The 70,530-nt window shown below is 48.9% G+C and overlaps 3 protein-coding genes across 5 annotated transcripts in view; 1 reads left to right on the forward strand and 2 right to left on the reverse strand.

The window, feature by feature from the left end:
• Nucleotides 1–2,508: 2,508 nt before the first annotated feature.
• On the reverse strand, nucleotides 2,509–37,835 carry afg3l2 (AFG3-like AAA ATPase 2). Of its 2 annotated transcripts, none has more exons than XM_042332061.1 (17): nucleotides 37,691–37,835; nucleotides 33,168–33,267; nucleotides 29,710–29,790; nucleotides 27,347–27,456; nucleotides 24,381–24,533; nucleotides 19,273–19,347; nucleotides 18,050–18,171; nucleotides 15,695–15,968; nucleotides 14,152–14,289; nucleotides 12,868–13,021; nucleotides 11,438–11,545; nucleotides 10,618–10,743; nucleotides 7,637–7,747; nucleotides 6,653–6,768; nucleotides 5,591–5,791; nucleotides 4,324–4,518; nucleotides 2,509–3,299 (listed from the first exon to the last, which is right to left on the reverse strand). In XM_042332061.1, exons 1-17 carry the CDS (start codon nucleotides 37,802–37,804, stop codon nucleotides 3,060–3,062), a joined length of 2,418 nt encoding a protein of 805 aa, XP_042187995.1. In that variant the 5' UTR covers nucleotides 37,805–37,835; the 3' UTR covers nucleotides 2,509–3,059. The 2 variants fall into 2 exon arrangements, with proteins under 2 accessions (XP_042187995.1, XP_042187994.1); XM_042332060.1 differs by having other exon boundaries at nucleotides 18,050–18,174.
• A 2,650-nt stretch (nucleotides 37,836–40,485) lies between these two features.
• LOC103190765 (PRELI domain containing protein 3A) lies at nucleotides 40,486–56,243 on the forward strand. 2 transcript variants are annotated; one of them, XR_006084872.1, is made up of 8 exons: nucleotides 40,486–40,561; nucleotides 41,250–41,418; nucleotides 42,461–42,550; nucleotides 44,023–44,093; nucleotides 45,660–45,762; nucleotides 51,814–51,900; nucleotides 54,972–54,997; nucleotides 55,454–55,480. XR_006084872.1 is itself a non-coding variant. In XM_042332348.1 (7 exons), exons 1-7 carry the CDS (start codon nucleotides 40,530–40,532, stop codon nucleotides 55,521–55,523), a joined length of 561 nt encoding a protein of 186 aa, XP_042188282.1. In that variant the 5' UTR covers nucleotides 40,486–40,529; the 3' UTR covers nucleotides 55,524–56,243. The 2 variants fall into 2 exon arrangements, 1 of the variants encoding a protein (XP_042188282.1); XM_042332348.1 differs by lacking the exon at nucleotides 51,814–51,900 and having other exon boundaries at nucleotides 55,454–56,243.
• A 12,142-nt stretch (nucleotides 56,244–68,385) lies between these two features.
• Nucleotides 68,386–70,530, reverse strand: part of LOC103173493 (protein spire homolog 1-like) — a gene marked incomplete in the record, with an annotated part of 80,412 nt that continues 78,267 nt past the window's right edge. The window contains 1 exon segment of the mRNA XM_042332424.1: nucleotides 68,386–68,697. Within this exon segment, the coding sequence (XP_042188358.1) occupies nucleotides 68,427–68,697 (271 nt within the window).

Below are 70,530 nucleotides of genomic sequence, written 5' to 3' on the forward strand. Positions count from 1 at the left end.
TTATAACTGGGATTGTTACAGGAAAGCAAATGGTTATGGGTTTCTGTATTACAAACGCTCATTAAAATGCTCGGAACTTTTTTGCTGCAACAGAAGAATTTATGTTTCTTTGTCTTTCCCCCTCTTCCCCGCAACAAATGATCATTTCTCTCTGTTGTTCCCGTTGTCTCTGTGGCTCTCGAGACACTCACAATAACTGCCAAACGTGCGGTCGAAGAGGAGGGTCTTGAGATGTGCTTCGAAGGAGGCAAAGGAGGGAGTGAGGGAATATGTAATGGAATTCCAGAGGGTGGGGGCAGAGAGCTTGAAGGCCCGACCGACAATGAGAATCTGTCTGGGCGGAGGACATGGGGCAGACCGGAGGCAGCTGTAGGTTCATAGTGGGTCAGTGGTCAGAGATATAGGAGGGGGCAACGCCGTGGAGGGCCTTGAAAGTGAGGACAAGGATTTTGAGCTCTATCCTCAAACTCTATGGGGAGTCGGTGGAGCCGGGCGGGTGGGGATGATGGGGTCGCGGAGCCGGTGCGGGAGAGGACACGGGCTGCAGAGTTCTGGGTGATCTGCAGCCTGTGGAGGGAGGAGATGAGAAGGCTGCCGCGGAGGGAGTTGATGTAGTCGAGCCTTGATGTGATTTTAAAAAGAAAGTCTGGAAACAGTTTTAGTTTGTATTCGGCGCTGCACTTGATTAGGCTGACGTGAGCAGTTTGGTATTTAGATCTATTGGGAAGGAGCCGAGAGAATGGTTTTGTGAAATGCTGTGGGTGGTGAGGAAATATGATCAACAAAACTTGGTGATCAAATTGATCAAATTGCAGGTTAATTACTCACAGCACAGCTGCCGTCAGCCACTCGTGAGAGAAGCAAAAGGATCCATGTGTATGTCAGGCAGTGACAGACTTTACTGTTACTCACAGCCGCACACAAAGATTTCTGTTGGCTCAGGCGAGTGTCTGACGCCGACAGAAACCCATCACAATGCTTAGGAATCTCCAAACCCAAGTGAGATTTCCATCCATCCGACCGTTTCAGCCACAAAACAGTCAACTCACTTTACAGTGTATCCTGTGAAGCGCTTTGAGGCGTCTCAAAGCTGTGATCAGGCGCTGTATTAAATGTGAGGATTATTATTGTTACACTCAGAAATCGTAGAGAGATTGAACCGAATGTGATCTCTCTCTCTCTCTCTCCCCCCTGGAGGGAGGTATCCTTCTTACCTAATTCCAGAGAGTATTAGGCGCAGGTTGGCGAGAGCCGAGGTTTGGGGGGGCCCCAGAGTGTGTGTTGGGGTAACTGCTGGAGTGTAACCCGCTAAACCCACACCGCTCGGCCATTGATATCACTGTCCGGCAGCTTTCCCGCTGCTTGTCCAGCGAGGACCCCCCTCCCCGTTAGTTAGGGCTTTGGCTGTGGGGTTACCAGGGGCTGAGGGGGAGGATTCCCGGCCCCCAGTGACTGGTCGGCCCTTCCAGGTCCTGCTGATGAGTGGGAGAGGGACACTGCGGCCCCTCCTGGTCAGGACTGGAGACCGGCACAGAGTGGGGGGGGGGCGATTCCCACATTCTGTTGCCAAACAAAATTCAGGTCAAATGGTTTAATGGCTCCGTCGTGAAACTAATGACTGTCACTATTTAAGAGCTTTCATTAGTTTGTTGATCAGTTCTTCAGAGATCAGGTTCTAAAATTAAATTCCACAATGGTAACAACAACAACAACAACAGCTTGGATGTATATAGTGCCCTTCGCACCGGACGGCGTCTCAGAGCTTCACAGTAATGGATCCCGGGGCCGAGCCAGGGGGAGGGGCCAGGGGAGGGGGGGCAGGCGAGGGGGCGGGGGGGCAGGGGAGGGGCTGGGGAGGAGCCAGGGGAGTGGGTGGGGCCAGGGGAGGGGGAGGAGCCAGGGGCCATGGAGTGGGTGGGGCCAAGGGAGGAGCTGGGGGCAGGGGGAGGAGCCAGTGGAGGGGGAGGGGCCGGGGAGTGGAGGGGGAGGGGCCAGGGGAGGAGCTGGGGGGAGGGGGAGGAGCTAGTGGAGGGACCGGGGAGTGGAGGGGGAGGGGCCAGGGGAGGAGCTGGGGGAGGAGCCAGGGGAGGGGGAGGTGCCGGGGAGTGGAGTGGGAGGGGCCAGAGGAGGAGCTGGGGGAGGAGCCAGGGGAGGGGGAGGGGCCAGGGAGTGGAGTGGGAGGGGCCGGGGAGGGGGAGGTATGTTAATTCTTAGGTCTACCACATATTTTACATAATTATGCAAAATAATAAAATAATAAAGCAAATGCAAAGATTATTATAATAATAATGTGGTCACTCAATAAGTGTGTGTGCAATCGACTGCCGCGTTTTGGCCACAAAACATAGAGTCAATTCACTCTACACCGTCGCCTGTGAAGCGCTTTGAGACGTCTCGAAGATGCCAGGATTATTATTATTATTATTATTATTATTATTATACGATAATGCCATACTTAAAATACTATGAAATTCTCTTTTTAGTTAAATTAAGCACATGAAATGAAAAAAAAGTACAATATTTCACCTTTTATTTTTGTACACTTCATGAAGTTCCAAAATTGAACATTATTTACACAATAAACAAAACTTAATTACATTCAAGTCTTAATCGGATTCTGAAGGGCTGACGGCAGACCTTATAGATCGCAGTTTACTGAAATTTGTGTACATGCATTTATGTCAATCTCAGACATCATCTCCTGCTTTCTTAGTGTATTGTATCCCCACATTCAGGTGTAAGGCAAAGCTGCTGTTTCTATAAACACTTGACGTGTACAGGATGTAAAGTCATCTCCGCTGTAATGTGGAAGTGATCAAAGTTACTCACTCTCAACAACACAAAACAAAGCTCATCAGCTTAATGAACGTTAAAACAAACTCGCTTGCGATGGGAGCAAAAATGGCCCCAACAGGACTGAGTGCTGGGCAGAGCCGGGGTGATAGGGGGCAGCTCCAGCTGACCATTCCTCGAGGCTGTTCAAACTCTTCAGCCGGACAGATGGAAGTGGACTTTCCAAAGCTCAGAACAAGTCAGATTGCTGAACAAGTGCAGAGCCATCAGAAGGGCATCCCTCCTGTGACGTGTCTGGCGATCTGCTCGTCCGTCGACTCTTTATCCTTCCCGCGATCCTTGTTCCAGTCCTTGAGACCCTCGGGAAGTGACGTGTCCTCCTCCAGGCTTCCCGTCCCCTCCACAAACTCCTCGTAAGTAGATTTTTCAGCAAATGGCCTCGGTCCCAACAGCTCCAGCAAGTCAGCCTTGTCCAGCACCTCTTTCTCTAACAATCGCACAGCAACCTGCAATCCACAACAGAACACAAACGGAACCCAACTCATGGTTAGGATCAGGGGAAACTCAGTGCATATTATTGTTTGTTTTGTTTTACTGTATATAATAACTGTATTTGATACACAGCAGCCTTATCACGTCGATCGGACACCTCCACACACCTGTTTATTATTATAAATGATTGTGTTTGTGTGTGTGGGGTGGTGTGTGTGAGAGTGGTGTTTGTGTGTGCATGGTGTGTGTGTGTGGGTGTGTGTGTGGTGTGTATATAGGGGGTTAGAATAACATTACGTTGTGACCTTCTGAACATCTGATCTCTTCTCTGTGAGGAGTGGTAGGGTTTGTGTGTGTAGTGTATGGTGTGTATGGTGTCTGTGTGTATGGTGTGTGTGTGTATGATGTGTGTGGTGGGTGTGTATGGTGTGTGTGTGTGTACGGTGTGTGTGTGTACGGTGTGTGTGTGTGGTGTGTGTGGTATCTGTGTGTATGTTGTGTGTGTGTGGTTTGTGTGTGTATAATGTGTGTGTGTGTGTGGTGTCTGTGTGTATGATGTGTGTGGTGTGTGTGTATGGTGTGTGTGTGGTGTGTGTTGTCTGTGTGTATGATGTGTGTGGTGTGTGTGTATGGTGTGTGTGTGGTGTGTGTGTATGGTGTGTGTGGTGTCTGTGCGTATGATGTGTGTATGGTGTGGTGTGTGTTGTATGATGTGTGTGTAGTGTCTGTGCGTATGATGTGCGTATGGTGTGTGTGTGGTGTGTGTGTGTGTGTATGATGTGTGTGGTGTGTGTGTGTGTGGTGTGTGTGGTGTGTGTATGGTGTGTGTGGTGTCTGTGTGTATGATGTGTGTGTGTATGGTGTGTGTGTGGTGTGTGTGTGTGTGTGGTGTGTGTGTGTATGATGTGTGTGGTGTGTGTGTGTGTGGTGTGTGTGGTGTGTGTATGGTGTGTGTGGTGTCTGTGTGTATGATGTGTGTGTGTATGGTGTGTGTGTGGTGTGTGTATAAAGGGGGTTAGAATAACATTATGCTGTGACCTTCTGTACATCTGATCTCTTCTCTGTGAGCAGTGTCAGGGTTTTCTCGTAGGCCATGTTGATGAGTGTTCTAACTTCCTCGTCTATCAGCCGTGCTGTGGCCTCGCTGTACGGCTTCTCTAACGCCATCTCTCCCTGACGAGGGAGATCAAAGGACACCTGGCCCACCTTCTCATTCATGCCAAACTGGACAATCTGCCGAGAGCGGGCAACAGGACAACAGCATTTCATTACCCAACAACAACTGACATTTACGTAGCGCCTTTCACACCGGGGGACATCCCAAAGCGCTGGATTTGGGCTGGGGGGATGGGCGCCTCCACATACATCTGGCTGTTAACCCCATTTCTGTGGTTGACGTCGCCGACTGGGAGCAGAGACATTGATGGGCATCAGCGGAGCAACAACAAACAACAAGAGATGAGATTTATTCAGCACTTTTCACAGACTGAATCACCTGAGCACAAAACCACAACAACAAGATTCCATGTGTACAGGCCCCTCACGTCAGGAGGACGTCCCCAGGCACTGACGGCATTTCATACCCGAGATGAAATGAAGGCACCAAATACCATTTGGCCTTTCACTCTCAGTGAAGGCCGATTCCCAGGTTATGGGCTATGTTGAATGTCCACAAGACCGAAGCCCTCTTGCTTGGCTCCCGTCAGCGCCTCACCTCAGGAGCTGACAGCATCATTATCCACCTCGCTGAGCCAGTCCGCAAACCTGGTCGTCTTGTTTGACTCTCAACTATCTTTTAAACCTCACACCTGTGCCATAATCCATTCTGCCTTCCCCATCTCTGCAATGTCGCCACTATCTCTCCACTCAGGCTGAGGAAACCCTTATCCACATGTTCATTACATCCTGGCTCGACTCTGCTAACTCCCGGCTCACCAGAGTTCCCAATGCTTCGCCCAGGCTCGCCCGGCTTCACTGGCTCCCGTCCCCCAGAGGATTGAGTTCAAGATCCTCGTCCTCACTCCATGGCCTTGCTCTTCCCTACCTCTGTGACCTGCTAAACCCGTCTGCGGCCTGCACTCGGCAGGCATTGCCCAGCTCCACATCCCCAGCCCTGCCCGCTCCACCACCATCGGTCAGGCCTTCAGCTTCTCTGCTCCATCCTGGAGCCCCTCCGCCTCACCCCCTCCCTTACATAATGTAAGTTAAGTGTACAATGGAATAAGGCAAATCACAACAACAACAACTTACACTTGGATAGCGCCTTTCACATTAAAACAGATATAATCAAAATGAAGGGACGGACCTGTGCGTATGCGCTCTGCGTAACCTTCTTCAAGTCGTCGTGAGCTCCGGTGGTTATTTTGCCAAAAAAGATTTGTTCTGAGACGCGTCCGCCCAGTGTCATACACATGCGATCAAGAAGCTGCTCTTTGGTGTAGAGATACTGCTCTTTAGGCAGGTACTGAGCATATCCCAGGCCTTTCCCACGAGGGATGATGGAGACCTGACGCAAAGCAACAAGCTCTCAGATTGCTGAACAGCTCGGGTCCAAGCCCAGTGAGTAATAATAATCCTTCATTTGATCAAGCGCCTGATCACATCATCGAGACGTCTCTAAGCGCTTCACAGTAAAGTGAGTAAAGTGTAAAGTGAGTTGAATATTGTGGGTGAAACGCGGCAGTCGATGATGCACAGCAATGAGGGTCCCGCAAACAGGCGTGGACTGAGTGACCAAATTATTATTTATTGATTTATTTATGTTTGATGATATTATCCGCCGGAAAGCGATCCGCCCATCGACTAACAACCAGGTTCCTACTGACTGCTGGTAAACAGAGGCGTGTGTGAGGAGTAAGGAAACTTGCCTAAAGTTATGCCCTGCCCAGGATTTGAACCCAGCTTGCGAGGCGAGTGCACTAACCACTACACTACGAGACTCCAATAGTATTGTGGGATCTTTAAACGTCCACCTGAACAGGCAGACGGGACATCAGGTTAACGTTTCATCTGAAAGACAGCGTTGTCTCTCTCGGTGCTTTCAAACCTAGGCCATGATTAATGGTTGGGAGAAGGTGTTGCCAACTGAGCCGAGCTGAGCCCCAAGGACTGGATCAGGTTCCTGTGTTCAACAGCAACAATAAATTACAGCTGTAACACCGACTTCCACGTCAGGACGGCCAATGCGCTGGAATCCTAGCATTTAATATCGCGCCTGATGTCGTTCAGACGTCCCAAAGCGCTTCACAGAAGCCATTTTATGGGTGAAACACAGCAGCCAATGGTGCACAGTGTCCCTCCCCACAGTGGTGCACAGTGTTCCCCCCCCCCCCCCACAATGGTGGACTGAAGTGATTGACAGGCTGACCTTTAGCAGGGGGTCTGCATGCTCGAGGTACCAGCCGGACACTGCGTGTCCAGCCTCGTGATAAGCCACTGTCTTCTTCTCTCCCGGCTGCAGGATCTGAGTTTTCTTCTCCAGCCCTGGATTAAGGAGGAAGTGAGGATGGAGGGTAAGTAATGAAGTACGGGAGTTAACAACACAACTTGCATTTCTCTGGCGCCCCTCACGCAGGGCAGTGTCACAGAGCACTGGTGGAGCTTGAGGTCAACAGCCACAACAACATGATTACATTTATAGAGCACCTTTCACGTCAGGAGGAAGTCCCAAGGCGTTGGACAGTTGGGTTGGGACCCCAGCAGGGGGGATAATGGTCAGGGTGAGGGGAGGGAGCGAGGAGGGGGTAGAGAGTCGAGAGGGGAGCTGAAGGCACGGTCGAAGAGGAAGGTCTGAAGACGGAAGGAGGGGGCCAGGAGGAGAGATTGAGGGAGAGAGTTCCAGAGTTTCGGGGTGTAGTGGCTGAAAGCAAAATAAATAAGCTCAAACCCACTTTAGAAAAATAACTTTCCACGCTACAAACTCCCCCCAAAATGAAATAATAATAATCCTGGGATTTGATCACCTTATCACATTGTCAAGATGTCTCAAAGCTCTTCACAGGATATATGGTAAAGTGTAGTGACATGTATTTTGAGGGCCAAAATACAGCCAATTGCGCACAGCGATGTCCCCACAAACAGTCGTGGATTGAGTGACCAAATGTTTTCATTTTGTTTAAACTATGGAGGGATTATTACCCCCGGAGAGCGATCCACCGATCAACTAACAACCGGGTTTCTACTCACTACAGGATAAACAGAGGCACGTGTTGCCTACAGTTTCGCCCTGCCCGGGAATTAAACCCAGGTTCTCTGGCTTGTGAGGCAAGCGCTCTAACCACTGAGCTACACGACTCCACAATAAAACATCGGTATTCATAGCTTATTCACAATAAAACATTGGTATTCTTACCTCCAATTACCCGCTCAATAGCCTGTTCAAAATGTTTCTGTATAATGGAATCACAAAGGTGCCTGGCAGCAATTAAAGCAGCTTCGTTGCATACATTTGCAATGTCAGCTCCTGCAGAGGGGAAACACACATGAGAAGGTTGAGGAGAGGATTAAAATATGCTTCACTTCCAACAACTGTGTTCCCAGGCTAACAGCGCAAAGTCCATGTCCATTGGCAGAGACTCCTCTGTGTTTAATCAAGAGACAAACCGCAGCAACCATGACAGCCAGATATTACACTTTAAACCTTTTGAAGACAAGGATCCATTTGCTTGTCTGGAGGAATCTCACGTGACTTTGTCTGACAAATTTGTCAAGACATCTCTACTGAGACACGTCGCTCAATTCAGTGCTTCACTACCACAAGCAATCAAAAACTGTCTCCTCATGTCCTTCCCAATCTGAACTCCTTAGTTCCTACACTGCCTCAGTTGGGCTCCAGTTTTTTTTTAGTGGGGTGGGGGGGTCAGCCAGGTGTCTGACACGTGTGGAAACCCATCATCTGCTTAAGAGTCTCCAAACCCAACTGAGATTCCCCACATTGCCCCCACACCTGGAAATCCCAGAGAGAGATCGTTGGAATGGAATGCGCTCTCTCTCTCTCCCCCCCTGGAGGGACACATCCTGTTTACCTAATTCCGGAGAGTATTAGGCGCAGGTTGGCAAGAGCCAAGGTTTGGGGGGCCAGAGTGTGTGTTGGGGTAACTGCTGGAGTGTAACCCGCTAAACCCACACAGCTCGGCCATTGATATCACTGTCTGGTAGCTTTCCCACTGCTTGTCCAGCGAGGACCCCCCTCCCCATTAGGGCTTTGGCTGCAGAGTTAACAGGAGCTGAGGGGGAGGATTCCCTGCCCCCAGTGACTGGTCGGCCCTTCCAGCACCCTCTGGCATTCTATCTCACAGTTCATCCCGCTCACTCCCTCCCTTGCCTCCTTCAAGGCCCGTCTCAAGACCCTCCTCTTTGACCAGGCCTTTGGTCATCTTCCCATCTCCACCCCTGCTGCCTTCCACCTATCTTGACTCCAGCTCACAGCTTGGGTGAAAATCCTTGTCTGTTCAGTGCCTTGGGATGTCCTCCCGACGTGAAAGGCGCTGTGTAAATGTAATGGCTATGGAGGGCTTTGAAATCAAGGACAAGGATTTGGGATTCTATCCTCTGGGTGATGGGGAGTCAGTGGAGCTGATCATCCATGAAAAAACAATTCCCTAATTGACTAATAACTAGGTTCCTACTTATTGCTGAGTAAACAGAGGCGTGTGAAGTAAGGAAACTTGCCCAACATTTTGCCCTGCCCGGGAATCAAACCTGGGTCCTCTCGCTTGTGCAGCGAGTGCTCTAACCACTGAGCTACAGCTTGTTAACTTCAACACAGGCACAAAACTTGGCATTTGTTTATATAAAAATAAAAGATAATTATAGTGGTTGTTATACGTGGGGCACAGGACCACACAATTATAACCTTGTGACCTGGCTGTTTATACCATGTACAGTATAGACATTCTGCAATCCATCCAACAAAACACGTCTTGCTGGCAAGTTTACCTTCAGTTTTATTTCCATATTAAACAATTGTATGGTGACGTACAAATCTTATTCATAAAACGCCTCAGAGCTCTGACAGCAAAAGAAAATGTACACAGTGACTCTGTCCTACACTTATAACAATCCTTACGTGTGATATAGCACCTCATCATGTCGTCGAGACATTTCAAAGCGCTTTACAGGATACAATGTGATTGACTGTGTATTTTGTCACTGAATCATCTGAAGCTTGTAGAGGAAGGGTTGGGGAGGCCGACAAGCAGGGACGCAGTGTAGTTGAGCCTGAATGTGATTCTATAGTTGATAATCGTTGATTGATACAGTGCAATATCATGTCTTCGAGACGTCTCAAAGCGCTTCACAAGATTTACTGTAAAGTGTAGTGATTGTATATTTTTTGGCCAAAACACGGCTGCCAATTGCACACAGCAGTGCCCCACACACAGCCGTGGGGCGAGTGGGCAATATTATTTGGGGGATTGTTGTCCAGGACACCGGGAGAGAGAGAGAAACTCCCTTCTCTTTTCCAATAGCCCCGCGGGATCTTTACCATCCACCTGAGCTATTATAACAACTGGGATCTTGATGGTGATGACAAGAATAACTTACTTACATATATACAGAGTCTTTCACGTCGGGGTGGGGAGATGATCAAAAGAGCGGTCAAAGAGAAGGACCTTGAACCAGGTGAAGGAGGGAGGGAGCCAGTCGGAGGGTTTCAGGGATGGAGTTTCAGAGAGTGGGGGCAGATAAACAGAAAGCCAGGCCACCAACATGACAAAGATAGGCAGGAGGAGAATGTACAACACTTCAGCCTGACGAGTTTATCCAGTGTTTGGGCTGCCTTGGAGAGTTCTCCGGGCTGGTGTATTTAATATAATAATAATAATCCCTGCATCTGATACAGTGCCTTATCACAATGTCAAGACATCTCACAGGATATACTGTAAAGTGAATTAATTTTGTATTTTGTGGGTGAAACCCGGCAGCCAATGGTGCACAATCAGTCGTGGATTGAGTGGTCAGGTTATTATTATTTTTTTAAGACTATATTATTGCTGGAAAGCAACTAACAACCGGGTTCCTACTCACTACTGGTAAACTGAGGTGCGTAGAGTAAGGTTTCACCCCCTGCCCGGGAATCAAACGCGGGTCCTCTCTAACCACTGAGCTACAGGACTCCACTACTAGAATGAAAGAGTGAAATCAAACAACCATAATTTCTTCAATTTTTAGTGAATATGTTTAGCAAATGATCCACAAACTGAAATAAGCGCCATTGTACATGGAGGATGAACAGAACTTAAAGTTATATCAACACCAGGGGGAATATCTTTATGTTTTGACTATTTTCACTGCATCTTGCTTTTGACAGAACCACAGACACTTACATACCTGTAAAGCCAGGAGTCAAAGCTGCCATTTTTCTTGCCAAATTATCCTTTTTAATAGAGGTTTCCAATCTCAAGGGTCTGAGGTGAACTTTAAAAATAGACGCTCTTCCTTTAATGTCAGGTGGCCCTGTATAAAAAGGGGTGAAATTAAAATGTTATGCAGTAAAACTCACAAGTCATATCAGTCGGGACCATAACATTTCATATGATTTATGCAAAGTCCAAGTTGCAGGCAAACTGCACAAGTCGTAGAAAATCTGATTCAAGCATTAATCTACACTGCGCTTGTGCAATTCACTGCAGCTGGTAAGTGCTCATGAGGTCACGGTTTAAGTCTACATTTCTACATTCTCAAATTTAAAAATTTCTAAGTGCTTCACACAATAGACTGTAAAGTGAATTGACTGTATACTTTGTGGGCAAAACGCGCAGCCAATTGCACACAGCAGAGTGCGTACGTCTATCTGTCTATCTATCCATCTATCTATGTGATTATTACCCAACGGAAAGTGATCCGCCAATCGACTAACTGGATTCTTACTTTCTGCTGGTGAACAGAGGAGTGTGGAGTAATAAACTTGCCTAAGGAGTTACCCTGCCAGGAATCGAACTGGATCCTTTCGTTTGCGAGGCGAGCGCTCTGAGCAATACCATTAATCATTACTCTGTGACTCCAAACGTTTTAAACAATATAAAAACACATGACCGAGAAGGAAGCCTTGTGGTGCAGTTATTTGGGTGAATGGTTAGGCCAGCAGGGGCTCTGTTGTAGTTATTTCCTATTCCCTCCCCTAGAAGACACCGACCCCGGATTAATTTACCAATGAAAATCTGTCTGTCAAAGCGCCCAGGCCTCAGCAGCGCAGGATCCAGGATATCTGGTCTGTTGGTGCCAGCCAAGACCACCACGTTTGTTGCAGTGTTGAATCCTGCAACAACAATAGAAAATTTAAACAAAAGGCAAAACACTTCAGATGCTGGAAATCTGAAATAAACACAGAAGTCACTGGGAACACGCAGCAGGTCAGGCAACATCTGTGGAGAGAGGAAAGTGAGTTAACGTAACCAGTTCTGATGAAAGGTCATCGACCTGAAATGTTAATTTGTTATAGAGAATGTAATACTAGGACTTGACTAAATCTTACAGTAACTCCCAGAGTCACAGGGCTGTGTGCCTCATTGCTTTCCAGCGCTATCATTAGGATTGCACTATGAACATAAGAGACTGGGAAGCGTTGGAATCTCCACTGAATCCTGCAGATCTGCTGCTCAAATACTTTATTTCCATATTTGTCTACTGTTACTTCAATGATCAGATGGATGAGGAATTGTTACTGTTTCACACAATCTAACCAGTTCGTGTTTAAAGCCATCTGTTTGGATAATAATAATCTCGGCATTTGATACAGCGCCTTATCAAGTCTTCGAGACATCTCAAAGCGCTTCACAGGATATACTGTGAAGTGAATTGACTGTATATTTTGTGGGCAATTACCACAAACAAGTCGTGCTTTGAGTGATTAAATTATTATTATTATCTATTTATTTTGAAGGGATCATTAACCCTGGAAAAGTGATCCGCTAATTGACTAACAACTAGGTCCCTACTCACTGCTGGTAAACAGAGGGGTGTGGGATAAGGAAACGTGCTTAAGGTTACGCGCTGCCTGGGAATTGAACCCAGGTTCTCTCATTTGTGAGGGGAATGCTGTAACCCCTGAGCTACAGGACTGCACTCCAAAATCTAAAGATGTCAAACAGATTTTAATGAAATGCAAAGCTCAGGCACATCAAATCAAATAATATTGCCAGGTTTTCTACTTCTAGCAATAAACTAATGTGGGTGATGGATTCGTGGGAGCCCGGTGCGAGAGAGGAGGTAATAATAATAATAATAATAATCCTGGTCAACAGAACGTGTGCTAAATTCTTGACTGGGTTCCATTTGTGAGGGTATTGCTTTTGATCTGCCAAACATACCACAATAAATATTCTGGCTGGCTGCCTCATTGAGTTACCATGACAGAGGCAGAGGCAGCCTTGATTGCAGATAGAAAGTCACTGGAGACTTTCGACGAGGGTAAAAGCTGGATTGAAAGCTAGCTGTGTGCAGTGTGAAATTCTCTCCAGAAATAACATTCTTGTTGCTGTGGCTCCTGAGGCATGTATCGCCACACCCTGATAGCTGGATTACTATACACAATAATAGCTCATTTGCCAAAGTCATGACTAGTTACTGCAGGATTCTTACCGTCCATCTCCACCAGCAGCTGATTGAGTGTGTTCTCCTGCTCGCTCTGCCCTCCAAAATTACCCCGGCCCCTTTTCCTTCCAACCGCATCAATCTCGTCGATGAAAAGGATGCAAGGAGCGTTTTTACGAGCCATTACAAACAAGTCACGGACCTAGAGAGAGAGAAAGAGAGAGAGAGAGAGACAGAGACAGACAGACAGACAGACAGACAGACAGACAGACACAGACAGACAGAGAGAGAGAGAGAGCAAGCGTTACATTAGAGGTGCACAAAGTTTACATTTATTGAAGTTATTACATTTAGAGTTCAAAACTCTCACCGTCGCCTATAAAGCCCTCCACGGCCTCGCTCCTCCCGACCTCTGTGACCTGCTGACCCCATATGTCCGCTCCTTCCGCTCAGCGGGCTCCGGCCTGCTCCACTTCCCCCGTTCGACCTGACCCTCCATCAGACTCTCCACAGTTTGGAACTCCGTTCCACAGTCCCTTCGCCTCACCCCCTCCCTTGCCTCCTCCAGCAGTTACCCCAACACACACCCTGGACTCCGCCCAAGCCTTGGCTCTCGCCAACCTGCGCCTAATACTCTCCGGAATTAGGTAAACAGGATGTGTCTCTCCAGTGAGAGAGAGAGAGAGAGAGTGCATTCCATTCCAACAATCTCTCTCTGGGATTTCCATGTGTGGGGGCAATGTGGGGAATTCTCAGTTGGGTTTGGAGACTGTTGAGCAGGTGACGGGTTTCCGTGGGTGTCAGACACCCGGCTGGTCACGGTGACGGGTTTCCTGTGTGTCAGACACCCGGCTGATCACGGTGACGGGTTTCCGTGGGTGTCAGACACCCGACTGGTCACGGTGACGGGTTTCCGTGTGTGTCAGACACCCGGCTGGTCACGGTGACGGGTTTCCGTGTGTGTCAGACACCCGGCTGGTCACGGTGACGGGTTTCCGTGGGTGTCAGACCCCCGACTGGTCACGGTGACGGGTTTCCGTGGGTGTCAGACACCCGGCTGGTCACAGTGACGGGTTTCCGTGGGTGTCAGACACCCGGCTGGTCACGGTGACGGGTTTCCGTGGGTGTCAGACACCCGGCTGGTCACGGTGACGGGTTTCTGTGGGTGTCAGACACCCGGCTGGTCACGGTGACGGGTTTCCGTGTGTGTCAGACACCCGGCCGGTCACGGTGACGGGTTTCCGTGTGTGTCAAGACACTCAGTTGGGCAAACCAAAATGGAGCCCAGCTTATGCGATGTAGGAACTAACATAGTGTGGAACAGAAGCTTACCCTTGCGGGACCCACTCCAACAAACATCTCCAAAAATTCAGAGCCATTGACGGTGATGAAAGGAACGTTAGCCTCTCCTGCCGTCGCTTTTGCTAGCAAGGTCTTCCCAGTGCCTGGAGGACCCGTGAGAATAGCTCCCTGTAAAAATAATACCCAGACTTTTTCAGAATGTAGAGATACATTAGTGAGTAAATAAAAACAAACTGCATTTATATTATATTCATTATATTTATATAATTGGCTACTGCGTTTCACCCATAAAATAAGTCAATCCAGTTTACAATGTATCCTGTGAAGCGCTTTGAGACGTCTCAAAGACATGATAAGAAGCTATATCAAATGCAAGGATTATTATTATTATTAATTATTAGTAGTGTACAGCTCCTTCCATATCGGGAGGACTTTCACAGCTTGCCCCTGCAGCCAGGCGGGGTGAGGTGGGATAATCACCAAAGGCTTGGTCAAAGGAAAAGGTCTTGAGACGACCTTGACGGAGGGGGCGAGACTCCAGGATGGAGTTTCAGAGAGTTGGTGTAGAAAAGCTGAAGGCCTGACCGCCGATAGTGGGGCAGGGGATGTGGAGCAGGCCGGAGCATGCTGAGCGGAGGGAGTGGACAGGTTGATATGGGGCTAGTAGGTCATAGAGGTAGGGAGAATTGAGGCCAGGGATGGCCTTGAAAGTGAGGACAAGGAGTTTGAATTCTATCCTCTGAGGGATGGAGAGCCTGTGGAGCCGGGAGAGGGTGGGGGTGATGGGGTCACGGAGCCTGGTGCGGGAGAGGACACGAGCTGCAGAATTCTGGATGATCTGCAGCTTGTGGAGGGAAGAGTTGGGGAGCTGACAAGTGGGGAGTTGGAATGATAATGTGCCCGGATGTGATAATGGGATAAGATTGTAAAAATAAGAAAGTAAACGCAACAAAGTGAAACCCTGAATAGTAATAATTTGCTTCACCTGGACGTTAGAACAAGCAAAACACTATATAAGGCAGCTTGATCCATATCGATCTGATGTTACAGTAGTTATCTGTGAACACAACAGAAGCACTGACAAACCACGCCAATCTGCACTGTTTATCGCGCTTCCAAAACATTTCACCTTCTCATTGGTGAGCTGCGGCTGAAGTGAAACATTCAAACAAAAAAACTCCGGGCTATTCCAGTTGGCCCTTATGTACAGAGATAATTAGTTGGACACATCCTTTACACAGAAGAGATAATTTCTTTCATAGTTAAAACAGTAATAATAATAATAAACCTTGCATTCGGAAAAGCGCCTTTCATGTCACCGAGACATTATTATTTTTTATGTGGGGGAGGGATTATTACCTCTGGAAAGTGATCCGTCAATCGACTAATAACAGGGTTCCTATTTACTGCTGGTAAACAGTCATGTGGAGAAAGGAAACTTGCCTAGGGTTTCGCCCTGACCGAGAATTGAACCCAGATCCTCTCACTTGCGAGGCGAGGGCTCTAACCACTACACTATGGGGACTCCACATTACCACAAAGTTAGAATTGAACCCAGGAAATCACAGCTGACCTTTGGGATTTTTGCTCCCAGTTCTTGATACTGCTTTGGATTTTTGAGAAAGTTGACGAATTCCATGATTTCCAGCTTGGCTTCCTCACATCCAGCCACATCCTTGAACTTCACATCAATCTCGTCCTTCAGGACCTTGGCTGTGGTCTCTCCTACGCTGAACAGCCCCCCCATGCCCCGACCTGATCGCCCGACTCCCGCTGATCCCCTCCGCAGCGTCAGCAGCAGGAACCCAATGATCAGGATAGTTGGCAGCATGCTCAGCAGGAACGAGCTGGGGCAGAAACACTTCAAATCAACAACAACAACAGATTACATCTATACAGCCTTTCACGTCAGGAGGATGTCACAAGGGCTGGACAATGAAAAGTTTGCACCCAAGCTGTGGGTTGAGATCAGAGAGGGCTGGAGGGCCGGCTGGGGGATGGAGGTGGAGGGCGGGGAGGGAGGTGGAGGGTGGAGGGCCGGCCGGGGGGTGGAGGGCGGGGCGAGGGTGGAGGGGGGAAGATGACCGATGGCACGGTCAAAAAGGAGGGTCTTCAAATGGTCCTTGAAGGAGGCAAGAGAGGGAGAGGGGCTTCGGGATGGAGTTTCGGAGGGTGAGAACAGAGAGGCTAAAGGCCCACCCCCCGATGGTGGAACAGGCAGGGGAGTGGACGTGGTGTGGGTCAGAGTCTGTAGAGCTGAGGGAGTACGTAGGTTAGTGAGGTTTAATAGATCGCAGAGATAAGGAAGAGCAAGGCCATGGAGGGCTTTGAAGGAGAGGACAAGGATTTTGAACTGTATCCTCTGAGGGATGGGGAGCTGGGGGGGGGATGGAGGGCCGGGCAGTGGGAGAGGGGTGTGAAGGAGGGTGGAGGGATGGGGAGCTGGGCAAGGATAGGGGTGATCGGTTCACAAAGCTTTGTGCAGAATGTAAAAGATTTTTCAAATTTACTGTATTAATAGCAAACAATTTATTAATCTAGATTTATTATAAAAAGGCTAACTTAAAAAAACTTAAACAGGGAAAAAGTCAAAAGGTTTGGTGGACCCCGGATTTAATAATAATCCTTGCATTTGAAATAGCGCCTTATCACATTGTTGAGACATCACAAAGCGCTTCACAGGATACACTGTAAAGTATATTTGGTGTGTGTAGACTGACTGTATTTTGTGGGCAAAATGTGTCAGCCAATTGCACACAGCAGCATCCCCACAAACAGCCATGGAGCGAGTGGGCAATATTATTTGGGGGATTGTTGTCCAGGACACCGGGAGAGAGAAACTCCCTTCTCTTTTCTAATAGCCCCGCGGGATCTTTACCATCCGCCTGAACAGGCAGACGGGACCTCGGTTTAACGTCTCATCCAAAGGACATTTGGTTAGGATTCGGTTTACAAGATTGCCATCTGGTGTTCATATTCGCAGAATTAAAAATCATGACAGATTACATTACAAAAAGAGGCCATTTAGACTGTCAGGTCCAGGCTGGAGCTAGCTCTCCCACTGGAACCATTCTCTTGAATCCCATTCCCCATATCCTTTCCATTGGGATTCCCGAAGAGAATTAGCATCTTGCAAGTGAGAGGACCTGGGTTTGATTCCTGGCAGGGCAAAATCTTAGGCAAGTTTCCTTACGCCATGCGCCTCTGTTTACCAGCAGTCAGTAGTAACCCAGTTGTTAGTCGATTGGTGGATCAATTTCCGGGGGTAATAATCCTTTCCCCAAAAAATTTGGTCACCCAATCCACAACTGTTTGTGGGACTCTACTTTGCACAATTGGCTGCTGTGTTTTGCCAACAAAATACACAGTCAATTCCCTTTACAGTATATTCTGTGAAGCGCTTTGAGACGTCTCAACAATGTGATAAGGCGCTGTATCAAATACAAGGATTGTTATTATATTTTTATTCAATTCCCATTTAATTGCTGCTCGCTAGACTCAGGATTTTGCATCCATTTATGGTGAAGCACAGCATTTTCTAACAATGTTTTGAAAAAACATTTCCAATCAGAAGTGGTTTCTTTTTATCTATCATATCAAATCACCCCCCACAGGAGAGTTCAAAATCCTCGTCCTCGCCTGCAAGACTCTCCACAGCTTTACTCCTTCCTACCTCTGTGACCTGCTGATCCCATACCAACCTGTGTAAATGTCATGTGTTATTGTCTAATTTGCACTGCACCCACTGGATAGGATGGATTTCTTTTGTATGATTGAATGCTCAAAACTGGACACAAAACTTCTGACATTGATGTAACCAACATCTCGTACAAATTCAACGTTACCCCCTGGTTGTACTTAATTTCCCCCACTACTGGTTTATTCTCCAGCAGCTCAGCCCACACACACACACAAAGACATCCCTTACCCATCGCTCTCCGTAGAATACACCACAGGAATCCGACTTTCCCCCTCGATGCCCAGCTCCAGCTGCGCAGTCTCCAGATTCCGCTCAAATGTATCCACGCTGCCAATATTAAACCACACATACTGCTGTGAAGAGAAGCGATAATAATAATCATCCTTGCATTTGATATGCTGTTTTATTATGTCATCAAAACATCTCAAAGTGCTTCACAGGATATATGGTAAAGTAGACTGACTGTGTGTTTTGTGGGCAAAATGTGTCAGCCAATTGCACACAGCAGTGCCCACACACAGCCGTGGGGCGAGTGGGCAATATTATTTGGGGGATTGTTGTCCAGGACACCGGGAGAGAGAGAGAAACTCCCTTCTCTTTTCCAATAGCCCCGCGGGATCTTTACCATCCACCTGAACAGGCAGACGGGACCTCGGGTTACCGTCTCCTCCCAAGGACGGCACCTCCCACAGTGCCCCCCACACCCCCCCCACAGTGCCCCCCCTCCCCCCAGCGCTGTATTGGAGCATCAGCTTAGACTGTGTGATTCCAAGTCCTGACGTGGGACTTGAACCCACAACCTCCTGAGTGGAGTCCTATAGCTGTAGCTCAGAGTCCTGTAGTGGTTAGAGCACTCGCTTTGCAAGCGAGACACCTGGGTTCAATTCCAGGCAGGTCAGGGTGAAACCTTGGGAAAATTTCCTTACTCCACACAGAGCCTAATAATAATCCCTCCAAAACCAAAAACAATAATAAATTGGTCATTTTCAACCCATGACTGTTTGTGGGACACTCCTGTGCGCAATTGGCTGCCGCGTTCGCCCACAAATATACAGTCAATTCACTTTACAGCATATTCTGTGAAGCGCTTTGAGATGTCTCGAAGACTTGAAAAGCGCTATATCAAATGCAAGGATTATTATTATTGTTATTATTATTCTTTAGTGAGAGAGAGGGAGAGAGAGGGGGGGGTGGGGGAGAGAGCGAGAGCGAGAGCGCTACCATTGAGCCAGGTTGAAACACAAACCATTACCTCGGAAAGCGATCTGCCAATCGACTAATAATCGGGTTCCTATTTACTGCTAGAGTAAACAGGCAAGTTTCCTTACTCTAAATGCCTCTAAGGTTCGCCCCACCCAGGAGTCAAACTTGCGTCCTCGCTCGCGAGATGAGCACTCCAACCACTACACTACAGGACTCCTATAATTTTTGAACATTTTGTAAACACTTACCCCATCCAAGGGTGACTTTCCAGGGGCAAACACCACTCTCACATATCGCTTGTTCACGACTTCCAGCCTGTCCACCTATCAAAACATATATGGCATGGAAATGAGAAGCCCAAGTGGAAGATGTTAGCCCAATGCTCATCTCTGAACAATTTGAACTGAACCCATTAATAATATTCTGTTAGCTGCTAAACATATTAATAATCCAAATTCACATCTGCATTTGGATCCCAGGAGTTTAACCTTTCAGAAATCTCCTGCGAGATTAGGACATAGTTAAATTCTCTCAGTAAATTTAAAATGTATCTTTTACTACATTCTCACAAATTCTCAAACACTTGACTCCCTTTGGGAAGCGATGTGAGGGGGGGCTTCCTGCACGCTCTCAGTGTGCAAGCACAGGGAGGAAGGCAGTGCTGACCTGACAACTCAGAAGTCGCCATTTTAGGTGTATGAAGCAGACAGCACCTCCTGTAACCTCGGGGACACAGGATGTCTGTATTATAAACTCATTATTACTCATGAACAAAGACAAAGTACAGTCAAGGGTGAAAATGCTTGACTGGAAAAGGGCTAATTTTGATGGGCTAAAGAGGGACCGAGAGTTGGTGGACTGGCAAGTAAGAATGGCAGGTAACACGACTCATGAGCAATGGGAAATCTTCAAAGATACAATAGCTCAGGGTCTAAATAGACATATTCCCACAAAAGGGAAATGTGCGAGAACCAAGCCCGGCTGGATGGCCAGGGATATTCTGTCTAGGATGAAAAAGAAGAAAATGGCGTACAACAATTGGCGGATGCAAGACACTGAGGATAGCAAAGCGCATTATAGAGAATGCAGGAGTGACCTTAAAAGAGCGATAAGACAGACATGAGAAGAGGTTAGCGGGTAACATAACGGGGAATCCTAAAATATTTTATAAGCACATAAAGGAAAAAAGGTTAGTTAAAGGTAGGGTGGGGCCAATCAAAGGCAATGACGGCCATCTTGTTGTGGAGGCAGAGGGATGGCTGATGTACTGAACGAGTACTTTGCATCTGTCTTCACAACGGAAACGGATGCCCCAAATGCCGCAGTATTGGATGAGAGGGCAGAGGACATAGATCAGATTACTATAGACAGAGAGGAAGTTCTGAAAAGATTGACTGGGCTCAAAATTGATAAGTCACCAGGACCAGATGGGTTTCACCCAAGGTTGCTGTGGGAGATACGGGTTCAAATAGCGGAGGCTTTGGCCATTATATTTCAATCGTCATTGGACACAGGAGTGGTGCCAAGAGACTGGAGAGTGGCTAATGTTACCCCACTCTACAAAAAGGGGCAGAAAGACAAGCCCGGAAATTACAGGCCAGTCAGCCTAACTTCGGTAATAGGAAAACTACTGGAGACCATAATCCGGGACAGAATAAATCTCTACTTAGAGGAACACGAGGTAATTAGAGACCCAACATGGATTTGTTAAAGGCAAATCTTGCCTAACAAATCTAATAGAATTTTTTGAAGAGGTGACTGCGAGGGTTGATGAGGGAAATGCGGTGGACATTATTTACATGGATTTTAAAAAGGCTTTTGACACAGTACCGCATAAGAGGTTAATAAAAAAACTGGAGGCCCACAGTATTAAGGGGACAGTAGCCGTTTGGATTAGGAACTGACTGAGTGACAGAAAGCAGAGGGTGGTGGTTAATGGGTGTTTCTCGCAATGGAAGGAGGTGTGCAGCGGTGTCCCCCAGGGATCGGTATTGGGACCACTGCTCTTTCTAATATATATTAATGATCTGGACTTGGGCATAGGGAGCACTATTTCCAAGTTTGCAGATGATACCAAGTTAGGTCGGGTAGTAAATAGTGAAGAAGATTGTGATGGACTGCAGACAGACATACACAGAATGGTGGAATGGGCTGACATGTGGCAGATGGGTTTCAATGTGGATAAGTGTGAGGTGATACACTTAGGTAGGAAGAATGATAGGAGGCAATATAGACTTGGAGCTCAATCTTAAGGGGGTGAACGTACAGAGAGATCTGGGTGTTCAAGTAAGCGAATCATTAAAGGTATCGGGACAGGTAGATAGGGCAGTAAAAAGGCATTTGGTGTACTGAGCTTTATTAGTAGGGCATAGAGTATAAGAGTAGGGGTTATGGTTAATCTGTACAAAACACTGGTTAGGCCTCAGCTGGAGTACTGCGTCCAGTTCTGGGCACATTACCTCAGGAAGGACATTAAGGCACTGGAAAGGGTGCAGAGGAGATTCACGAGAATGATACCAGGAATGGGGAACCTTAGCTATGAGGACAGTGGAGAAGTTAGGACTTTTCCCATTAGAGCAGAGAAGGTTACGCGGGGACCTGATAGAGGTCTTCAAGATCATGAAAGGTTTCGACAGGCGAGATAGGGAAAGCTGTTTCCGCTGGTAGGTGTGTCTGTGACCCGCGGTCACAGTCTGAAGATATCACCAAAAGAAGCAGAGGGGAGGTTAGAAGAAATGTTTTCACTCAGCGAGTTGTTGGGATTTGGAATGATCCGCCCGAAAGGGCAGTGACGTCCGATTCCATAACAGCTTTTAAGAGAGAACTGGACAGGTATCGGGGAAGACGGGTTTGTGGGGTTATGGGGAGAAAGCTGGTGATTGGGGTTAATAAAAGTCAGTTGCTCTGCCAAAGAGCCGCACAGACTCGATGGGCCGAATGGCCTCCTGTACCGTAACATTCTATGATTCTATGATGAACAAACCCGGCTCTAGCTCCACGTTTAAACCCCAAATCTATCCGCTCTGTCCATACTGACCTCGCAGCTCAGTGGGCTTCGGCCTGCTCCACAGTGGCTTCAGCCTCTCTGCCCCCTCTGCCTCGCCTCTTGCAAGACCTGTCTCAAGACCCTTCTCTTCAACTGAGCCTTCGGTCACCCTCATACCCCCATCCTCCCTGCCCTCCACCCTCCTGATCCCAACCCCCAGCTCGGGTCCAAATCCCAGACTGCCCATCGCCTTGGGACGTGCCCCTGATATGAGCAGCAGGCGCTGTGGAAATGTCATCTGTTGTTATTCCTCTTATTCACAACTAGCTACTGTACTTTGATTTCTCTCTGGGACAAAAGCTGCTCTACTAAGTGTTAAAGAGAAAGGTTAATCCACTCAGTGGCTTTGTTCAGAGACAAAAAGAGGGCAGATTTATTACACAACGCTGCCTCCAGCTGCCAATAAACTGCAAGGTACAAATTAGCACAAACAACAGCCACTTCCGAGGAAGCTCACCAACCGCTGCCATTACAGGCAAACTGAAAACCTGCACAATAAACCAACAGAGCAACTGGAGACCCCAATCTCTGCCACTGACTTGCTCTCACTATTCCCTCAGCACCAGCTGATGGAGGTAAACGTTTTATAATGCAAAAAAAAAACTCAGTGCAATATGCGTTCACCCAACAACAACAACATTACATTTGTATAGCGCCTTTCACGTCGGGAGGATGTCTCAAGGTGCTGGACAGAGTACAGTATTTCAGACTCGAGCTGGGGTCAGAGGGAGAAGGGAGGGGAGGGGAAGGGGGGTGGCCGATGGCAATATATTTTTTAAAAGAAAATCATAGAATCCTACATCACAGAAGGAGGCCATTCAGCCCATCGTGCCTGTGTCATAGGGAACATTTTTAGGATTAAATAAACCTAATAAGAAACGTACCAAACTGGAGGTAATGTTTTGATTAGATACTTTAGTATTACTAGATATTGTTGACTGATATATGGCAATATAAGCTGATGGTGGAAACCCGTCACTGTTGCTTAACAGTCTCCAAACCAAACCGAGATTTCCATGCATCCCAACTACACATGGAAATCCCACACATAGGTTGTTGGAATAGAATGCGCTCTCTCTCTCTCTCTCTGGAGGGACACCCCCTGTTTACCTAATTCCGGAGAGTATTAGGCGCAGGTTGGTGAGAGCCAAGGTTTGGGGGGGCCCCAGAATGTGTGTTGGGGTAACTGCTGGAGTGTAACCCGCTAAACCCACACCGCTCGGCCATTGATATCACTGTCCGGCAGCTTTCCCGCTGCTTGTCCAGCGAGGACCCCCCTCCCCGTTAGTTAGGGCTTTGGCTGTGGGGTTACCAGGAGCTGAGGGGGAGGATTCCCGGCCCCCAGTGACTGGTCGGCCCTTCCAGGTCCTGCTGATGAGCCGGGCCGGGCTGTGCTGCCATCAGCAGTGAATGCTCTGGAATACTGTGGAGTCCTGTAGCTCAGTGGTTAGAGCACTCGCTTTGCAAGCGAGAGACCTGAGTTCAATTCCAGGCAGAGGGCGAAACCTTGGGCAAGTTTCCTTACTCCACACAGAGCCTAATAATAATCCTCCAAAACCAAAAACAATAATAAATTGGTCATTTTCAATCTACGACTGTTTGTGGGACATTGCTGTGCGCAATTGGCTGCCGCGTTCCCCAACAAATATACAGTCAATTCACTTTACAGTGTGTTCTGTGAAGCGCTTTGGGACGTCCTCCCAACGTGAAAAGCGCTATATCGGATGCAAGGATTATTATTATTATTATTACTGCGGCCCCTCCTGGTTCAGGAACCGGAGTAGAGACTGGGACAGAGGGGGGGCCCGATTCTGACATTTCAATGTGAAAAATGTCACTTTTTTACTTTTACAAATAATCATGCTCTGTAGTTTATAGTGTTTCAGAGGACGATAAATTAACAGAATTCCATTAGGTGATTGTAATTGAAACAAGGAACAACAACACCAACTTGCACTTATATAGCGTCCTCCACAGGCAGCATCTCAGAGCGCTTATCGTGGGGGAGCCTGACTCTGAGCCGGTGGTGGGGGGTGTGGGGGGAGGTGACCATAAGCACGGTTGAAAAGGAAGGTTATCAGGCGGGACATGAAAAGGGGAGAGAGGGGTCAAGGCAAGAAGATTGAGGGAGAGTTTTGGGGCGTAAAGGCTGAATGCTCACCTTTGATGGTGGGGTGGAGGGTGTGAGGGAGGAACAGGAGCCGGATTTCACATCTCACAAGTAACGAATGAAGCTCTGTCAAGTGCAAGACAGGATCACCAATTGCTCACCAGAGCTATGAACAGATACAGGGTTTCCCGTTTACTTACAATTCCTTTGGAAAGGTAGTTGTTAACAAAGTCCTTCCAGGTGACTTCCCGGCCCGCATTCCTGAAGAAGAAGTAATAAACAACAGCCGCCCAAACTGCTGCACTTCCTAAGAAGTAAAACCGAAATTCCTTGTCGTCCCACGGAATGTCACCCTACAGGAAAAAACACCACTGAAACCTTTCACAGCATAACCACAACAACTTGCATTTATACAGCGCCCCTCACACAGGGCAGGACCCACAGCGCTTGAGAGTGTTGGAGCCCGACACGAGCCGAGGGGAAGTCGAACAGGCAGGGCTTCAAGGCGGGTTACAAAGATGGGGAAGGAGGGGGCAAAGAGGAGGGATTGAAGGAGAGTGCTCCAGAGTTTGGGGGAGTAATGACTAAAGGCATGGCCACCGATGGTGGAACATAGAATGCAATTACAAGTAAAATATTCAACAATACATTTGAAACAAAATGCCGCTTATGGAAACATTGCATAATTAAGTGATCAGACAATATTCACCTTAATTTATACAACATTATGTTTCACCTTTTGCTCCACATCACTTTCAACCAGGCCAACGAACAAAAACATATTTAATTAGGCTTCTGTAGGTGTAATTGAAGTGCTTGCCACCTGACGTGCGCCTTAAAAAAGAGATGGGAGATTCTCTTTCTCTCCCGGTGTCCTGACCAACATTCCCCCAGATAAATCACTTCATGGCTGTTTGTGGGACACTGCTGTGTGCAAATTAGCTGTCATGCTGGTCTACAAAATAAAGTCACCGCGCTTCACAGTAAACCCTGTGAAATGCTGTGAGGCATCCTCCCGACATGAACAGCACTCTATCAAATGCAAGGATTTAACAATACTGTAAAATATACTGTAAGACAATTGAATACAGCATTGTCCCACAAACAGTTGTCAATTGAGTGACCAAATTATTATTTTTTAAAAAATGTTTTGAAAGGATTATTACTCCAGAAAAGTGATCTGTCAATCGAGTAATCATTATTTGAACCCCTTCAGTCGGGTTTCGGTGCTGCCCATAGCACAGAAACTGCCCTGGTCAAGGTCACCAATGACATCCTGACCATCTGTGACCAGCGCTCCCTCTGCCTCCTCGTCCTCCTCGACCTATCGGCAGCATTCGATACGGTCGACCACACTATCCTCCTCCACCGCTTGTCCTCCCACCTCAACCTTCAAGGCCCTGTCCTTAACTGGCTCCCCATCCCCCAGAGGATTGATTTCAAGATCCTCATCCTCACCTACAAGGCCATTCACGGCCTCGCTCCTTCCTACCTCTCCAACCTACTATCCCCCTACCTACCTGCCCGTACCCTCCGTTCCTCTGGCTCCGGTCTGCTCCACGTCCCCCGCCCCAACCGCCCTACCATCGGTGGTCGGGCCTTCAGCCTCTCAGCCCCGAGGCTCTGGAACTCCATCCCCCAGTGCCTTCGCCGCTTCCTCCCTTTCCTCCTTCAAGGCCGGTCTCAAAACCTTTCTCTTTGACCGAGCCTTCAGCTCCGCTCTCAACTCTCTACCCCCTCCTCGCTCCCTCCCTTCCCTCCCCTCACCCTGACCATTTCCCCCCTCCTCGGGTCATGACCCAACTGTGCAGCGCCTTGGGACGTCCTCCTGACGTGAGAGGCGCTTTATAAATGGAATCTTGTTGTTGTTGTTGTTGTTGTTTAGGTCGTACCTCTCCCACCGTCTTCACTTTGTTTCCACGAACGGCTTTTCCTCCACCCCCCGCACTGTCTCGTGCGGTGTCCCTCAGGGCTCTGTCCTCAGTCCCTCCTCTTCACCCTCTATATGCTCCCCCTGTGGGTATGCGGATGACACCCAACTCTACCTTTCCTCCTCTACCTCAACTCCACGACCCCCGATGTAACTTTCTTCAGCTCAACGTGCGAAAAACTGAGGCCCTCCTGATTGGCTCACGTCAGCGCCTCCGCACCTCAGGTGCTGACACCATCAGCTCTGCATCTCCACCTCTCAAAGCCATCAGGAACCTCGGGGTTCTGTTCGACCCTGAGCTGTCCTTTCTCCCCCATATCCGCACCACAACGGGCACCGCCTTCCATCACCTCCGGAACATCGCCAGACTACGGCACTACCTCACCCCTCACGCGGCTGAAACTCTGGTCCACACCTTTATCACCTCAAGGCCGGACTATGGGAACTCTCTCCTCGTCGGCCTTCCCGGCCCTCCCTCCACACTGCAGGTCATTCAGAACTCTGCAGCTCGTGTACTGTCCCGCACCAGACACCGCGACCACATCACTATCCGCCTATCTACCTGCCTGTACCCTCCGTCCCTCTGGCTCCGGTCTGCTCCACATCCCCCGCCCCAACCGCCCTACCATCGGTGGCCTTCAGCCTCTCAGCCCCGAGGCTCTGGAACTCCATCCCCCAGTGCCTTCGCCGCCTCCTCCCTTTCCTCCTTCAAGGCCGGTCTCAAAACCTTTCTCTTTGACCTTCAGCCTTCAGCTCCCCTCTCGACGCTCTACCCCCTCCTCCCTCCCTCCCTTCCCTCCCCTCACCCTGACCATTTCCCCCCTCCTCACTCCCTCCCTTCCCTCCCCTCACCCTGACCATTCCTCCCTCCTCGCTCCCTCCCTTCCCTCCCCTCACCCTGACCATTTCCTCCCTCCTCGCTCCCTCCCTTCCCTCCCCTCACCCTGATCATTTCCTCGCTCCCTCCCTTCCCTCCCCTCACCATTTCCCCTTGCTTGGGTCCTGACCCAACTGTACAACGCCTTGGGACGTCCTCGCGACGTGAAAGGCGCTCAATAAATGGAATCTTTTTGTTGTTGTTGTTGTTGTAAACAGAGGCACGTGTGTGGAATAAGGAAACTTGCCCTGTCCTGCAATGTAACCACGATCCTCTCGCTTGAGAGGTGATAACCAATATGCTGTGGAACTCCACCAGTTGTTGAACAATGGTCACTGCGAACTAGAAATCGCACTTACTTTCTGTAATCTGGCCCACCAGGTCGAATCATCCTTCCTGCCTCCCTTCTTTCCTCCACCTCCACCTCCACCATTGCTCCCAGAACTCTGAGGATTTGGCGCTTTTGCATCTGTGAAACATGGCGACATACCATCAATATACAATGCAACCTTTCTACAATCTTCATCCTTACTGGTTTCTGGTTCGTAAGATTCTCTTCCAGTGGTGAGACATCACCTTGTTGACGAGTATCAACAAGATAATAATAATCCCTCCAAAATCCAAAAACAATAATAAAAAAATTTGTCATTTTCAATCTACGACTGTTTGTGGGACATTGCTGTGCGCAATTGGCTGCCGCGTTCGCCCACAAATATACAGTCAATTCACTTTACAGTGTGTTCTGTGAAGCGCTTTGGGACGTCCTCCCGACGTGAAAAGCGCTATATCAAATGCAAGGATTATTATTATTATTATTATTATTCTCAATAAGAAATAACAATAAATCTTTACACTTGATACGGCGCCTTATCACGTCTTCGAGACGTCTCAAAGCGCTTCACAGGATATACAGTAAAGTGAATTGACTGTACATTTTGTAGGCAAAACATGCAGCCAATTGTGCACAGCAGCGTCCCACAAACAGCCGTGGATTGAATGACATCATTATTATTATTTATTTTGAAGGAATTATTACCCCCGGAAAAGCGATCCGCCAATCAACTAACAACAGGGTTCCTAACCATGTGTGGAAGCAGGAAACTTGCCCAAGGTTTTGCCTTACAGGGAATCAAACCCAGGTCCTCTCTCGTGCGAGACAATAACAGTAATAATAATCCTTGCATTTGATATAGCGCTTTTCACGTCTTCTCGATGTCTCAAAGCGCTTCACAGAATATACTGTAAAGTGAATTGACTGTATATTTGTGGGCGAAATGCGCACAGCAATGTCCCACAAACAGTCGTAGATTGAAAATGACCAATTTATTATTGTTTTGTTTTGGAGGGATTATTATTAGGCTCTGTGTGGAGTAAGGAAACTTGCCCAAGGTTTCGCCCTCTGCCTGGAATTGAACTCAGATCTCTCACTTGCAAAGGGAGTGCTCTAACCACTGAGCTACAGGATTCCAATGGTGCATTTGTTTTGACTGTTTAGCAAGACTTTCCAAATTACTTGTGGGTTATGCACAGGCTTGTTCACAGGTAACATAATTTAAGGACTTGTGGATCCTTTTTGTGCTTTTGGTTATCAATTCAGCCAATTTTAAACAAGTCTTTTCTTCCCTCCAAACAGTAATGAAGGCTTATCCAGGAGGCAAAATACACTATAACCCACTTTTTTTTGCCCAGCCGGGTGTCTGACACACCTGGAAACCCATCACCATGCTTAGCAGTATCCAAACCAAACTGAGAGTTCCATACATCCCATCTACACGTGGATCCTTAATCCCACCATGTGATAGTTTAGAAAAATATACATAAGATAACATAAGACAACAGCAAAACAAGTGGAAAACATACCAATTATTTGGGAAAATGCACTTCGTTTCTTAGATTGATGATTACGTAAAGTGATCAAGCTTTTGTCTGGCGAGTTCTGATATTAGCCAAACCTTAAACATCTGTGGCCAAAACATTTCTTTGCTTTATTGCTTGAATCTTATCATACGTTAGAACCTTGTACTTTCTATTCAACTAGAAATATTTTCAAATGTTCCTGCCTGCGTTCAGCTGTAACAACAGAAAGCAGTTGTCTGGACTCCCATTGCACAGTGAGATTAATTACTACAGTAAAACTCACATAACATTTACTACGACTTACACAAAGTCCGAGTTACAGGCAAACTGTAGAAGTCATTTCAAATCTGATTTAATCAATAACGTGCCCAGCGCTCGTGTAATTCACTGCAGCCGCTAAGTGCACATGTGGTGATGGGTCAAGACTACGTTTCCTGTGATTCAAAGCTTCCTGACCATCACCACGTCACTTACCGGCAGGTGATGGAATCGCGGGAAAATATAATAATAATAATCCTTGCATTTGATATAGCGCTTTTCACGTCTTCTCGATGTCTCAAAGCGCTTCACAGAATATACTGTAAAGTGAATTGACTGTATATTTGTGGGCGAAACGCGGCAGCCAATTGTACACAGCAATGTCCCACAAACAGTCGTGGATTGAAGTGACCAATTTGTTTTTGAAGGATTATTATTAGGTGTGTGGAGTAAGGAAACTTGCCCAAGGTTTTGCCCAGCCGGGTATCGAACCCAGGTCTCTCGCTTGTGAGGTAAGTGCTCTAACCACTGAGCTACAGGACTCCAATATATATTTAAGCAATTCAAAAAATATATAAATTGTGAACCAATAAATTATATTGAATACCTTTGATCTCACTGGATTCCTTTGACGCATCGGATTCGCTTGCTGCTTTAGAATTTTTGTCAGGAAAATATTTTTCAAAACCTGTTTAAAATTAAAATGAATAAAGTTACTTTGCAAATTAAACCATGTGTTTTTTTATATATGTTTGAAAACCTCTCCACTACAAGTAACTACATCAATATGCGGATGCTGAATCCAATTAAATTTTCAAGACTAAGATATATAAGTTTTTGTTAGGTCGGGGTATCAACGGATATGGAGTAAAGGTGGGTAAATGGAGTTGAGGTACAGATCAGCCATCATCTTATAGAATGGCGGAACGGGCTTGAGGGGCTGAATGGCCTCCTCCTGTTTCTATGTCCCTAATGTTTGTATTACCTCAAACTCATAAACTCAACAAAGGAAAGGAGAAAACACGTATCTGTTGGGCTTCTTGCTATTCATGTTTCTTGTTGGAAAGCCTATGTCAGCTTTGCAGGTCAATTGTGGTTGACATGTGAATAAATGCCCAGTGGGTGGGGTACTGCAGGGCTGGTGCTCATGTGGGTTCAAATCCCACTGTTGGGACTTGTACTCACATAGTCTAAGATGGCAATCCAATAATAATAATAATCCTTGCATTTGATAAAGTGCCTTATCAGGTCTTTGAGACGTCTCAAAGTGCTTCACAGGATATATTATAAAGTGAATTGATTGTATGTTTTGTGGGCGAAATGCAGCAGCCAATCGCACAGCTACACAATGTTGTTGCGTTGTCGGAGGTGGCGACCTTCAGATGAGATGAGAGTTTTCTCTCCTCTTACAAGAAGAGGAAAGAAAACTGGTGGACAAAGACTATTCTGAAACTAACATTAATCCTTAATAACCCTTGCATTTCATATAGCACCATATCACGCTGTTGAGACTTCTCAAAGCGCTTCAGAGGATGTACTGTGAAGTGTAGTGACTGTATATTTTGTGGACAAAACTCGGCAGCCAATTACACACAGCAGCGTCCCCACAAACAGCCGTGGGGCGAGTGGGCAATACTATTTGGAGGATTGTTGTCCGGGACACCGAGAGAGAGAGAAACTCCCTTCTCTTTTCCAATAGCCCCGCGGGATCTTTACCATCCGCCTGAACAGGCAGACGGGACCTCGGGTTAACGTCTCCTCCCAAGGATGGCACCTCCCACAGTGCCCCCCACCCCACCCCCAGCGCTCTATTGGAGCATCAGCTTCGACTGTGTGATTCCAAGTCCTGACTTGGGGCTTGAACCCACAACCTCCTGACTGAGAGAGAGAGGGAGAGAGAGAGAGAGGGGGGAGAGAGAGGGGAGAGAGAGAGAGGGGGGAGAGAGAGGGGGGGAGAGAGAATGGCGGGGGAGAGAAAGAGGGGGAGAGAGAGAGAGGGGGGGAGAGAGGGGGGGAGAGAGAGGGAGGGAGAGAGAGAGAGAGAGAGAGAGAGAGAGGGGGAGAGAGAGGTGGGGAGAAAGAGGGGGGAGAGAGAGAGAGAGAGAGAGAGAGAGGGGGAGGGGAGAGAGAGAGAGAGAGGTGGGGAGAGAGAGGGGGGGTTGAGAGAGAGAGAGAGAGAGGTGGGGGAGAGAGGGGGGGGAGAGAGGGGGGGGGAGAGGGGGAGGGGAGAGAGAGAGAGAGGGTGGGGGAGAGAGAGAGAGCGCTACCACTGAGCCGTCCTGACCAAAATCCATAAATAAAAATCAAGAAGCGTAATCCAAAGGTCGCTTGTGTTCCCCGCGATCAGAAAATCATGAACAGACTTCAGGAGGGGACAGTGTAGTTCATTTCATCCAGAAGCAAGGTGAGACATACAGCTGCAGTCTGAGATTCTTGGGTTGAATTAGGACCCACTTTAACACCAAAGAGATAAACCTTTCTGACGGGGGCAAATGGTTTTGTTCACTCTCTTGTTTGATTGATAACTGGAGCCCACTGACTCACAAGCGGCTCCAGGAGGTCAATCATCTCAGTCCCCTTCTCGCCCAGTGGGAGGGAGGGAGGAGGTGTTACCGCTCCTCTGCTGGGCGAGAAGAAATTCACTTAAGTTCGGACAAAACGGCCCTCCCCGATGTGTGTAGCTTCGCCTGTATCTCCTGTGAAGAGCTTCGAGGCGTCCTCCTGACCTGAAAGGCTCTACATTAAATGTAAGGATTATTCCAGGTATCTGTTCCTCGCTTTCAAGTGGCTATTCCTAAAGGCACAAAGAGCAGTGCCACCTCATATATCCAGTCCAGGCTGAACGGTTTACTGAAAGATGAGTGAGATGCCAAGGCCTCAAATTTATCAGCACCAAAAATTCATCTCGAAGCTGTTACTTACTAACAGAACCTGCCCCAGTTATTGCATATCTCCTGTATCCTCATACGATCGGAAAAATCTGTTTTGAAGGGCACAGTATCCTTCCTTCACAAAGACCAGTGCTCATTTGCCTAAGAGTGGGTGTGCCTGAAATAGCTGCATATATTTCACAAGCAAAGTTAACAATAAAAATAATAATCCTTGCATTTGAAGCAGCGCCTTATCACGCTGTTGAAAGGTCTCAATGCGCTTCACAAGATATACTGTAAAGTCGAATTGTTGTGGGTGAGCCGGGTATCCGACGTGAAAGGCGCTAACAAATGTAATTTTGTTGTTGTTGCTGCATCTGACACATAAGAAAACTTGCCTAAGGTTCTGCACTGCCCAGGAATCGAACCTGGGTCCTCTCGCTTGCGAGGCAACAGCTCTAAGCACTACGCTACAGGACTAATAGTGAATTCCATTAGGAACACTTCCCCTGGTTGAATCACGGTGCCTTTAGATATCGGATTCCTTGAATCACACGGTGCTGCCCAATCTCTCAAGCTTTATAGCAGAGTCTGATTCAAGGAATCCTATATCCTAAACTTTTGAGTCTTGGTGGGGGGTGGGGAGGGGAGTGTACAGGTCGGAGTAGTAGGGAAGTGCTGGAGTACAAAGTGATTCTAAGGGAGTACGAGGATCTTGAAATCACTACAATTGTGGAATCCTGTAGCTCAGGGGTTAGAGCCCTCCCTCGCAAGCGAGAGACCTGGGTTTGATTACCGGGCAGAGCGAAACCTAAGGCGAGTTTCCTTACTCCACACGCCTCAGTTTACCAGCTGTGAGTAGGAACCTGGTTGTTAGTCGATTGGTGGATCGTTTGGGGTAACAATTTTTAAAAAATGTTGTGTCACTCAATCCACGTCTGTTTGTGGGACGCTGTTGTGCGCGATTGGCTGCCATATTCCACCCACAAAATATATAGTCAATTCACTTGACAGTATATTCTGTGAAGGACTTTGAGGACGTCCTCCCGATGTGAAAGGCGCTGTATCAAATGTAATTTTGTTGTTGTTGTCTAGAAGATGTGATAAGGCACTATAGCAAATGCAAGGATTATTATTATTATAGGCATAAATTAACATGTTTACAGATATTTAACCAAAGTTAAAGGTACCTCACCTTTTGGAGGTCGGGTGTACAATTGCCCGCACACACCAAGTACACTTGTCAGTAGATTGTTCCTCTCCAATCTGGCACGTCTTGGTGCAGATTCTGAAAGCTACAAGAACAATTGTCAATCTAAAAATTACATACAAACTTTTTTTAAAAAAAATAAAGTAGCAAAACTTTTCACTCAAGGTTGTAAACGACACTTGATTAACAGGAAATAATAATCCTTGCATTTAATATAGCGCCTTGCTCCCCCCTACCTCTGCGATCTTCTAACCCCCTACCAACCTGCCCGCTCCTTCCAGTTAGCAGGCTCCGGCCTTGCCCACCATTGGCGGGCGGGCCTTCTGCCACTCTGCACCCACCCTCTGGAACTCCATCCCACAGTCCCTTCTCCTTGCCCCCTCCATTGCCTCCTTTAAGATCTGTCTCAAGACACTCCTCTTCGACTTGCAGATGACACTAAGTTGGAAACAGTAGTAAACAGCGAGGGGGATAGTAACCGACTGCAAGAGGTTAGAGACAGACTGGTAACACGGGCAGACACGTGGCAGATGGAGTTTAATGTGGAGAAATGTGAAGTGATGCATTTTGAGAGGAAGAATGAGGAGAGGCAATATAAGCTGATGGTCCAGTCTTAATGGGGGTGAAGGGACAGAGAGACCTGGGGGTCATATAGTAAATCTCTGAAGGTGGCCGGACAGGCAGATACAGCTGTTAAAGAGCATCCGGGATACTCGGCTTTATAAATAGGGCATAGAATACACAAGTCAGGAAGTTATGATGAACCTTTATATAAAACACTGGTGAGGCCTCAGCGAGAGACTGGGTTCAGTTCTGGGCCCCACACTGTAGGAAGGATGTCAAGGCATTGGAGAGGGTGCAAAGGAGATTGACCAGAATGGCACCAGGAATGAGGGACCTCAGTTATCAGGAGAGGTAGAGAAGCTCGGATTATTCTCCTCGGAGCAGAGAAGGTTAAGAGGAGACTTAATAGAAGTTTTCAAAATGATGAGGGGATTCGATAGGGTGAACGAGGAGAAACTATTCCCACTGGCGGTGGGTCGGTAACCCGAGGACACCGATTTAAAATAGTTGTTAAAAGAAACAGAGGGGAGGAGAGGAGAAATGTGTTCACACAGCGAGTTGTTGGGATCTGGAATGCATTGCCTGAAAGGCCGGTGGAGAGAGAGGGGGAGTGGGGTTGATCAGGGCTATGGGGAGAGCGGGGGAGTGGGGTTGATCAGGGCTATGGGGAGAGTGCGGGGAGTGGGGTTGATCAGGGCTATGGGGAGAGTGCGGGGAGTGGGGTTGATCAGGGCTATGGGGAGAGTGGGGTTGATCAGGGCTATGGGGAGAGAGGGGGGAGTGGGGTTGATCAGGGCTATGGGGAGAGAGTGGGGGAGTGGGGTTGATCAGGGCTATGGGGAGAGAGGGGGGAGTGGGGTTGATCAGGGCTATGGGGAGAGGGGGGAGTGGGGTTGATCAGGGCTATGGGGAGAGAGGGGGGAGTGGGGTTGATCAGGGCTATGGGGAGAGAGTGGGGTTGATCAGGGCTATGGGGAGAGAGGGGGGAGTGGGGTTGATCAGGGCTATGGGGAGAGGGGGGGAGTGGGGTTGATCAGGGCTATGGGGAGAGAGGGGGGGAGTGGGGTTGATCAGGGCTATGGGGAGGGGGGGGAGTGGGGTTGATCAGGGCTATGGGGAGAGTGGGGTTGATCAGGGCTATGGGGAGAGAGGGGGGAGTGGGGTTGATCAGGGCTATGGGGAGAGTGCGGGGAGTGGGGTTGATCGGGGCTATGGGGAGAGTGCGGGGGAGTGGGGTTGATCGGGGCTATGGGGAGAGTGCGGGGGAGTGGGGATGATCAGGGCTATGGGGAGACCTGTACCCTAGCCAGATCCTAACAACTTACAGATTTAACGAACACAAATCATTCTCCAAACACTGCTCTTCAACAAAATGTCAGTGTTGATTGTCTTCTCTTCCAATCCCACGTCAATGGGCACAAAGTTCATGTCCCATCGCAAACAGCCCTTCCACGAACTCACTGAGCAGAAACATTTTGCCTTATATTTAGACAGAGCAATCTGCAATAACACAGCAAGTAGCCTCTGGGGGAGACGGATGCTAAAGAAAGGAGTTTTTTTTACTAAACATCAAACACTGGTTTGTGCGACTACAAAACTACTCCATCATTCTGAAAGAAAACAAGTCTCTGCTCCAAAAGACAGGAGTGTATGTGATAAGCAGCTCCGATGGAGAGTTAGGGTACCCTATAGACTTGTTATTCAAACTTTCAACCTGGGGTCTGCTCAACAGTTCAAAGGCCTCAAATAATAACCTTCCAAGTCACTTTTTTCAAAAAAAAACAAAATAACTTGTTGTATTTATTCCTGAGGAGCCTGTGCAGAGGGCGCTCTGTAATACACTACAATTATATATGCATTTCATATCGGTCTTAGCACATCGTTGAGATGTCTCAAAGCGCTTCACAAAATAGTGACTGTGTATCTTGTGGGTGAAACGCGGCAGAGCACACAGCAGCGCCCACACACAGTCGTGGACTGAGGGACCAAATTATTATTATTTTTCTAATTGACGCTGAAAGATATAGAGAGCGACAGGAGACCAGAGCTGAGAGAGAGGCTGACCATCCCGTCCATGGGGAGAGGAGTGGAGCCGGAGCCGGAGATGGAGATGGAGATGGAGATGGAGATGGAGATGGGCCTCACGACTTTGCTCACTTTTCTTCCCAAAAACGAGGTTTGTGGTAAATTGGTCAATTCGAGGCTGTGTGTCAGTGGGGGGGGGTGGGGGTGTCAGTGTGGGGAGGGGGTGTCAGTGTGGGGGGGGGTGTCAGTGGGGGGGGAGGGGGGTGTCAGTGGGGGGGGTGTCAGTGGGGGGGGGTGTCAGTGGGGGGGGGTGTCAGTGGGGGGGGAGGGGGTGTCAGTGGGGGGGGGGAGGGGGGTGTCAGTGGGGGGGGTGTGTCAGTGGGGGGGGAGTGTGTGTCAGTGGGGGGGTGTCAGTGGGGGGGGGTGTCAGTGGGGGGGGGAGGGGGTGTCAGTGGGGGTGTGTGTGTCAGTGGGGGGGTGTCAGTGGGGGGGTGTCAGTGGGGGGGGCTGTGTCAGTGGGGGGGGTGTCAGTGGGGGAGGGGGTGTCAGTGGGGAGGGGGTGTCAGTGGGGGGGGGGGGGGGGTGTCAGTGGGGGGGTGTGTGTCAGTGGGGGGGGGTGTCAGTGGGGGGGGGGGTGTCAGTGGGGGGGGTGTCAGTGGGGGGGGGTGTGTCAGTGGGGGGGGGTGTGTCAGTGGGGGGGGGTGTCAGTGGGGGGGGGGTGTCAGTGGGGGGGGTGTCAGTGGGGGGGGGTGTGTCAGTGGGGGGGGGTGTGTGTCAGTGGGGGGGGTGTCAGTGGGGGGGGGTGTCAGTGGGGGGGGGGGTGTCAGTGGGGGGGGTGTCAGTGGGGGGTGTGTGTCAGTGGGGGGGTGTGTCAGTGGGGGGGGTGTGTCAGTGGGGGGGGTGTCAGTGGGGGGGGTGTGTCAGTGGGGGGGTGTGTCAGTGGGGGGGAGGGGGTGTCAGTGGGGGGGGTGTCAGTGGGGGAGGGGTGTCAGTGGGGGGAGGGGGTGTCAGTGGGGGGGTGTCAGTGGGGGGGGTGTCAGTGGGGGGGGGGGGTGTCAGTGGGGGGGGGGTGTGTCAAGGGGGGGGTGTGTGTCAGTGGGGGGGGAGGGGGTGTCAGTGGGGGGGTGGGTGTCAGTGGGGGGGGGGGGTGTCAGTGGGGGGGTGTCAGTGGGGGGGGTGTCAGTGGGGGGGGTGTCAGTGGGGGGGTGGGGGGGGGGGTGTGTCAGTGGGGGGAGGGGGTGTGTCAGTGGGGGGGGAGGGTGTGTCAGTGGGGGGGGAGGGGTGTCAGTGGGGGGGGTGTCAGTGGGGGGAGGGGGTGTCAGTGGGGGGGGGTGTCAGTGGGGGGGGGTGTCAGTGGGGGGGGGTGTCAGTGGGGGGGGGGGTGTCAGTGGGGGGGGGTGTGTCAAGGGGGGGGTGTGTGTCAGTGGGGGGGAGGGGTGTCAGTGGGGGGGAGGGGGTGTCAGTGGGGGGGTGTCAGTGGGGGAGGGGGTGTCAGTGGGGGGGTGTCAGTGGGGGGGGTGTCAGTGGGGGGGGGTGTCAGTGGGGGGGTGTCAGTGGGGGGGGTGTCAGTGGGGGGGAGGGGGTGTCAGTGGGGGGGTGTCAGTGGGGGGGGGGGGTGTCAGTGGGGGGGTGTCAGTGGGGGGGGTGTCAGTGGGGGGGTGTCAGTGGGGGGGGTTGTCAGTGGGGGGGAGGGGGTGTCAGTGGGGGGGGGGGGTGTCAGTGGGGGGAGGGGGTGTCAGTGGGGGGGGGTGTCAGTGGGGGGGGGGGTGTCAGTGGGGGGAGGGGGTGTCCAGTGGGGGGGGGTATAAAATAGCCAAGATATGTCTCTCCCGAACCCGTCACATTCCCCCCACTCCCTCTCCCCCTCACACACCCCCACACCCTCCCCCCACCCCCCACTCCCCCCCCGCCGCTCTCACCGTGTGCGGGGCGCTGTGTTGGGCTGTGACGGTGGAGGCGGAGGCGGGGGCGGGGCCCCGGTAGCGGCTGAGGCCGCGGCAGCACCGGGACAGCAGCAGATAGCGGTGCGCCATCCCCTCCCCTCCCCCCGCGCGCGCGGCCCTCACTGTCATGGCCGCCAACGGCCACCGGCGCTCACACACGTCACCGCGTAACCCCCGCATACGTCATCACGCAGACCCCACGCACGCTGCCGCCCTCCCATCAGGTCACGTGGGGGCGCTTCTCACGCGCGATTGGGCGGTCTCTGAGGAGTGTGAGAGAGAGAGAGAGAGGGAGAGGGGGAGTGTGTGAGAGAGAGAGGGGGAGTGTGAGGGAGAGAGAGGGGGAGTGTGTGAGAGGGGGAGTGTGTGAGAGAGAGAGAGGGGGAGTGTGAGGGAGAGAGAGGGAGTGTGTGAGAGAGAGAGGGGAGGTGTGAGGGAGAGAGAGGGGGAGTGTGTGAGGGAGAGAGGGGGAGTGTGAGAGAGAGAGAGAGGGGAGTGTGAGGGAGAGGGGGAGTGTGTGAGAGAGAGAGGGGGAGTGTGTGAGAGAGAGAGGGGGAGTGTGAGGGAGAGAGAGGGGAGTGTGTGTGAGAGAGAGGGGGAGTGTGTGAGAGAGAGAGGGGGGTGTGTGAGGAGAGGGAGTGTGTGAGGAGAGGGGAGTGTGTGAGAGAGAGAGGGAGTGTGAGGGAGAGAGAGGGGGAGTGTGTGTGAGAGAGAGGGGGAGTGTGTGAGAGAGAGAGGGAGAGTGTGAGGGAGAGAGGGTGTGTGTGAGGGAGAGAGGGGGAGTGTGTGAGAGAGAGAGGGGGAGTGTGTGAGAGAGGGGGAGTTTTTGAAGAGGGGGACTGTGTAGAGAGAGGGGGAGTGTGTGAGAGAGAGAGGGGAGTGTGTGAGAGGGGAGTGTGGGAGAGAGGGGAGTGTGAGAGAGAGAGAGGGGGAGTGTGTGAGAGAGGGGGAGTGTGTGTGAGAGGGGGAGTGTGTGTGAGAGAGAGAGGGGGAGAGTGTGAGAGAGGGGGAGTGTGTGTGAGAGAGAGAGAGGGGGAGTGTGAGAGAGAGAGGGGGAGTGTGTGTGAGAGAGAGAGGGAGGGGGAGTGTGTGAGGGATAGAGAGGGGGAGTGTGTGAGAGAGAGGGGGAGTGTGTGAGAGAGAGAGAGAGAGAGAGAGAGGGGGAGTGTGTGGAGAGAGAGAGGGGGAGTGTGTGGAGAGAGGGGGAGTGTGAGAGAGAGAGAGAGGAGGAGTGTGAGAGAGAGAGAGGGGGAGTGTGAGAGAGAGAGGGGGAGTGAGAGAGGGGGAGTGTCTGAGTGAGAGAGGGGGAGTGTCTGAGTGAGAGAGGGGAGTGTCTGAGTGAGAGAGGGGGAGTGTCTGAGTGAGAGAGGGGAGTGTGTAAGAGAGAGGGGGAGTGTGTAGAGAGAGAGAGGGGGAGTGTGTGGGAGAGAGAGGGGGAGAGTGTGTGAGAGAGAGAGAGAGGGGGAGTGTGTGAGAGAGAGAGGGGGGAGAGAGGGGGAGTGTGTGAGAGAGAGAGAGGGGAGTGTGTGAGAGAGAGAGGGGAGTGTGTGAGAGAGAGGGGGAGTGTATGAGAGAGAGAGGGAGTGTGTGAGAGAGAGGGGGGACTGTGGAGAGAGAGAGGGGGAGTGTGAGAGAGAGGGGGAGTGTGTGAGGGAGAGAGAGGGGAGTGTGTGAGAGAGAGAGAGGGAGTGTGTGAGAGAGAGAGAGGGGGAGTGTGTGAGAGAGAGAGGGGGAGTGTGAGAGAGAGAGGGGGAGTGTGTGAGAGAGAGAGAGGGGGAGTGTATGAGAGAGAGAGGGGAGTGTGTGAGAGAGAGGGGGGACTGTGAGAGAGAGAGAGGGGAGTGTGAGAGAGAGGGGGAGTGTGAGGGAGAGAGAGGGAGTGTGTGAGAGAGAGAGAGGGAGTGTGGAGAGAGAGAGAGGGGGAGTGTGTGAGAGAGAGAGGGGAGTGTGAGAGAGAGAGGGGGAGTGTGTGAGAGAGAGAGAGAGGGAGTGTGAGAGAGAGGGGAGTGTGAGAGAGAGAGGGGGAGTGTGAGAGGGAGAGAGGGGGAGTGTGAGAGAGAGAGAGGGGGAGTGTGTGAGAGAGAGAGGGGGAGTGTGAGAGAGAGAGAGGGGGAGTGTGAGAGAGAGAGAGGGGGAGTGTGAGAGGAGAGGAGGGAGAGAGAGGGAGTGTGAGAGGGAGAGAGGGGGAGTGTGAGGGAGAGAGAGGGGAGTGTGAGAGAGAGAGGGGGAGGGAGAGAGAGGAGGGAGGGGGGAGTGGTGAGGGAGAGAGAGGGGGAGTGTGAGAGGGAGAGGGGAGTGTGAGAGAGAGGGAGTGTGAGAGAGAGAGGGGAGTGTGAGAGAGAGAGAGGGGGAGTGTGAGAGAGGAGAGGGGGAGTGTGAGAGAGGAGGGGGAGTGTGTGAGAGAGAGAGGGGGAGTGTGAGAGAGAGAGGGGGAGTGTGAGAGAGAGAGGGGGAGTGTGAGAGAGAGAGGGGGAGTGTGAGAGAGAGAGAGGGGGAGTGTGAGAGGGAGAGGGGGAGTGTGAGAGGGAGAGTGTGAGAGGAGAGAGGGAGTGTGAGAGGAGAGAGGAGGGGGAGTGTGGAGGAGAGAGAGGGGGAGTGTGAGAGAGAGAGGGGGAGTGTGAGAGAGAGGGGAGTGTGAGAGAGAGAGGGGAGTGTGAGAGAGAGGGGGAGTGTGAGAGAGAGGGGAGTGTGAGAGAGGGGGAGAGAGAGAGAGAGGGGAGTGTGAGAGAGAGAGGGGGAGTGTGAGAGAGAGAAGGGAGTGTGTGAGAGGGGAGGTGTGAGGGAGAGAGAGGGGGGGGTGAGGGTTGGGGTTGACATGAAGATCTGGAGCTCGGAGCACGTGTTCGGGTAACAACATCAACAATCCTGGCGTGGGATACAGCCATGGGGGGGCTGGTCAGTGGGGGGGGGTTTGGCTGGTCAGTGGGTGGGGGGTCTGGTCAGTGGTGGGGGGGCTGGTCAGTGGGGGGGGGATGGTCAGTGGGGGGGCTGGTCAGTGGGGGGGGTTGGCTGGTCAGTGGTGGGGGGGCTGGTCAGTGGGGGGGGGTCTGGTCAGTGGGGGGATGTGGGGAATTCTCAGTTGGGTTTGGAGACTGTTGAGCAGGTGACGGGTGTCCGTGGGTGTCAGACACCCGGAGGGTCACGGTGACGGTTTCCGTGGGTGTGTGTTTTTAAGTCTGATTTAACATTAACCTCTACAGAATGGAATAGGAGAATGGTAGTATTTTGGAAAACTCTTGTATGTTTGGGTTCCCCGTTCTTTCTTTTACTGTAGTAAAATAACAATAATAATCCCGGCATTTGATACAGCGCCTCATCACACGGCTTCGAGACGTCTCAAAGCGCTTCACAGGATACACTGTAAAGTGAATTGACTGTGTATTTTGTGGTAGAAACACGACAGCCAATTGCGCACAGCAGTGAGTGTCCCACAAACAGTCATAGATTGAGTGACCAGAATATTATTATTATTTTATTTGTATTGCATGAAATGTGTCTGTGTTTGACCAACATTTTTCCTTTGATGTCATTTCAGCCATCCATGGGAGACTGTTATCAAAGCTGCAATGAAAAAGTATCCGAACCCCATGAACCCCAGTGTAGTGGGAGTTGACGTATTGGACAGAAACCTGGACCCACAAGGCAGATTGCACAGCTATCGTCTGCTCTGCACAGAATGGGGACTGCCCACCATTGTCAAGGCTGTAAGTATCCGAATAGTTTAATTCAATATTTCAGTTTGGTGATATTGAGTGGGTGAGTACAGTAAATTCACACCAGCCTTTATAACTCATATAATCACCAAAGTCGTCCACACGACTCGTGTTAATGACCTCCTCACTGGTAACATGGCTCCTGCCCTCCATTACTCCACACTTACCGGTGCTTTGAATCGCGGGGAATGCCGTCCTGACCCATGGACGTTTGCACAGAAGAACCTCATTTCCCGCGATTCCATCACCTGCCGATAAGTGACGTGGTGACGGTCAGGAAGCTTTGAATCACAGGAAACGTAGTCTTGACCCATCACCACATACACAGGACCAGTGTAGATTATTGATTAAATCTGGGACCTGGAACTTTGCGTAAATCATATTAAATGTTATGGTCCCGACTGATACAACTTGTGGGAGTTTTATTAGTAGAGGTTTGTAGTGTCAAAACTCTTTAAACTATACACTCTTTCATTTCTGAAAGTTGTGTCCATTACAAGACCTTTATTACAAAACCTTCAGAGCTGTTTGCCTGTTGTCAGCCATAGAGAATTCTACGTTAGACATTTTCCAAGCATATAGAATTTAGTATATATATACTGTATATACTGTACATAATTTAGGCAAGTTTCCTTACTCCTCCTGCATCTGTTTACCTTGCAGTAAGTAGGAACCCAATTGTTAGAATCTGTTAGAAGATTGGCAGATTATTTTCCAGTGGGGGGTAATCCCGTCAAAATAAATAAATGAATAATATAGTGACTCAATCCACGTCTGTTTGTGGGACACTGCTGTGCGCAATTGGCTGCCGTGTTTCACCCACAAATATACAGTCAATTGACTTTATAGTATATTCTGTGAAGCGCTTTGAGACGTCTCGAGGATGTGGAAAGGTGCTGTATCAAATGCAAGGGTTATTATTTTTTATTATAATTTGTAACTGGGTTGTCAGAAACACTTTGTTCCATTATTAAAGCAAATATAGAAGTGAATGTGTAATATCCAGAATAACCCACACCCCTGCTTTCATTAGATCTTGGGTTCAAGCAGGACCACAACTTACGTTAAGGAACACTCTGTTGTAGATCCAGTCGATCAGACCATGGAGCTCAGCTCTTCTAACGTAAGTAAAAAGCTTTTTAAAATCTGCAACGTGATTTTGCTGTTTAATAAAATGTTAAATAAAATGCTGCTCAATCGTAATTCCAGTAATTATTTTGTGTCCGCCTTTGTTTTACTTCCATGTGAGATAGAAAACTGCTGTCATTCCATAGTGGGTGAATGTCGGAAATACTGAAACTTGTAGAATTTTTGTCACAATAATAATAATAATCATAATAATGATAGTCCTTGCATTTGATATAGTGCCTTTCACTTCACAGGATTTTACTGTAACATAATGTGTATTTATGGGCAAGTGTCCCCACACACAGCCGTGGGGCAAGTGGGTAATATTATTTGGGGGACTGTTGTCCAGGACACCGGGAGAGAGAGAGAAACTCCCTTCTCTTTTCCAATAGCCCCGCGGGATCTTTACCATCCGCCTGAACAGGCAGACGGGACCTCGGGTTAACGTCTCCCCCCGAGGACGGCACCTCCCACAGTGTCACCCCCCACCCCACCCCCAGCGCTGTATTGGAGCATCGGCTTAGACTTCAACGTCGCAATGTGGGTCTTGTGACTCCGAGGTGGGAGCTACCGGGCCAACCGGGCTGACACACTGTCAGGAGTTAATGGATGGCCTTTGTTTTGCTTTGTCTTATCCTCTATTTCCATATTTGTTTTGTCATTTTCTTAAAACAAACTCTCCTTCAGTTGGTTATAATGATGAAAATGAAGTCAATGAAAAGCTTAATAAATGGTGATGAGAATATGGAGTAGACAACAGCAAATCGCACTTACATCGCGCCTGCGGCTCATGTCAGGGGCACGTCCCAAGGCGCTGGACAGTCAGGGACATGGACCCGAGCTGGGGGTTGGGATCAGGAGGGGATGAGGGCAGGGAGGGTGGGGGTTGGAGGGTGACCAAAGGTGTGGTCGATGAGGATGGGCCTTGAAGGAGGCGAGGGAGAGGGTGAGGGAGAGGGACTGTGGGATGGAGTTCCAAAGTGTGGAGGCTGAAGGCCCGACTGCAGATGGTGGGGTGGGTCGGGCGGTGCGGTGCACGTGGAGCAGACCAGAGCCTGCTGAGCGCAAGGAGTGGACAGGTCAACATGGAGTTAGCAGGTCACAGAGGTAGGGAGGAGCCAGGCCATGGAGGGGCTTGAAGGCGTAGACGAGGATTTTGAACTCTATCCTCTTGGAGGATGGGGAGCCAGTGGAGCCGGGCGAGGATAGGTTCAGACTACTATTGATATTGATATTGAAGCGTTCAAAAGAACATTAGCTATGTTCTTGGTAAGTAAGGGATATGGAGAGAATTGGTGTCCTAGGCTTGATGGTGGCGCAGGCTCCATGAGTCAATCAGCCTCCTCATGTTCAGTAAAGCATTGTGAAGCGCTTTGAGATGTCCTCCCATCGTGAAAGATGCTATGTCAAATATAAGGACTATTATTAATAATAACCTACATTGACCTGTTGTGATGTTTGTTACAGATATCCCTCACTAACTTGGTGTCAGTCGATGAAAGGCTGATATATCGACCTCATCCGGAAAACTCTGAACTGTGAGTTTGGAGATGTTTTATTTTGCTTTGAGATCTTTTCAATATCTTGCTTTATTTTGCTTTTTATAGTTCAAAAACAATCAATCGATACTCGATCCTTCAAAACATTCAAACAACAGTAAACAGTTTGTTTGTTTCAAACCTCAGTGCGTGTCAGTGCGTGTCAGCCCGGCTCAGTGTGTGTGTCAGCCCGGCTCAGTGTGTGTGTCAGCCCGGCTCAGTGTGTGTGTCAGCCCGGCTCAGGGTGTGTGTCAGCCCGGCTCAGTGTGTGTGTCAGCCCGGCTCAGGGTGTGTGTCAGCCCGGCTCAGGGTGTGTGTCAGCCCGGCTCAGTGCGTGTGTCAGCCCGGCTCAGTGTGTGTCAGTGTGTGTCAGCCCGGCTCAGTGTGTGTCAGTGTGTGTCAGCCCGGCTCAGTGTGTGTGTCAGCCCGGCTCAGTGTGTGTGTCAGCCCGGCTCAGTGTGTGTGTCGGCCCGGCTCAGTGTGTGTCAGTGTGTGTCAGCCCGGCTCAGTGTGTGTGTCAGCCCGGCTCAGTGCGTGTGTCAGCCCGGCTCAGTGTGTGTCAGCCCGGCTCAGTGTGTGTGTCGGCCCGGCTCAGTGCGTGTGTCAGCCCGGCTCAGTGTGTGTCAGCCCGGCTCAGTGGTAGCGCGCTCTCTCTTCTCTTTCTCTCTCACCCCGCCCCCCCCTCTCTATCTCTTTCTCTCTGTCTCCCTCTCTCTCTCTCTCTCTCTCAGTCAGGAGGTTGTGGGTTCAAGCCCCACGTCAGGACTTGGAATCACACAGTCTAAGCTGATGCTCCAATACAGCGCTGGGGGTGGGGGGGCACTGTGGGAGGTGCCGTCCTCGGGAGGAGACGTTATTGGAAAAGAGAAGGGAGTTTCTCTCTCTCTCCCGGTGTCCTGGACAACAATCCCCCAAATAATATTGCCCACTCGCTCCACGGCTGTGTGTGGGGCACTGCTGTGTGTAATTGGCTGCCGAGTTTTGTCCACAAAGTATACAGTCACTACACTTAATAGTAAATCCTGTGAAGCGCTTTGAGGCGTCTCAATGATGTGATAATGGGCTATGTCAAATGTAAGGATTATTATTATTTGAAAATCGGATCGGAAGTTTACAAGTGGCTGTTACACTCTTAACTATTTTTGTTTGTATAAAATATCCCCCAATTCCCAGATTTTGGCATTGTTTCTAAACAACTCTTAATAATATGTACAATTCCTGAAATCTTAATAATTCTGGCGAATTCCCTTCAAGCATTTTGTGGGTGAAAATAACCTAAATAATAATAAATAAATAGATAATAATAATAATCCTTGCATTTGATACAGCGCCTTATCATGTGTTTCAGACTCCTCAAAGCGCTTCACGGAATATACTGTTAAGTGTAGTGACTGTGTATTTTTATATATATTATATATTTATAATATATAAATATATAATATATATATACTGTCCAGCGCCTTGGAACCCACCTCCCGACATGGAAGGCACTTTACATGTATCATTTTGTTGTTGTTGTTAACTGCTTTAGTTGTCAACGCAGTCAATAAATGTATTTTGATTTAGGACCGTTCTGACACAGGAAGCAATTATCACAGTGAAAGGAGTGAGTCTGAGCAGCTATTTGGAAGGATTAATGGCAAACACGATTTCTGCCAACGCCAGAAAGGTAGTATGTGACATTGGAATATTTCAGTCGCTATTTCAAACCCATCACTACTTGAGTGAATGAGTGGCAAATATATGGAACAGACTCTCTGGGGAGACGGTAGAAGCAGAAAGTGTTGCTTTTTTCAAAACCAAATCCACCTCAAAGCTGATCTCTAGGTCAACGGTGTAAAATTTTGTGGGTAGTGTACGAGACAAAATTGATTTAATTTTTCTTTCCTTTTGTTTGTCTAATCTCTGCTTTTATTCTATTAACAACACCGGGTCTGACCTCCTCCTCGTCCCCCGAGGCCTCCGCTCCCCCCTCGCGGCTGTGCCTTCAGCCACTACCCCCCGAGGCTCTGGAACTCCCTTCCTCACTCCCTTCCCCTCGTCCCCTCTCTTCCTATTTTCAGGTCTCGGCTGAAGACCTTTCTCTTCGACCGCGCCTTTGGTCACCTCCCCCCCCCCCCTGGCCCCTCCCCCTCCCCCTCCCCACCCTCCCCCTCCCCCCCTCCCCCTCCCCAGCCCTTCCCCCTCCCCAGCCCCTCCCCCTCCCCAGCCCCTCCCCCGGCTCCCCCCCCTCCCCCAGCTCCTCCCCACCCCTGGCTCCCCCCTCCCCCTGGCTCTCCCCCTCCCCTGGCTCTCCACCTCCCCCTGGCTCCCCCCCTCCCCCTGGCTCCCCCCCTCCCCCAGCTCCTCCCCCACCCCTGGCTCCCCCCCTCCCCCTGGCTCCCCCCCTCCCCCAGCTCCTCCCCCACCCCTGGCTCAGCCCCGGGATCCGTAACTGAAACGTTCTGAGATGCCGCCCAGCGTCCTATATAAATCCAAGATGTTGTTGTAGCATTTCTTTTAATGAAAAAATGCAAGTATTAATATTTTTGTCGGTTAGTTTAGCGCTGTCTTATGAGTTGAATCAAAGCATTTAAGTGAATATGAACATATTATACTTTTCATTTCTCTTGTTTCATTGGGTTGGTTTTCTGACTTGCCCTAATCGCTAATTACAGTAAAACTCACATCAGTCTTTATACATTAGAATCCATTAGAATATCATAGACTTCATAGAATGTTACGGCACAGGAGGCCATTCGGCCCATCGAGTCTGTGCGGCTCTTTGACAGAGCGTCACTTTCACTAACCCCAATCACCAGCTTTCTCCCCATAACCCCACAAACCCGTCTTCCCCGATACCTGTCCAGTTCTCTCTTAAAAGCTGTTATGGAATCGGACTTCACTGCCCTTTCGGGCGGATCATTCCAAATCCCAACAACTCGCTGAGTGAAAACATTTCTTCTAACCTCCCCTCTGCTTCTTTTGGTGATATCTTCAGACTGTGACCGCGGGTCACAGACACACCTACCAGCGGAAACAGCTTTCCCTATCTCGCCTGTCGAAACCTTTCATGATCTTGAAGACCTCTATCAGGTCCCCACGTAACCTTCTCTGCTCTAATGGGAAAAGTCCTAACTTCTCCACTGTCCTCATAGCTAAGGTTCCCCATTCCTGGTATCATTCTCGTGAATCTCCTCTGTACCCTTTCCAGTGCCTTAATGTCCTTCCTGAGGTAATGTGCCCAGAACTGGACGCAGTACTCCAGCTGAGGCCTAACCAGTGTTTTGTACAGATTAACCATAACCCCTACTCTTATACTCTGTGCCCTACTAATAAAGCTCAGTACACCAAATGCCCTTTTACTGCCCTATCTACCTGCTCTGCCACCTTCAATGAATCGCTTACTTGAACACCCAGATCTCTCTGTACGTTCACCCCCTTAAGATTGAGCTCCAAGTCTATATTGCCTCCTATCATTCTTCCAACCTAAGTGTATCACCTCACACTTATCCACATTGAAACCCATCTGCCACATGTCAGCCCATTCCACCATTCTGTGTATGTCTGCCTGCAGTCCGTCACAATCTTCTTCACTATTTACTACCCGACCTAACTTGGTATCATCTGCAAACTTGGAAATAGTGCTCCCTATGGCCAAGTCCAGATCATTAATATATATTAGAAAGAGCAGTGGTCCCAATACCGATCCCTGGGGGACACCGCTGCACACCTCCGTCCATTGCGAGAAACACCCATTAACACCACCCTCTGCTTTCTGTCACTCAGTCAGTTCCTAATCCAAATGGCTACTGTCCCCTTAATACTGTGGGCCTCTAATTTTTTTATTAACCTCTTATGCGGTACTGTGTCAAAAGCCTTTTTAAAATCCATGTAAATAATGTCCACCGCATTTCCCTCATCAACCCTCGCAGTCACCTCTTCAAAAAATTCTATTAGATTTGTTAGGCAAGATTTGCCTTTAACAAATCCATGTTGGGGGTCTCTAATTACCTCGTGTTCCTCTAAGTAGAGATCTATTCTGTCCCGGATTATGGTCTCCAGTAGCTTTCCTATGACCGAAGTTAGGCTGACTGGCCTGTAATTTCCGGGCTTGTCTTTCTGCCCCTTTTTGTAGAGTGGGGTAACATTAGCCACTCTCCAGTCTCTTGGCACCACTCCTGTGTCCAATGACGATTGAAATATACAGCACAGAAACAGGCCACTCACCCAACTGGTCTGTGCCGGTGTTTATGCTCCACATGAGCCCCTCCTGCCCTTCCTCAACTAAGCCTTCAAGCCTAACCTTCTATTCCTTTCTCCCTCATGTACCTCTCTAGCTTTATAAATCGTATAATCACCTAAGTCTACAGATCACCTGACAGTGGAAGGGAGGTAGAGGAAGAAATATGCAAGCAAATTAGGGAAATGAGTAAAAAATATAGAGTAATAATCATGGGGGATTTCAACTCCCACCAAATAAATTGGCCAGAAGAGGTAGGTAAAGGGGATAAGGGAATGGAGTTCCTTCAATGAACCAGAGCAGATAAGAGAAGTACGAGTAGGGGAACATCTAGACAATAGCAATCGTAATTAATAAGGTTTAATATAATGATTGAGAAGGACATCAGTATGACAAACATTAGGATAATAGATTGGAAAAAAGCTGATTTTGTGGGGATGAGAATGGAACTTGGGAAAATAAGTGGAAAACAATATTATAATAATAATAATAATAATAATAATAATGCTTGCATTTGATATAGCGCTTTTCACGTCGGGAGGACGTCCCAAAGCGCTTCACAGAACACACTGTAAAGTGAATTGACTGTATATTTGTGGGCGAACGCGGCAGCCAATTGCGCACAGCAATGTCCCACAAACAGTCGTAGATTGAAAATGACAAATTTATTATTGTTTTTGGATTTTGGAGGGATTATTATTAGCAAACAAAGAGATAGAGCAGCAGTGGGAAACATTTAAGATGGTAGTCAATAGAGAGAAATATATTCTGTTAAAAATCGAGACAAAGCTAAACAATAATGAGACACCATGGATGACTAAAGACATAAGGGCAAAGTTGAAACTCGGGAAAGAGGCATTCACTAAGTACATAAACAACGAGGAGAGAGAGAGAGCACAACACAAAATAATACGAAGAAGTCAGGAAAATAGTCAAAAAACAATTAGGAAGGCAAAGAGGAATTATAATAATAATAATCCTTGCATTTGATATAGCGCTTTTCACGTCGGGAGGACATCCCAAAGCGCTTCACAGAACACACTGTAAAGTGAATTGACTGTATATTTGTGGGCGAACGCGGCAGCCAATTGCGCACAGCAATGTCCCACAATCAGTCGTAGATTGAAAATGACCAATTTATTATTGTTTTTTGTTTTGGAGGGATTATTATTAGGCTCTGTGTGGAGTAAGGAAACTTGCCCGAGGTTTCGCCCTCTGCCTGGAATTGAACTCAGGTCTCTCACTTGCAAAGCGAGTGCTCTAACCACTGAGCTACAGGACTCCACAGGACTCCACAGGACTCCATTATGAAATTAATTATCAAGGAATATAAAAATAAATAGTAAAATATTCTACAGACATATAAATAACAAAAGAAAAATTAATTAAGAATAGGGCCACTAAGGGATGGACAAGATAAACTCACAGAAATGGCAGAAACATTGAATAATGGCTTTGCCTCAGTATTCACCAGGGAGACCGATCAGGTGGACATGACAGCAGAACAGATCAAAAATAATATAAACACATTTAAGTTACAAAGGTGAGATATAATCAAAAAACTAACAAAACTCGGAAAGGATAAAACCCCTGGTCCAGATGGTTTGCATCCGAGAGAAGAGATAGCACAAGCACTCTTATACATATATAATAACTCATTAGAAAAGGAAGTAGTGCCAGAGGACTGGAGGATAGCTAATGTTATACCTATATTTAAAAAGGGAGATAGAACAAGCCTAGGGAACTACAGACCTGTCAGCTTAACATCAGAGGTAGGAAGATAATGGAATCCTTACTGAAGAAGGAAATAGAAAAACATCTAGAAAACATAATAAAGAATAGTCAGCACGGGTTTCAAACAGGAAGGTCATGCTTGACCAACCCCATTGAATTATTTGAAGGGGAAACAGAGAGAGTAGACAAGGGGAATGCGGTAGATGTAATATATTTAGATTTCCAAAAGGTGTTCGATAAGGTACCACATAATAGACTAATGAATAAGGTCAGAGCAGGTGGAGTCGGGGGGAAATAGCAGAATGGATAGCAAGCTGCTACAAAACAGCAAACAGAGAGTAGGGGTAAAGGGTAGTTACTCAGACTGGCGCGGGGGGGTGGGCAGTGGTGTTCCACAAGGATCAGTATTCGGACCCACTGTTGTTCACAATGTACATCAATGATTTGGACTCGGGAATCAGCAGTACAATTTCAATATTTGCGGACAACACCAAATTGGGGGGAGAAGTTAATACAGAGGAAGACGGCAACACATTACAGCAAGACATTAATAAACTTGCTGAGTGGGCATTTAAATGGCAAATGCATTTCAATGTAGAAAAGTGTGAGGTGGTACATTTTAGTAGAAGGAATAAGGAAGTCACATACAGCCTGGAAAATAAAAGTCTAAATGGGGCAGAGGAGCAAAGGGATTTAGGGGTACACATACACAATTCACTAAAAGTAGCAATGCAGGTTAATAAGGCCGTAAAAAATCAAACCAGGCATTGGGGTTCATTTCTAGAGGAATAGAAATGAAAAGCAGGGAAGTTATGGTAAACCTCTATAGAACCTTGGTTAGACCACACCTACATACTGTGTGCAGTTCTGCTCCCACATTATAGAAGGGATGTAGAGACTGGAGAGGGTGCAAAGGAGATTCACAAGGATGATCGCAGAACTGAGAGGTTAGACCTATCAGGAAAGGCTGAACATACCTGGACTCTTCTCTTGAAAAGAGGAGGGTAAGAGGTGACCTGATAATGATGAAAGGTTTTGATAGGGTCGACATAGGGAAGGTGTTTCCACTTGTGGGGGAAACCCAAACCAGGGGCCATCAATATAAAATAGTCACTAATAGATCAAATAGGGAAGTTAGAAGAAATGTCTTCACACAGAGAGTAGTGGGAATGTGGAACAATGCTCCACAAGGAGTTGTTGAGGCAAATAGCACAGATGTATTTAAGGGAAAGCTCGAGAGGTACATGAGGGAGAAAGGAACAGAAGATTAGGCTTAAAGGCTTAGTTGAGGAAGGGCAGGAGGGGCTCATGTGGAGCATAAACACCGGCACAGACCAGTTGGGTGAGTGGCCTGTTTCTGTGCTGTATATTCTAATGGGTTCTAATGTACATCCACCCGAAGTCCCATTCAGTTTCCCATTAAAACCCCTTAGATTTCTCCACACAACTTGTATTAATCACCTCCTAACTGGTAACATGGCTCCCTGCCCTCCATTACTCCACAATTACCGGCTGCATTGAATCAGAGGAAACATAATCTTGATCCATCACAGCACATGCCCTTAGTGATTGTATTGTATCACCAACTGTGCAGTGTAGATTGTTGATTAACTTGGACTTCACGTAAATCATATTAAATGTTATGGTCCTGACTGATATGACTTATGTGAGTTTTACCCTATTTGTTGGTGTAATGAAAATGCTATAAATCCTGTCTGTCTCTGTTCTCCTGTGTGTGACGTTGCCTCTTCTGTGTTGCTCTAGGGGTGGGATGCTATTGAGTGGATAATTCAAAACTCTGAGAGTGCTGTTATCTAACAGCTTCACCTCTACAAACTGTACTAACCAGTGGTAACTATTGAGCGGAGTAACTATAGCTTGTCTATCTAACCAAATTGGTGTTGCATGGAACTGGCTCCTGTCTGCGTTAAAAAGGGCTGCGTGTTAACTTTGTACAGTGCCGTAGAACAGGGTGGTCCAGCACGTGGCTCGCGGGCTGCCTCAGGCCCAGAAGGTCATTCCATCCGGACCGAGACCATTTCCAAGTGTGGGTCGCCCTCTCCCTCCCACACCCCCCGACCTCCTGCGACCTCCTGTCCCGGCTGTTCCCTTGGCTCAGCAAACACCGGACTTCTTCATGTCCCCCACCCCATCTGCCCCACCATTGCCATTTTGCCCCCGCTCTCCCCTCCTTCGAGGCATGTCAAGACCTAACTCTTCGACTTCGCTTTTGGTCCTCTCATCATCTCACCTTCCTCGGCTCAGCTCCCACGCACCAGCTCAGATGCTCAGCCGGCAATGTCAAGCACTTTAAAACGTCCTTCCAACATGAAAAATGTGCTGGTCAATGTTGTTATGTTTCTGGAAACACAAAATATTGCTAATGTGGTTCGTGGACCTTTCTCAAATAGGGAATCCGGCCCACGCCAGCCAACAGGTTGGACAACCCTGCTATAGAGTGACCTGTTTTGTCTCTGCTGTGGAATGAATGCTGCTGCATTCTGAGTTCTTTTCCCCTTTGCCTCCCATTTTCTTAAATATTGCCTCAGAAAATCACCCACGTTTTACTGGTTGGGAATTGAAAAGCTGATGCTGTTCAACAACAACAACTTGCATTCACATAGCACCCTTTGCGCAGGGCCCTAGTCTCAGAGCGCTTAACAGTGGTGGAGCCTGACCCGAGCCGGGAAGGGAATGGGGGGTTGACCATAGGCACGGTCAGAGAGGAAGGTCTTCAGACGTGACCTAAAGATTAGGAAGGAAGAGGGACTGAGGGAGAGAATAACAAAGCTTTGTGGCTTAATGTTTGAAAGCATGGCCGCCGATGGTGGACAGAGGACATGAGGGACAAGCAGGAGGCGGGAGCCAGTCGAGTGGAGCTTGGCGAGGGCTGGGGTGATGGGGTACGGGGTTTAGTGTCTGATAGGGAACCAGTAGGGCCTGGCGAGGGCTGGGGTGATGGGGTACAGGGGTTAGTGTGGGTGATAGGGAGCCAGTGGGGCTGGCGAGGGCTGGGGTGATGGGGTACAGGGGTTAGTGTGTGTGATAGGGAGCCAGTGGGGGCTGGCGAGGGCTGGGGTGATGGGTACAGGGTTTAGTGTGGGTGACAGAGTTCTGAATTTTGTGGATTGTGGAGCTGGGGACGGGTTTTGTAAGGTCTGCCGAGTGTCTGTCACCTACGGACTCCATCAATCTGTGTGATTAAGGATGTTCAAACCAGTATGTACGCCACCCGGACATGGCAAGTTACCCACTTGTGGAATGAGAAGTGCGCACTCTCTCCCTGTAAGGACCACCTGCTTTCCTGATACCAGAGTGCACTGGGTATAGGTTTGGGAACCCCAGTGTGTGGGTTGGAGTAACTACTAAAGTCCTGTGCACATTAGGTAGAGACCCCATCTCACCATTGTGAGGGCAGGATTCGATTCCTGGATGGGACGTCCCTGTTTACCTAATTCCGGAGAGTATTAGGCGCAGGTTGGCGAGAGCCGAGGTTTGGGGGGGCCCCAGAGTGTGTGTTGGGGTAACTGCTGGAGTGTAACCCACTAAACCCACACCGCTCGGCCATTGATATCACTGTCCGGCAGCTTTCCCACTGCTTGTCCAGCGAGGACCCCCCTCCCCGTTAGTTAGGGCTTTGGCTGTGGGGTTACCAGGGGCTGAGGGGGAGGATTCCCGGCCCCCAGTGACTGGTCGGCCCTTCCAGGTCCTGCTGATGAGCCGGGCCGGGCTGTGCTGCCATCAGCAGTGGGAGAGGGACACTGTGGCCCCTCCTGGTCAGGAACAGAGCATAAATTGTGGGGATTTTTAAAGTGATTTTGAAAGTGGTGATGGGATTAATGTCACACGTTCAGATCTCCCGCAAACAGGTGAGTGCCCTCTCCTGGCCGCCCCAGGAACTGTTTTGGCTGATTTCCTGTCGTGCATGGTGAAATTCTTTGTATTGTTATACAGTAAAACTCATGTAAGTCTTACCTTTATAACTCATATAATCACCAAAGTCGTACGTCCTCCTGAAGTCCCATTCAGTTTCCTATCAAAACCATTTAGATTTCTCCACACGACTCGTGTTAATGACCTCCTCACTGGTAACATGGCTCCTGCCCTCCATTACTCCACACTTACCGGTGCTTTGAATCGCGGGGAATGCCGTCCTGACCCATGGACGTTTGCACAGAAGAACCTCATTTCCCGCGATTCCATCACCTGCCGGTTAGTGACGTGGTGATGGACAGGAAGCTTTGAATCACAGGAAACGTAGTCTTGACCCATCACCACATGTGCACTTAGCGGCTGCAGTGAATTACACGAGCGCTGGGCACGTTATTGATTAAATCAGATTTGAAATGACTTCTACAGTTTGCCTGTAACTCGGACTTTGTGTAAGTTACATTAACTGTTATGGTCCCGACTGACGTGAGTTTCACTGTATCTTGATGTCATTTCTGTTTAACTTTATGGTTGTTCCTACCATTGTATTGTTTCCTCTGTTCCTCCTCAGACTTGTAGTGTAGGTCTGACAGTCCATAACCTTGTTTGTTTCATGTTGCTGTTTGCATGTTTTTTTTTCTTTTAATCAAACTTATGTGTTGTCGGCTTTGCCAGCAAACAGTTTCAAAGCCAGTTTTCAAAGCAGCTGCACGTCCAAAGCTTCAAACGCAATACATACAATATACATGCACTGTATATGTACCGAACATACACTGAACATGCAGTGCACACGCAGTACATACACGGTACATACAATATACATACAATGTAAATGCAATGCACATACAATGTACATACAATCTACATACACTACATACACTGTACCTGCAAAGCACATACAATGTACATGCAATGTACATCCCATGTGCTGCTGTTTTGCCTGGTTGGGATCTCACTGTTTTAACTCTTGCACATTGAATTTTCCGTTGCAGGTTTCCAAACACACAATTGGCCTCTGGTAAGTTGTCAAGTCAACTTTGACCCAATATTTTTTGAATTTTTTTTTAAAGAAATTGTTTAAAGAAAATACCCGTTTATGCCGAGTATTCTGAGTCGAGGTTGCCATGGTGTTTCGCCATTATTACGTTTAGCTGTTTGTGGAGTCCTGCAGCTCAGTGGTTAGAGTATTGGCCTTGTTAGCGAGAGGACCCGGGTTTGATTCCCGGGCAGCGTGAAACCTCAGGCAAGTTTCCTTACTCCCCACGCCTCTGTTTACCGGCAGTCAGTAGGAACCCGGTTATTACGTGATTGGTGGATTGCTTTCTGGGGGTAGTAATCCCTTCAAAAAGAAAATAATAGCGTCCTCACCACAACGCCACAGACTCCCAGCTCTCAAATGTTGCACTTGATTTGAATAATGAGATAATTTGATAATTTCAATTGCATTTCTGATGTGAAACATTCTGCTTCCCAGGTACCTTCCCCATCACTTGGCACTTGCCAAGGCACTGGAGTGGGTCAGAACGATAAACATGGAGATCTGACAAGCTGGAGACGTCACAACATCTGACAGTAACCAGACTGTGGTGTGGATTGCCTGTCCCTCTGCCACCCTTCACTGTCCAGCACTTGGGCTGAGAGTGGGAGGCATTTTTTGGTGGGTGGGGGGGGAACCTGATGTTTTGTGTTCTGCTTTTATTTATTGCATCATCAAATTTTTTTTAATAAGAATTTATGGTGACCAAAATATGTCTTGAATGTGTGAAAAACGCCAAAAATTCCAGTGTTTTGGAAATCAGTGTTAACCAGCAGCTAAACTAGACACCTGGGCAACTAGGCACCTGGGCACTTGGGCAACTAGGCACCTGGGCAACTAGGCACCTGGGCACCTGCACAACTAAGCACCTGGGCAACTAGGCACCTGGGCAACTAGGCACCTGGGCAACTAGGCACCTGGGTAACTGGGCACCTGGGCAACTAGGCACCTGGGCACCTGCACAACTAAGCACCTGGGCAACTAGGCACCTGGGCAACTAGGCACCTGGGCAACTAGGCACTTGGGCAACTAGGCACCTGGGCAACTAGGCACTTGGGCAACTAGGCACCTGCACAACTAGGCACCTGGGCAACTGGGCACCTGGGCAACTAGACATCTGCACAACTAAGCACCTGGGCACCTGGGTAACTGAGCGAGCATCTGGGCAACTGAGCACCTGGGCAACTAATCACCTGGGCAACTAAGCAACTGGGCACCTGGGCAATTAGGCTACTGGGCAACAAGGCAATGGGATTCTGTATGTAAGTTATAGTCATTGTGAAAGCTAGCATCCTTATTGGTAAAATGGAGTCACACATAATTCCTTTAAAAAAAGTTACGTTTTGGATTGATGTGTGTGGGGGTGGGGGGGTGGGCGGGGATTGGAAGGAATATAACTTGGGACGGGGCGTCCAGGCTTTTGGCTGCCGAGGGCTGGATGCCCTATTTGAGAAATGTTTGTGGGCTGCATAGCAATAAATCAGTGTTTTCCTTCCAGGAATATAACATTCACAGGTTATGGAGGGAGGGGGGGAGGGAGGGGCTGCCAGTTGGCGCTCCCTGACTGAGGCTATAAGCTGTGGGTGTGTGGGTGACTGTCTTGCCCTGGAGTGAGCTCCAGGCTGCACTGGTATTAATGACCTTCAGACTCTGACTATTGGACGTGTTTCAGAATCTTACAAAATCCGAGTTATTTGGATTTTTGGAACCTTGCATTTAATGCAGCGCCTCACAGCAACAAGCAGTGATATACTGCCCTTCATGTGGGGAGGGTCTCAGAGTGTTTAACAGTGCCGGGGCCTGACGCCAAACCGGGGGGAGGTGACTGTAACACAATAAGAAGGAAGGTCTTCAGATGTGATCTGAAAATGGGGAAGGAGGGGGCAAGGCGTAGGGGTTGAGGGAGAGACATTACGTTGTGGCATGACTTGAAAAGAGGACAATAATTTCCTCCTCCCCCCTCCCCACCAATAAAATTTGTCACTCACTCCATGGCTGTTTGTGGGACGCTGCTGTGCGCAAACTGGCTGCCATGTTTTGTCCACAATACACGGTCACTACACTTCACAATAAAATCCTGGACGATGTGATGAGGTGCTGTATCAAATGCAAGGATTATTATTATCATTTATTTTGCACCAGGTTATGAAAAGATTGAAAGTTTATTGTTTTGCTGTTTCTGTGATCGCGATCTTCAGTACTGACTGAAATGGAGTCTTATTTGCAAAAACATTTTCATGGATCAAAAATGTTTTATGGTATTTTAATAGAATTTAGAATAACCTACTGAACACTGCTGGCTATTCTAACTGAAATGTACTTTAAAATACAGAATATTTTCATTAAAATGACCTTGTGGTTTTATTTGACATTGCCGTAGTTCAGGGAATGGAAGATTTGGCTGGACATGGAGACTGTAAAAATGGTAACCACTTTGCTCAGCATTTTGGGCTCAGGAATCCCATAGCTCAGTGATTAGACCACTTGCCTCACAAGCAAGAGAACTGGATTTGATTCCCTGCGGGCGAAATGTTGGGCAAAGTTTCCTTACTCCACACGCCTCGAAACCAGCAGTAATTAGGAACCTGGTTGTTAGTCAATTGGCGGATCACTTTCTGGGGGTAACAATTCCTTGAAACAATAATACTTTGGTCACTCTATTCATGACTGTTTGTGGGACACTGCCGTGTATAATTAGCTGTTGCGTTTCACCCACAAAATATACAGTCATAGAATCATAGATTCATAGAATGTTACGGCACAGGAGGCCATTCGGCCCATCGAGTCTGTGCGGCTCTTTGACAGAGCGTCACTTTCACTGACCCCAATCACCAGCTTTCTCCCCATAACCCCACAAACCGTCTTCCCCGATACCTGTCCAGTTCTCTCTTAAAAGCTGTTATGGAATCGGACTTCACTGCCCTTTCGGGCGGATCATTCCAAATCCCAACAACTCACTGAGTGAAAACATTTCTTCTAACCTCCCCTCTGCTTCTTTTGGTGATATCTTCAGACTGTGACCGCGGGTCACAGACACACCTACCAGCGGAAACAGCTTTCCCTATCTCGCCTGTCGAAACCTTTACAGTATATCTTGTGAAGTGCTTTGAGATGGCTTGGAAGACATGATAAGGCGCTGTACCAATGTAAGGATTATTATTATCGCAGCACCAGAGGCAGCATATCAAAATGATTATTATTATTTTCAGACATCCCACATTTTAACACATTACAGATGATTAATGGTGGAATATCAATAAGGCACAAGGACTAGATGCACTAACGAGTTGTACTTTAGATCCTTCTCATTTTTAAAAAGGATGTAAAAGCTGGTGTGTCTGTCTAACTGATCAAGAAGGTCAAACAGACTCCGTCCAGCCCACCCCACCATCAGCGGTCAGGCCTTCAGCGTCTCTGCTCCTTTGCCTCCTTCAAGACCCTTCTCAAGACCCTCTTCAACTGCGCCTTCAGCTGCCCTCCTACGCTCACCTTCCCCCACCCCTCCCGCCCCTCCTGACCCCCAACTTCCTGCTCGGGTCTCATAGCACATTGGTTAGAACCCTCGCCTTACAAGCCAGAGGACGTGGGTTGGATTCCTGGGCAGAGCCAAACCTCAGGTAAGTTTCTTTACTCCACACACCTCTGTTTACCCCACACAGTGTAGTCCAACAGGCAGCCTGGCAGGTGATTTTATCCAACTCGAGACTCATCTCAATCCTCTTCGATCGCACCTTTGTTCATCCTCCTACCCCCGCCTCATCCTCCTACCCCCGCCTCATCCTCCTACTCCCGCCTCATCCTCCTACCCCCGCCTCATCCTCCTACCCTTGCCTCATCCTCCTTCCCTTGTCTCATCCTCCTACCCTTGCCTCATCCTCCTTCCCTTGCCTCATCCTCCTTCCCTTGCCTCATCCTCCTACCCTTGCCTCATCCTCCTTCCCTTGCCTCATCCTCCTTCCCTTGCCTCATCCTTCTTTCCCTTGCCTCATCCTCCTTCCCCTGCCTTATTACGCTGCTGAGATGTCTCAAAGCGTTTCACAGAAAATACAGTAAATTGAATTGACCATATACTTTATGGGCAAAATGCAGCAGCTGGAAGCCGAGGTGCAGTCGGGGAGAGGAGTCAGGACAGAGCGGAGGCGGAGGCTGAGGTAAGCTAGGAACTGTCAGAGCGCCGAAAAAAGAAAAAGTGCCATTGGTGTGACGTCATTTTCAACAGCAGAACCAGGGACAAACATCGATAAACAAGGAACTGTCAGAAACCACAACACTGACGGCAAATTAAAACAAACAAAAATAAAAAAATATATATTGAAAACACTGTGTGAGAAGATGATGGCAAGTGAAATGCGAGGACTGTGACATGTGGGAGTAATGGAGGGCCCTGAGCCCCGGCAACTTCATCTGCAGTGACTGTCTGCAACTCAGGAAGCTCCAGCTGAGAGGAGCGGAGCCGGAACCGAGGTGCAGACACTGCGCTCCATCAGGGACAGTGAGAGGTTCCTGGACAGTATGATGGAGGAAACCATCACTCCGCTGAGGTTCGGGAGATGCTTGCATCCGGTTAATGCTCAGGGACAGGATAGTTTTATCAGTCCTGCAGATAATGGGACCCTTGAGAGAGGGATGATGGAGCCTTCGGCTTCAAACTTGTACAGCGGATGTGAGGATTTGATGGACCAGACACTTCAGGAGGTGGTCACCCACAGCCATGGAGGGATCAGAGGGAAAATGACTTCGGTGATGACTGTCTGGCATGGTAGGAAGAGGGGACGGGCAGGGCAGAATGCCCCCAGTAATGTAGCACTCTCAAACCAGGACTCTGTACTGAACAGTGAGAGTGTTGGTATCTCCAGGGAGGACAGTAAAAACCGAGTGGTAGAACAGAGGGTCATAGGTAACAGGAGCAATGCTGTTGTCATAGGGGATACAACACTGAGAGGTATAGACAGGCGTTTCTGCAACAGAAGACAGGAGTCCAGGATGGTATGTTGCCTCTCTGGTGCAACGGTCTTAGACATCATGGAATGGGTGGATAAAATTCTTCAGGGGGAAGGGGAACATCCAGAAGTGGTGATCCAGGTTGGGATCCATGATATTGGTTAAAAAAAGGGCTGAGATTCTACAGAGTGAATATCAAAAGCTGGGGAACAAACTGAAGAATAGAACATCCAAGGTGGTGATCTCTGGATTGCTCCCTGTGCCTCGAGAAAATAAGTACCATAATGGCAGGATCAAGCATATGAATCCTTGGCTGGAGCAATGGTCCAGAAAAGAGGGCTTCAGGTTTCTGGGTCATTGGGACCAGTTCTGGGGCAGGTGGGACCTGTACCATATGGATGGGTTGCACCTAAACAGGGCTGGTGCGAATGTCCTTGCAGACAGGCTAACTAATGCTGTTGGGGAGGGTTTAAACTAGTTTTGAGGGGGAAGGGAATGCAAAAAAAAAGGGCAAGAAAATGGAGAACTAAAGGGGAGGTAGTGCAGAACAGGTCAAGTCGGTCTTGGAGTGCATGTGCCTAAATGCACGGAGTTTAGCAAACAAGATTGGTGAGCTGCAGCTCAAGTGGTCATAGGGGATACGATGTAGTAGCAGTAACAGAGACTTGGCTCAAACGAGGCCAGGAATGGAAGCTGAATATTCCTGACTGTAATGTATTCAGGAGGGATAGGGAAGGGAAAAAAAGAGGGGGTGTGGCAATTTTAATCAAGGATACGGTTATAGCCGTGGGAAGGGTCGCGGTCCTGGAGGGCCCCAAAATGGAATCTATCTCGTTAGTTAAGAAACAAAAAAGGAGCTGTTACGCTGGTCGGGGTATACTATAGACCACCAAATAGTGGGAAGGAAATAGATGATCAGATCTGCAAGCAGATCTCAAGACAGATGCAAGGCCAATAGAGTCGTGATAATGGGGAACTTTAATAATAATAATAATAATAATCCTTGCATTTGATATAGCGCTTTTCACGTCGGGAGGACGTCCCAAAGCGCTTCACAGAATATACTGCAAAGTGAATTGACTGTATATTTGTGGGCGAAACTCGGCAGCCAATTGCGCACAGCAATGTCCCACAAACAGTCATGGATTGAAAATGACCAATTTATTATTGTTTTTGGTTTTGGAGGGATTATTATTAGGCGTTTGGAGTAAGGAAACTTGCCCAAGGTTTGGCCCTCTGCCTGGAATTGAACTCAGGTCTCTCGCTTGCAAAGCGATGTGCTCTAACCACTGAGCTACAGGACTCCATATAGTATACCCCGACTATAGACCACCAAATAGTGGGAAAGAAATAGATGAGCAGATCTGCAAGCAGATCTCAGACAGATGTAAGGTCAATAGAGTCGTGATAATGGGGGACTTAATTATCCCAACATAGACTGGCAAAACAACAGTGCAAAGGGCAAGGAGGGGGAAAGATTCCTAAAATGCGTACAGGACACCTTTCTTGATCAGTACGTTTCCAGCCCAACGAGGAAGGAAGCAGTGCTGGATCTTGTTCTGGGGAATGAAGTAGGGCAAGTGGAGCAGGTTTCAGTGGGAGAGCATCTGGGCAATAGTGATCACAACATCATTAGATTCAGAGTCCATATGGAAATGGACAAGGAACCATCTAAGGTGAAGATACTCAACTGGAAGAGGGCAAATTCTAGTGAGTGAAAAGGGACCGAGCCAAGGTGGACTGGAAAGAAAGATTGGCAGGTAAACCAACTAAAGAGCAGTGGGAAGTCTTCAAGGATGAGATAGCTCAGGGACAGAATAAATACATTCCCACAAAAGGGAAAAGTAGGGCATCCAAACCGCCCTGAATAACGAAGGTAATTGTATCTAGAATGAAGCAGAAAAAGGAGGTGCATGGCAAAGGTCAAACCCAAGACACAGAAGACAACCAAATAGAATATAGGAAGTGCAGAAGAGAACTGAAAAAGGAAATAAGAGGCAAAAAGATTATACTAAAAAGGTTAGCGGGTAACATTAAAGGGAATTCTAAAATATTTTACAAATATATCAAGAAAAAAAGGTTAGTCAAAGGTAGGGTGGGGCCAATTAAGGACCAAGGGGGAAATCTTATTGTGGAGGCAGAGGGCATGGCTGATGTACTGAATGAGTACTTTGCATCTGTCTTCACAAAAGAAGTGGAAGCACCAAATGCCGCAGTATCGGAGGAGAGGGCAGAGGAAATGGATAGGATAAGTATAAACAGAGAGGAATTACTGAACAGGTTGACTGCGCTGAAGGTGATAAGTCCCCGGGTCCGGACGGGATGCAGCCGAGGTTACTATCGGAGGCACCGGTACAAATAGCGGAGGCTTTGGCTACAATTTCTCAATCTTTGTTGGACACAGGAGTGGTGCCGGAGGACTGGAGAGTGGCCAATGGGACTCCCTGTACAAAAAGGGACAGAAGGACAAACCTGGGAACTCCAGGCCAGTCAGCCTAACATCAGTAGTGGGGAAACTCCTGGAGACTATAATCCGGGACAGAATAAATCTTCACTTAGAAGAATATGGGTTAATTAGGGACAGACAGCATGGATTTGTTAAAGGCAATTCTAGTCTAACAAATCTAATAGAATTTCTCGATGAGGTAACGGAGAGGGTGGATAAAGGTAGTGCAGTTGCGTAGTTTATATGGACTTTCAAAAGGCATTTGACAAAGTGCCACATGAAAGACTTGTAAGAAAGATAGAAGCCCACGGTATAAAAGGGACAGTGGCAGCGGATCCACAACTCACTGGGAGACAGAAAGCAGAGAGTTGTGGTGAACGGCTGCTTTTCTGACTGGAGGGAAGTGTACAGTGGTGTCCCCCAGGGATCAGTATTGGGACCACTGCTCTTCTTAATATACATAAATGATCTGGACTTGGGTATAGGGAGCACCATTTCCAAGTTTGCGGACGACACAAAGTTAGGGAGGGGGTAAACAGTGAGAAGGATAGGAGCCGACTGCAGGAAGACATAGACAGATGGTACAATGGGCGACACATGGCAGATGAGTTTCAATGTGGAGAAATGCGAAGTAATGCATTTTGGTAGAAAGAATGAGGGGCAATATAGGCGGTAATACAATCTTAATGGGGTGAAAGAACAGAGAGACCTGGGGGCGTAGGTAACTGAATCCTTGAAGATAGCAGGACAGGCAGATAAGGCTGTAAAAGGGCAAATGGGATTCTAGGCTTTATAAATAGGGGCATAGAGTACAAGAGTCAGGAGGTTATGATTAACCAATATAAAACACTGGTTAGGCCTCAGTTAGAATACTGCCCCAGTTCTGGGCACCGCACTATAGGAAGGATGTTAAGGCATTGGAAAGGGTACAGAGGAGATTTACGAGGATGGTACCAGGAATGAGGGACCGTGATGATGAGGAAAGGCTGGAGAGGTTAGGATTATTCTCATTGGAGCAGAGAAGGTTACGAGGACCTGATAGAGGTCTTCAAAATCATGAGGGGATTTGATAGGTTAGAAAGGGAAAAACTGTTTCCACTGGTGGGAGTGTCGGTGACTCGAGGTCACAGATTCAAAATAGTCTCTAAAAGAAGCCGAGGGGAGGGGAGAAGACATGTTTTCACGCAGCGAGTTGTTGGAATCTGGAAGGCATCGCCTGAAAGGGCGGTCGAGGCCGATTCGATAACTACTTTTAAAAACGCGGTGGACGGGTATTTGAGGAGGACGGGTTTGCAGGTTATGGGGAAAGGGCCGGGAGTGGGACTGACATTAATTGCTCTATTCAAAGAGCTGCACAGACTCGATGGGCCGAATGGCCTCTTTTTGTGCTGTACAATTCTATGATTCTATGATTTAATTGTGCACAGCAGCGTCCCACAAACAGTCCTGAATTGAATAACCAGATTTTTTTAAAAACTATTTTTATGAAGGGATTATTACCTCCGGAAAGTGATCTGCCAATTAACTAACAAGCAGTTTCAGCTACGCTGTGTCTCAGAGCGCTTAAAGGATATACTGTAAAGTGACTGCGTATTTTGTGGTGAAACTCGGCTTCCAATTGCACACAGCAGTGCCCCACAAACAGCCGTGGGGCGAGTGGGCAATATTATTTGGGGATTGTTGTCCGGGACACCGGGAGAGAGAGAGAAACTCCCTTCTCTTTTCCAATAGCCCCGCGGGATCTTTACCATCCGCCTGAACCGGGACCTCGGTTTAATGTCTCATCTGAATGGTCCACATGTGTAAAGGGAAACTGCAAGTTCCAGACGTTACATATTTATAACAATCCCGCATTTGATATAATGCTTTATCACGTCTTTGAGACATTTCAAACCACGTCACAGGATACACTGTAAAGTAAATTGATTATATTTTGTGGATGAAACGCGGCAAAACAGTTGTGGATTCAGTGACCAAATTATCCGCACCACAACTGGCACCGCCTTCCATCACCTCCGGAACATCGCCAGACTACGGCACTGCCTCACCCCTCACGCGGCTGAAACTCTGGTCCACACCTTTATCACCTCAAGGCCGGACTATGGGAACTCTCTCCTCGTCGGCCTTCCCGCCACCTCCCTCCACACTGCAGGTCATTCAGAACTCTGCAGCTCGTGTACTGTCCCGCACCGGACACCGCGACCACATCACTCCCACCCTCACCCTCGCCCTCACCCTCACCCTCGCCCTCGCTCGCCTCCACTGGCTCCCCATCCCCCAGAGGATCGAATTCAAGATCCTCATCCTCACCTACAAGGCCATTCACGGCCTCGCTCCCTCCTACCTCTCCGACCTACTATCCCCCACTCACCTGCCAGTACCCTCCGTTCCTCCGGCTCCGGTCTGCTCCACATCCCCCGCCCCAACCGCCCGACCATCGGTGGCCTTCAGCCTCTCAGCCCCGAGGCTCTGGAACTCTATCCCCAGTGCCTTCGCCGCTTCCTCCCTTTCCTCCTTCAAGGCCGGTCTCAAGACCTTTCTCTTTGACCTTCAGCCTTCAGCTCCCCTCTCGACTCTCTACCCCCTCCTCGCCCCCTCCCTTCCCTCACCCTGACCATTTCCCCCCTCCTCGCCCCCTCCCCTCACCCTGACCATTTCCCCCCTCCTCACCCCCTCCCTTCCCTCCCCTCACTCTGACCATTTCTCCCCTCCTCGCTCCCTCCCTTCCTTCCCCTCACCCTGACCATTTGCCCCCTCCTCGCTCCCTCCCTTCCCTCATCCTGACCATTTCCCCCCCAATACTCGGGTCCTGACCCAACTGTCCAGTGCCTTGGGACTTCCTCCCGACGTGAAAGGCGCTCTATAAATGCAATCTTGTTGTTATTGTATTAACATTTTTTATTTTTACTTTTTGAAGGGATTATTACCCCCGGAGAGCAATCATCCAATGTCTAATAACCGGGTTCCTACTTACTGTTAGGTAAACAGAGACGTGTGGAGTGAGGAAACTTGCCCAACTTTTCGTGCTGCCGGGGAATCAAACCCAGGTCCAAGACGGGTCTTGAAGGAGGCGAGGGTGGGGACGAGGCGAAGAGACTGTGAGATTGGTTCTCAGGTAGGGGGGAGCCAGGCCATGGAGGGCCTTGAAGCTGACGACAAGTTTTTTGAATGGGGGAGATGGGGTCACAGAGTTTGGTGGGGAGAGGACACGGGCTGCAGAGTTGGTTCTGGATGATCTGCAGCTGTGGAGGGAGGAGTTGGGGGCCGACAAACAAGGATTTGGCATCACACCTTATCATGTCTTTGAGACGGACTCAAAGCGCTTCACAGAATATACTGTAAAGTGGGTGAAGCCACAGATAATTGAAAAAAAACAATCTCTGAACACTTCAGTTTATTCCAGGAATTACAATCAACAAATAAATATTTTGGCAATTCTTCTGATCGCTGTAGGAATCTGTGGGAAGACTAAGCGCTGTTTAAGAATATTCTCATGATCGATCACATCCGGTTTAAACAACGAGAAAAACGGAGGTTTGTGCAGGTTGCTAACATACAATAATTGCTCGAAAGGAATCAGCAGCTTTGGCTTCTAAAGGAAGTTTACACGTAATGTCTACACGGTATCTGCAGATTGAAAGCCGCTGTTCCTATAGTTATTGCTGTGGGAGTTGGTCTCACGTCTGTTTTTGTTTTAATGTCTGAACAATTATTGCATTTACACACAACAAACATCCAAATAAATCAGTAAAAACTGACTGTGCGGCAAGTGATTGTTATCATCTACAGCATAGATTGGGGGAGCTGTGTGGGGGGGAGCAGTGGGGGAAAGAGTCTCCTTTTAATGATGAGCCACATTCCTGAAGAGTTCTGACTGTCAACCAACAAACTCCGGCCAGGAAGCCAAATCTCACTGTTAATAACAATAATAATCCCGGCATTTGATACGGCGCCTTATCACGTCTTCGAGACGTCTCAAAGCGCTTCACAGGATACACTGTAAAGTGAATTGACTGTACATTTTGTGGGGGAAACACAGCAGCCGATTGCGCACAGCAGCGTCCCACAAACAGTCGTGGATTGAGTGACCAATTTATTGTTTTTTTGGAAAGAAAAGCGATCCACCAATCGACCAACAGCCAGATTCCTGCTTACTGCTGGTAAACAGAGGAGTGTGGAGTAAGGAAACTTCCCTAAGGTTTTGCCCTGCCGGGAAAAATAAGTGCAAATGTAGCAGCTGGCTTTGGAGTGTCCAATGCAGAGGGTTAGGGAGAGGGAGAGGGAGGTGTGGAGAGGGTGAGGGAGAGGGAGGTGTGGAGAGGGTGAGGGAGAGGGAGGTGTGGAGAGGGTTAGGGTTAGGGAGAGGTAAGTGCTTTCACTTAATTGTTACTCAAGTGGAAAAAATTCTTAAACAAAATCTTATAATAAAATAAAATAAATTGCAAAACAGTGAGTGCTTTTGCAGTGTTTTCCTCCTCCGTGAAACTGCACAGGTCAACTTTATGGTATTCCATCACCAATTTCTTAATTAAGAAGCGTGGAATTCCGCGCCAGACAATACCGTGTGGGGAACTGTTTCATCTCAATCTATCTCCAGAGTCCCCCAAAGCAGAGAGACCCACGTCGCTTAGTTAGTTACCAGAAGCAACAATTATAATAATAACTTACATTACATTTGATTTATTAAGTGCCTTATCACTTCATTGAGACATCTCAAAAGAACTTCAGGATATACTGTAAAGTGTAGTGACTATTTTGTGGGTGAAACGTGGCAGCCAATTGCACACAGCAGCGTCCCACAAGCAGTCATGGATTGAGTGACCACATTATTATTATTATTATTTATTAAGGGATTATTACCCCCAGAAAGTGATCCGCCAATCGACTAACAACTGGGTTCCTACTCACTGCTGGTAAACAAGTGTGCAGTAAGGAAACCTCTGCCCAGGAATCGAACCCGGGTCCTCTTGCTTGCGAGGTGCGGGCTGTAACCCTGAGCTACAGGACTCCACACTATTTGTTTTTTCTTAATCAGGAAATCCATCTGGAAATACCGCAAAATTAGCCTTTTTTAAAAATAAGGTATTGCTTTCCCACCGATCTCCAAACCTTAAGACGCGACAAATTTAAGTTAAAAAAAAATTGCCTGCACAGAATAAGGTCATCGCACGGTAAAAGGTCCCAAATAAAACAAAGAACATTGGTCGTGGATTCCATGTAGGTTTAGCACAAAGATTAAATATTGTACAAGTCGGTATTTTCTAACTGCGGTCAGTGGTATCGAGAGAGAAACAATGTCCACTTTCTATTGTCAAACAAGGCCCCAGACAGACAGCTCCAGTTAATAAAATAGATTACATTTTGTACACTTTTAACATACGTGATAAGACCCTGTGACAAAGGTCTGACCAAATACAAATGAACCCTGACTTTTCATTTTGTCTCATCTCAATGTTGGATACATGTGAAATTTCGCATCAAGTCCTCATTCCCATCGTCAGGAACTCGCTCGTTCTTGTCTGTCCCCAAATTACTTTGTTCTATGAGGGACGTTGGCTTGAAAACAGGCAACAAGAAGAGAGGGAGAGACAAAGGAGGAGAGAGAGGGTGGGGGAGAGAAAGGAGAGAAAAAGGGATGGAGAGAGGGAGAGAGGGAGATGGGGGAGGAGAGAGAGAGGGGGGGACGAGTGTACGAGGAAGGAGGGAGAGACGGGGAGAGAGGGAGAGAAAGGAGAGGGGGAGAATGGAGGGAGAGAGAGGGAGAAGGGGGAAGGGAGGGGAGGAGAGAGAGAGAGATAAGGCTGAGAAGGGGGAGAGAGTGCGGGGGGAGAGAGAGAGAGAGAGAGTGGGGGGAAAGAGGGGGAGAGGGAGAGTGAGGGAGAGAAACAAGCGGGAGAGGGAGAGAGAGATGGGAGGCGGAGAGAGAAGGGGGAGAGGGGGCGAGAGAGGGGGGAGAGGAGGAGAGAGACAGGGAGAGGGGGGAGAGGGAGAGACAGAGAGAGAGGAAAGGGGGAAGGCACAAGTCTAAACCTCTTTGATAGTTCTCTCCTTGGGTGATGCGAGTTGGAACTCCACGGAGCTCGTTGAGGCCATGTAAAAGGATTGTGTTTTGTGTTTTAACCGCGCTCGCTTGTTGGCCAGGAACAGACTGCGGCGACTGGAGCTGATGATTTCTGAAATGAACTTCTTGCAGTCCACACACACCTCCATAGTGCTCCAGTCCTCCATCAGCTCTTTGGGAAACTCCAGGGAGTCGCCACTGGCCTTCTCCACAGGTTTAGGGACTGAAGATTGTCTGTAAATCAGATCAGGAAATGGCGGGTTAGAGACACGGACACAATACTATAATATAAGAGGTTAGAACACTCGCTTTGCGAGCGAGAGACCTGGGTTCGATTCCCGGCAGGTCAGGGCGAAACCTTGGGCAAGTTTCCTTACTCCACTCGCTTGATAATAATCCCTAGAAAAAAAACAATAATAATCTGGTCCCTCAACCCACCGCTGTGTGTGGGACACTCACTGCTGTGCGCAATCGGCTCCGCATTTCGCCCACAAATATACGGTCAATTCACTTTACAGTGTATTCTGTGAAGCGCTTTGAGACGTCTAAAGGCCTGATAAGGCGCTGTAACAAATGCCAGGATTATTATTATTATTATTATTATTATTATTATTATTGTAAGGCTGGAGATTGCATGTTGACCACTCACTTGGGGCCTGAAATTCCACCTATCGGCTGTTCACAAAGTCCTGTTACCCTCATGTTTGACCAAAAATTGTAACATCATCATCATAATTGACTGTACATTTTGTGGGAGCAACGCTGCACCCACTGCGCACACAGCGTCCCGCGCACAGTGTCGCACACAGCGTCCCGCGCACAGTGTCGCACACAGCGTCCCGCGCACAGTGTCGCACACAGTGTCGCACACAGTGTCCCGCGCACAGTGTCCCGCGCACAGTGTCGCACACAGTGTCCTGCACACAGTGTCGCACACAGTGTCCCGCACACAGTGTCCTGCACACAGTGCCCCGCGCACAGTGTCCCGCGCACAGTGTCCCGCACACAGTGTCGCACACAGTGTCCCGCGCACAGTGTCGCACACAGTGTCGCACACAGTGTCCTGCACACAGTGTCGCACACAGTGTCCCGCACACAGTGTCCTGCACACAGTGTCGCACACAGTGTCGCACACAGTGTCGCACACAGTGTCCCGCACACAGTGTCCCGCGCACAGTGTCCCGCGCACAGTGTCCCGGACACAGTGTCGCACACAGTGTCGCACACAGTGTCGCACACAGTGTCCTGCACACAGTGTCGCACACAGTGTCGCACACAGTGTCCTGCACACAGTGTCGCACACAGTGTCCTGCACACAGTGCCCCGCGCACAGTGTCCCGCGCACAGTGTCCCGCACACAGTGTCGCACACAGTGTCGCACACAGCGTCCCCCGCACAGCGTCCCGCACACAGCGTATTGCACAGTGTCCTGCACATAGTGTCCTGCACAAAGCGTCCTGCAGTGTCCCGCACACAGCATCCCGCACACAGTGTCCTGCACACAGTGTCGCACACAGCGTCCCCCGCACAGCGTCCCGCACAGTGTCCTGCACAGCGTCCTGCACAGTGTCGCACACAGTGACCTGCACACAGTGTCGCACACAGCGTCCCCCGCACACAGCGTCCTGCACAGTGTCCCGCACACAGCGTCCTGCACACAGCGTCCTGCACAGCGTCCCGCACACAGCGTCCTGCACACAGTCGTAGATTGAATGACCTTTTGAGGGATTATTTCCCCCAGAAAGCGATCCACCAATCACTGAGTGACCACATGATTATTAGCATTTTTTTTCTTCATCGTTTTGGAAGCGATCCTTACCTGGTTATTAGGAGAAATTGGAGAATTGAGTCTGTTTCCACTGGAGCAGAGAAGGTTGAGTGGGGATCAGATAGAGGGGCTCTCACCCTCTCCTAAACCCTCTCCTCTGTGCCGGTCTCCAGTCCAGGTCCTGACCAGGAGGGGCCGCAGTGTCCCAGGTCTCCCACTGCTGATGGCAGCACAGCCCGGCCCGGCTCATCAGCAGGACCTGGAAGGGCCGACCAGTCACTGGGGGCCGGGAATCCTCC

The sequence above is a fragment of the Callorhinchus milii genome, unplaced genomic scaffold (assembly GCF_018977255.1).
Source record: "Callorhinchus milii isolate IMCB2004 unplaced genomic scaffold, IMCB_Cmil_1.0 Scaffold2, whole genome shotgun sequence".
Taxonomy (NCBI): domain Eukaryota; kingdom Metazoa; phylum Chordata; class Chondrichthyes; order Chimaeriformes; family Callorhinchidae; genus Callorhinchus; species Callorhinchus milii.

Coding starts and splice junctions, on each gene's coding strand:
- afg3l2 (XM_042332060.1), bottom strand. CDS start 37,804: ATGGCGCACCGCTATCTGCTGCTGTCCCGGTGCTGCCGCGGCCTCAGC. Junction 11,546..12,867: donor GCTGCTGGTGGAGATGGACG/GTAAGAATCCTG, acceptor TTGTTGTTGCAG/GATTCAACACTGCAACAAAC. Junction 3,300..4,323: donor AGAGATCAGATGTACAGAAG/GTCACAGCATAA, acceptor TGTGGATTGCAG/GTTGCTGTGCGATTGTTAGA.
- LOC103190765 (XM_042332348.1), top strand. CDS start 40,530: ATGAAGATCTGGAGCTCGGAGCACGTGTTCGG. Junction 41,419..42,460: donor TGCCCACCATTGTCAAGGCT/GTAAGTATCCGA, acceptor TGCTTTCATTAG/ATCTTGGGTTCAAGCAGGAC. Junction 42,551..44,022: donor TGGAGCTCAGCTCTTCTAAC/GTAAGTAAAAAG, acceptor TGTTTGTTACAG/ATATCCCTCACTAACTTGGT.